Source organism: Chrysemys picta, chromosome 6 (assembly GCF_011386835.1).
Source record: "Chrysemys picta bellii isolate R12L10 chromosome 6, ASM1138683v2, whole genome shotgun sequence".
In the NCBI taxonomy this organism is placed as follows: domain Eukaryota; kingdom Metazoa; phylum Chordata; order Testudines; family Emydidae; genus Chrysemys; species Chrysemys picta.
In genome coordinates, this window is record NC_088796.1 from 38,603,421 (window position 1) to 38,675,509 (window position 72,089).

The following is a 72,089-nucleotide window of genomic DNA, read 5'->3' on the forward strand; positions in this document are numbered from 1 at the left end:
TCTGGTGGTCAAAAGTGTCAAATGTGCAACAGTACTGTCAGACATTTTGCGTAGGTGTACTTTGACCACTCCTGGGATGGTGGGACTTCATGGAAGGAGGAACTCTGGTAAGCTCATGTCACTGGACAAAGCCCCTTTAAGGCAACTCCTGGATGCCACGATTGGAGCCTACATTAATACAACACATTCACGACTCACACACATCAGCCCTCGACACTATAGTGAGTTTATAGAGTTCCTTAGTAAGGCCCGAGAGACTTTCTTAATGGCTCATGATGGACACATTCAGTTTACACAGTTTATCGACAACCTAAAACAAATCTACAAAGGCAAAAAGAAACTGATGATGTTGGTTCGTGAACGGTTTGGTTGACAAAAATGTGTGAGGGCGGGGGGAGGGGAGGGGAGGGAAGGGGTGGTTTGTTTTTACTTGAGCCTGCCTTTGTATCCTTTTTAACTTAAAGAAACAGAGCCACACCGGTATTATATGTGTATAGTTATATTGAGTTTGCAAACTAAATTGTCATGTTGTGAAAGTTTGTGTGTTTATTTTTTTTCCTTTCTTTCTTTTTTTTTTTTCTATTTTGTATGAGAGAGAGGTTAAAAAAAGGTTTGGTTTACACTGAGTATATGTTGTCAAGTGGCAAAAGCCCACATTGCTCTCCTGTTCTTTCTGTATACGTTCACAGCCTCAAAAACAAAAATATATATTGCAATGGCTTTAAAAACCAAACCAAACACCTCCATCCTGTGATAAGTACCTCGAATGGATCCAGCTTTACTCCTTTGTAACTCATCCTTACATTTCAGCATAGTTAAACAAACCAACAAATGAAATACTAATAGTTAAAAGGCTGACCACGTGGCTTTGCAGTGCTGTTCATCCAGAAGCATGGCACACAATGCTTGTGCATGTGGAAACTTAGCGACTGTCAACATACATTCTCAGGGATTTATCAAAAAAAATTAAAAAAAAGAATGAGAGCATTTATTGTACTGTATATATATTATAGTATATGTCTGAATATTGAAAAAATATAACATTAACTAATTTATAAAAAAAAATTCTATGTAATGCAAAATACTTGAAGCTGCAGTAGCTTGGTTTTAAACAAAAAAAAAAAGAAAACCTATCAGAAGGACTAAAGTGCGCCTTGCTTCGGGGTTGGCTCAGGTGGTGAACTATATGCTGGGCATCTATGCAGAGCCACCTTTTGAATTGCATGGTTGGACTGATACCTATTGGGGGAAGTTTTATTTACAACCTGTGTATACATATATATGTATATGTATATATACACACACACACACACACACATGCTTGTAACAGGCACTATAGTAAAGAGGGACAACAAAACACACAGCCAGAGCAGCAAGCCTTAGCATTAAGAATACAGTATGCCAGAAGTGGGGTTTGTGCCTCCTAGCCTAAGAGACTTAAAGAAATATCCTTTTTGACACAAAACACAAAATGTTTTCCAAAATGATTGACATGATACATTACGCCTTTGCAGTGAGCTAATAATAAGCTAACCTTTGTGCACAAATAACATATATATATAATATTTTATATATATATATATGCTGCATAGGTATTTTGACTTTGTGCAGGACAGAAAGTTGTGTAGGTATGACTGTTCTACTTTTCAGTTTATTTTTTAATATATTTTATTTTCTCTAGAATTACTCAAACAAAAGCAGCCTTCTATCTTGCCTTGTCTTAATGCTTTAAAATAACCAAACTGGAGATCTAACTACCAAACTGTTCATTATATTATTAAATACCAATTTTGGTTACAGTATAGTGTCTTTACTTTAGCTGATGGTTCTGTATCCTTGTGCTTTTTAAAGCAGTTTTTATGTTTTGGTGCAAAAGTTGTCCAGTGTCTCTTGTTCCCTTCATTAGAGAACATGCTAGAGGTATGTCTGTAGGTATTTTTGGTTAGAGAAACTATTTCATGCTCTCCATTTTATTTATTATAATAGGTAAAGAGGTTGTACTTCATCACCCATGTAAACATGCTCATGAAGTTGAAAGTAATTCAGATTTGATACACTGATATCAATTTATTTATGTAACTAAATCACTGTTTTATAAACTTGTTAATGATCAACAATTTTTTGTTTTGATTAAAATTAGTTTTTTGAAAGTTGATTCTGCCTCCTTTATGGTGTCTGTTACTGCAGCTCAATTCTGTAAGTGTAGCTTATACATCTTACATTCCACAGCTTTTATGCCCGGTGTAATACTGTATTAAGATATTCCATGGCCATTTCTTTAGCAATCTGTTTACTGGGAATCAAAACCTTGGTTTCCCAAAAAATTTGTAACTGGTGATTTTTCAAAAATTTCAGTTCTACCCATTCTTGCATAAAGACAGAAGAAATAGTGGTAAGGCATATGGGAAAGAATTAATGCTGCTTGCTAATAAAGACACTTAGTCTGTTGTATAATAGAGCCAGTTCAGACATATCTCCCAGTGTGGAAAGTAGAGCTTGCTGATGCATCATTTTCATGGAACGGCATTCGTTAGGTTGATATGAGAAATTTGAAAAATCCTTGTATATGTGGTAACACGGTACTTTTTTTCTATTTATTTTCAGTTTACTTGTATATTTTCTGTAATCCACAATATGTAGAACAGCTCATTCCACACAGTATTGAGAGTCACTTCCTTCTCACTCATCAGTCAACATCCAGGATCCTCCTGTTTTCTGAACCACTCATTATGAAGTGATCTAATGCAGTTCTCATGACCTTAATGAATCCTGATTTGTATGGCTAGTTATCTTTCTGGGAACTGGGGGAGGGAAATGTTCCATTGTAACAGGAGTCCCCTTTTCTTAATATTCTATCAGCTGTGAAATAAAAAATGGGTAGGAGTTAGAGGTGCACAGAAACCAGACTACACTGAAATGTCCCCTCATTTGTAGAACGAGAGCGAGAATCTGGTTGGCTCCACTGTAAGGTTCTCATCTATACCAATCCTGAGACAACACTTGTAGAATAGAAGGTGCAGTGACACACATTAATTTGCAAAATAGCTCTGTTAATAGCAAATATTAGATATGTGAAGATTGTCCTCTTGTATGTGTCTGATACTTGGGGTAATAGAGCCTGCTGTTTATAGTCAGAAACACTTAACTTGGGCCTAAACATTTTTTCTTTGTACATGTGTGGTACCAGAATATCAACAATACCATGTAAACCAGATATTTTGTACTCTGCTGGGCTGAAATCTTAACACCTTCAACATTAGTCATCTGTGCAGATGCACATCCTGGATTTCCTCTGCCCTCTTCCAGACTCTGATATCATTGAGTATTTTGATACCATTAATAATGGATCTGTATGTATATAATACATCTTGCAAATTAAAACCAAATGAATGGGAACACCTCAGTTATTGTGACTGCTCTTTGCACGGAACTGACCACTCTTGTGCTCTCATTCTAGGATTTAGTTGACTTAGACACACTTTTTTGTTTTCTAGTTACTCATTCTTCACTCTGTTTGCCGAGTTCTGTTCCTTTGTTCAACCTCAGACCCACCAGGCATTGCTTTTGCCATGCAATAAATTTAGACTGTATACCCTGAATTCCCTCACTTGACCCCTTCCTGTGATTCTTCCATTCCCTTGTTTGGGTACCTTTAAGTATCTTAAGATGAAGGGAGAATTAGCAACTAATGAATAAAAATGTCAAAGCATTGTCACTGTGCCCCCAAATCTGCTGTGCTGTGAGGCTTGTGCCAGTTAGCTGACAATGGGGGAGGGAGAGGGGGGTTCTGAGATTTTGTGCCATGTCTGATGTAAAATGCATGTCCAAGGCAATTAACAGCCAAGCTGTTATAATTCAACAATATCAGCTTTCCATAGGCTTTGGTCCCTTCTGAATCCTCCTTTTTTTCAATCTGGCTTCTTCCTCTGCCATGCTAGGATGTTCTACAGGCCTCATGAAGATTATATGGGATTCTTGAAAATAAGAGTGTCTTTTTGGCAATAAGCAGATTCCAATTAGAGGACTTGAAAGTTCCCAACGCCTAAAGTGAGGATGAAGATTATTATTTTTTTAAATAAAATAAATATAAACAAGACTTATTTTGATGTCCTAATTTAAAAACGAAAGATTTCTTTATTCTAGAAGAGGTGAAGACCGAATGCTGCACTTACCTGCCCCCCAATGGATAATGAGAGAGAGAGAACTCAGTCTGGCTTAGGATGTAGCTCAGTGATTACCTATCTCTTCAGGTGGGCATCCTTTCTACAGAGGATTCATTATTGTGGACAGTGTAGATAGCAAAATTGAAGCCCATTTAAAGAGAAACCTGAGGACCTTTTGGGTTAAAATTAGCCTTGACATAAATGCATGCAACTACCATTAACTTCAATAGGAGTTTTATCTTACTCCAGTGCTGAATTTGGTCCATAGGGTTGTCTAATAAAGCAGGCATTTCAAGCTTCTATAAGGTGAGGTCCATGTTAGCATGAACCAAGAAGGAAATAAACTGCTTATCAATAGAACGCTTCCCGAAAAGCCAATGAAAAAAGGGACACTAATTTTGGAAGACAATACTAGTTGAGTAAGAGAGTCCATGTGCTCAAATATGTGGATAAAAATATATTTCTCTCTTCTGCAGCACATAGCTCCATGCTGCCCATGATCACCATGAGAACCTCACATCACCCTTGTGAGAAAGGAAAGTAATCCTCTGTGCTACAGATTTGTGCTACAGACCTTATCCTAAGGTCACAAAGGAAGTTGGTGGCAGAGCAAGGAATTAACCTGGGTCACGTGTGATAGGCCAGTGCTCTAACCACTGGATTATCCTTCCTCTGGTAACTTTAGGTGAAATTTCAAAGAGCTGGTGTTTGACTCGATGACCACTTCTGTGACGCTTGTCTGGCAACCTATGAACGAACCCCTTGAAGCTTTTACTTGTAGCTGTACTTTCTATTTTGCCCCTCTGCCTATATATGTTCACTGTCTAAATCAGAGCTAGGGAGAGACTATTTCTCAATGGAATTGGGTCTGTCTTCATTTTGCTTTTTAGAGGTTTTCAACCCTTATTTTATTTCCACATCAGGTGGTGTTGGTTGTTTTTTCAGGAGAAACTGTTGTGCCTGTGACATAAACTTCCAGAAGTGGTAGATATACATTAGTCTTGTGGACAAAGGGATCATTGTAATTTAACTGTCTGCTCTTCATTTCTTTATCTCAGAATCTGTTTCCTTTAGTGCTACAGTTTTACTCCAGATCTGGAGCATATGGAATTAACAGAGAAGAGAATTCATAAGAACGTGAGCGAGAAATTGAAAAGTAAGATGCATGTGCATGCATGACTTACGAGGAGAGGCTGAGGGAACTGGGGTTATTTAGTCTGGAGAAGAGAAGAGTGAGGGGGGATTTGATAGCAGCCTTTCAACTACCTGAAGGGGGGTTCCAAAGAGGATAGAGCTAGGCTGTTCTCAGTGGTGGCAGATGACAGAATAAGAAGCAATGGTCTCAAGTTGCAGTGGGGGAGGTCTATATTAGATATTAGGAAACACGATTTCACTAGGAGGGTGGTGAAGCAGTGGAATGGGTTACCTAGGGAGGTGGTGGTATCGCCTTCCTTAGAGGTTTTTAAGGCCTGCTTGACAAAACCCTGGCTGGGATGATTTAGTTGGTGTTGGTCCTGCTTTGAACAGGGGTTTGGACTAGATGACCTGCTGAGGTCTCTTCCAACCCTAATATTTTGATTCTATGTACTCTTTCTATTGGTAGTTCAAGTGTCAGAACAGTCTGAAACTGTAAATCTCTGTGGAGGTATCTTACAGTACCAGGTGAAATTAATTCAGGACAGTAAATCTGCTAATATGTAGAATCAAAGCTTTAGATGGTTGATTAACTGTTTCTGCACTAGAAAGAAGTAGTGCACATATTCAGGAGGCCTGCATCTTTGATATTATAGGGCTATTTATTTATTTAATTTATATTACTGTAACATCTAGGAGCCCCAGTCATAAACCAGAACCCCATCGTGCTAGGCGCTGTGCAAAGAACAAAAAGATGGTCCCTGGTCCAAAGAGTTTACCATGTGAGTATAAAGGCAAGAGTAGAACTTGGTCTTAAATAGTTTAAGTATGAACTTTATTGTATACATTAAGAACTAGCTTTTATTCCATGGAAAACTCATAATGTTCCATCACTCATCTGATTTCTTTGTATTCATACAAACTTATTCCTGTCACTAAAGAAAAAGTGGGTTAAATGCTGCAAGCTTTCTAAATTTCTCTATGAAAGAAAGTTGTAAAACTTTTTTTTTTGCTTTGTTTCTGAAGAGTTTTGTCAAATTATAGAATAAGTTACACCTTAGTGAGTCACAATTGGTGCTTTATATCCAGAGGGGTTTGAAGGCATTGGTCATTCCAGTTTAGATTGGCTGGGTCAGATTCATCCCTCCTGAAATTCTATCAAAGCCCCTGGAATTGTATCAGATACAAATTTGGTTAAATTCCTTATAATCACTTGAAAATACCTCCAAGATTGGTACAGAGACTGCTTTATGAATCCCTCTCTGTCGTACGGCCAGCACCTCCAACCTGAGTCAATTGCTCTGCACTAGGAGAGAACAGGATGTAACTCAAAAAGTAACTATGCCTGCTACAAAACACACCTCTATTTTAAAGTTCAAGTGTACCAAGTATTGGGTGGGAAGCTGTGAAACCACCATTGTGGTAACAGGTGCTGAATTCTGCTGCTTTCTCAGCCTGCAGCCATGGCTAGTACTCTCAGTAATAACACATTGTCATGTGGAAACAAATCTATTTAAGAATGTTCATATAAACAGTGTTTATGCTTTTTTTTTTTTTTTTTTGGTAGCACAAGCTGGTCTGGTTCATGCTTGGACCTTGTGCTATGGCAAAGCGCAGTAGATAAATGTTAGAGGATACTTCACTGTGCTACTACAGTAAGTGCAGTTTATAAGATATTTTATTGGGACTCCTAACTAGAAGTAGAAACAAGGTTTTCAGCTAGAACATTTCTGATCATTTCCTAAAGGTGGTGTCAGATACTTGTACTCTGGGAAAGAAAAATTGCTCTTAAGAGAAGATTATACCAGCTGTTGCTCCTTGCAGCCAACTAGGTCACAGGGTCAAAATACCTATTGACCTGTATCTGCTAAAAACACTAGAAATTCACCTAAAAACTGATAGTAATTAGCAAGTTTGTACAGCACCTAGAGTGATGGGGTCCTGGTCCATGACTAGGACTCCTAGGCACTACAGAAATAATATAATAGTTGTCATCTTGCTACATATCACCTGTGATACCACGGGGGCTCAATGGAAGGAATTTTTTCAAGTTTCCTCTCCTGAATAACTAATTCAAACATTTAATGCTTACATGCTAATGGTCCTTTTGTGATGGACTTGAAACCTAGTATCTGGAGTACTCAATATTAAGAGGGTAGACTATAGCCATTTACTGATGGTAGATCCCATGTTCCTGGTGTCCCATGATGGGATCCTTCAGCAACATCAGTTAAGCTAAAGGGAGATGCAGAAATGTCCGTGTCAATGCTTTCAGTAAATTACAAGTATCAAAGGGGTAGCAGTGTTAGTCTGGATCTGTAAAAGCAGCAAAGAGTCCTGTGGCACCTTATAGACTAACAGACATTTCGGATGCATGCTCCAAAACGTCTGTTAGTCTATAAGGTGCCACAGGACTCTTTGCTGCTTTGTGTAAATTACAAGTGTCATCATTTCTGGGATTTCTGCTGCCCCATCAGTCCAGGTGCAATTGACTGAGCAGAGCCCTGTATGCAACTTTGTGTCAACTGTGGTTTTCGGTGTTGTTCCTCTCTTTCGTCTTTACTTTAGATCGCTGCAATTTTAAGAAGCTTCAGCTTAGAAAGATGTTCAGCTGGAGCATGTGTGCACGTGCATGAGTGCACACCTAATGTTCCCCACACGTGGCATGACAATGCGAATTGAGGGGTATATAAATAAACTGTATGCATCACCACCCTAGCTGAGTTGTTCTATTTGGAGGTGGGTAGGAAATGTCCACAGATCATTGAATAGAGCAGAAAAGAGTGGAACTTCCAGTGATTCTTTTCTTGGAGATCAGACGAGATGAAATCAAGACCTGTTTGGGATTGGCTCCATCTGCCTAGGTCTTTATTTGACCCTCATCTCTGTTGCATCTAAATTCTTGCCCAAATCCCAGAAAATTTACTTTTTTTCTGGTAATTCACATTCTAGAGGTAAGTGTCCCTGTTTTCACAGCTGGTCGGAAGGGCGAGGCAAGAAAATAAGGTGTGTGTGATTAGGGATATGTCAAATGTCTATTTATAGATATAGGGCCAAATCTCCCCTTTCTGTAACTCCATGGTGTCTCTGTGTTATACCAATAGAATAAAAACCAGCAGGATCTCATTAAGAGGGATAAGGCAAAGATGCCATATTTGTTGTAAATATAATGATAAAGCAAAAGATAAAAGTAAACAATGTTGTTTGACTACTTATTCCTATCACTACTTATTCCTTATATATACACACACATATAGGTTTCAGAGTAGCAGCCATGTTAGTCTGTATCCGCAAAAAGAACAGGAGTACTTGTGGCACCTTAGAGACTAACAAATTTATTAGAGCATCCGAAGAAGTGGGCTGTAATCCATGAAAGCTTATGCTCTAATAAATTTGTTAGTCTCTAAGGTGCCACAAGTACTCCTGTTCTTTTTATATATATATATATATATATATATATAATATATTAATTTACACAATCATTCATTCAAGTTCTGTATAAGTGTTATAGTTACCAGCCTAGAAGTTGCTCATGCCAAGTTACTGGCCAGGTATCTTGGCCATGAGGATGGAGCTGAGTCTGTGTCAGGTGCACCTGGTGCTCCTGGAGGTTGGCAGCAGAACCAGAGACTCAGTCATCAGTCTTGAGAGTCCATTCTTATAGGAATTAATTCCTATGTTAGTCTATGGGAGCTGTTTCATCCTGCTGTTGTTGACTCAATCAGCAGATGGCACATTCCTGGACACATTCCTGGTGGCTCCAAACTGTCCAAAGTTTGTGTTTCTCATCCTTCCAGGTGATGGGGTGGATCCCAGTTTACCCTACAGGGGTTTTCTGGTCATCCACTTGACACATTCTTCGGCCAATGGATACTCCCTTTCTAGGCTGGCACCTCCCTAACCATTCATATATATCAAGCATTCATCAGTATACATTCCATATCTTAACCATATTTTAATTTACTGTCTCCACCACTTTCGGGGGGTGTGCTAATTCATTTGAGACTCCCGGCCCTTTAATCACAGAGGGTGGGGGTCTGTCCTAGGAGTCGTTGAATGAAGTGAAAGTCACTTAACGGCTTATAGTGTTTGTTTACATTGTATCAATTACTTCAAGAACAAAGTCAATTAACTTGTTTGTAAGTTTTACATAGTAATAAAGTATCTTTCACAGGATAGATATAATCAATGGTTTCTACATACGGTAGCTTACAAGTTTTAACAGAAGATCCAAGAGATTTTTGTACTTGGTGAAACTGTTGGATTTTAAAGTGTGGGGGACAAATTATGAGGAGGTCACTGTCACTTGGGGGAATCACTGTTGGTACCTTCTTTAAAATCCCTACATGGAGGATGAATCTGGCTCATGCTATGGAAGCTCTGGAGGAAAGAAGAACATAAGAACAGCAATGGTGGAAGTGTTGCCAAACTCTTGTTGATACCTTTGTCCTTGATGGGCAAGAACAATGGTTTTGGACTGGTGGCCTCAAATTCCAGACTATGAATTAGCAAATAGTAGACCAGGAGTTTAACCAGAAAGTTTTAATTATCTCCATTCCATAGTGTTCCTATATTTTAAGGTACCTGTTAAAATAAGAGCAACATTTAATCTTTTTCACTCTGCCAAGGCTGCAGAGGGAAAGAAGCATAATAGATCTGTTTTGTTCTATTTGTATAAAGCTATAAGAGGAGCTGTATTTTTAATGGTGGAAATATGTGGTCATGAGGAAAACATGATGATTTCTTTTGTGCATCTAATTGACATTTTAAGCATGTTAATATATTACTATGGTAACTAAAAGTATACAATAATCACGTCAAAAGCCAAAGACATAGTGCCTGTCCTGTTCATGTCATTGAAGGAAACACATTTATGTGAAGAATCTCTTCAGTCATCCTCAGCCTGCCAGGCTTAGACACAATAGGAAGCTGTGAAAGGCAGACGCTGTTGTAAAGGCTGCACCAGACATCTGCCCTCTATACCTGACTTCTTTTGACTTTTTGTGCTTTAGACCTCTCCAACTGGTCTGACCCACTTTCACCTACTCTACTATAAGAACTTAACCAGCTAATAATGTCTAGGGGGTGCCGGGGCAGCTGAGGGGGAACAATCCAAAAACTCCTGCCAAATATTAAATATGTTGTAGACCTTTCATGGACCTTATGGGTGCTACATCAACACAAACAAATAAGAATGTGGCAGGGGACCACTGCATATCTTAATTTCTGCATACCTGAAGCATGCTGAAACCCCCATTCCAGCTCAGCCTTTCCCATCTTTTCCTGATTTTAATAATACAGAAATATTGATCCACTCTGCAGGAAGTTCTCTAATGTATTTAATATCTTTGCTGAGAGAGTTTTCCAAGATTGGGGGTGGTACTTAAGCCCAGATGCAAGGTTAGTTTTCAATGTAGGACACTGCCATGGGTCACCATAGTATCTCTAACAAACTAGGGGTACCTCTGAGTTTGAGGACAGGGTGATGTGACTGTGAAGATGGTATTATGACTCTACCTTACCCAGTTTAGTCATCCTCAAGCATTCAAAACTCAGGAGATTTTTAAAAGTAATCAACTTTAGGTTCTTTTTATTTGCCTTCTAGTCTTTTTGAGCCTTTAGGATTCATGCTTTCAAGCATTTCTTTACATCTATGAAGGCTAGAGCCTTTAATTTATGAAAGCTGAGATTCCCATATGATCCCATGATTCCAGGAGCTGGGGCTTAAAAAAAGCCAAATATCAAAAGACATGATAAAAAGTGAGAGTTTGCAACACTGCTTCCCCACCATGTGTTCATTTCAGGAGCAGTTCCTGTGTTATATGTGTAAATATATGATGGACAGTTGGAAGTCCAGTGGGCAGTTTTGGAGGTAAACGTGAGGTGGGTTACATTATAACTAAAAACCCAAAGGAGAAGTGTTAATGAATGACTAACTACGAGAGACCAAGGAGTGATGATCATGGTAGGAGGTATATGTGGATTTAAAAGCCAGCGTTTGCCAATTTACCATACCATAGAATCTGAAATACCTGACCATTTGCCTTCCTTTAAGCCACTGACAGGACAAGTGATTCGTTTATAATAAAGTCCTGTGTTTTATTATTTAACATGGTAACTACAGTGTGTTGTTTTTATCCTCCGTCAAAGCCTTGAACCTTAAACTGGTCAGTTCCTATCTCTTATAGATAATTAAGGTCCATACACATTGTTCTCAGTTGAGAAAGAAGTGATGGTGCTTTGCAAGGAAGTGATATGGTGCTGTTCTAAGTTTTATGTCATTCATTTTGTATATCAACATCCTTAAACAGGAAATGCAGGCTGTAAAAGATGACTGCTAGCAATTCTCAACATGAAAGAAAAAAGGACTTTCCAATGTCAGAGCTTTCATCAGAAATTAAATAAAAAGCACAATCATTGTCAATAAGTGTATATGCTGCAAAGAAATTAGCTCTCTAGTTATGGCAAAGTCCAAACATCAGACAATGGGTGACTTGATCTTTAATCTGCATTTTGTTTTGTACCCAGATGCAGAGGTGCCAACTTCCCCAGTTCCCGAGGGGTGCTCGTCCCCTGCCTCGCCCCCTTCCCCCTCCTCTTCTGGTCCCCGCTCCTCCCCCAGTGCCTTCTGAACACAGCTGAACAGCTGACCACCAGCAGGCAGGAGGTGCTGGGAGGGAGCAGGAGGCGCTGATCGGCAGGGCTGCTGGTGGGTGCTGGGACCCACTATTTTTTTTTCTGTGGGTGCTCCAGCCCTGGAACACCCACAGAGTCAGCGCCTATGCCCAGATGGTCTGTTTACCTGAGGTGTGGGGCAGATGATCTAATTGGATGCATTCAAATGGCACTGCCTCTACTTATCCCACTGTGAAACTGCTGGTTTATGCACCTGTTTACATAGTTTGTCCTGCTGAATTGGAGAATAGCAACTTGTATCTCTGGCATGCTTGACACATTGGCAATTTCACAGCACTATTTGGGTTGCTCACTCCAGGATACTTACAGTATATCCAGGCTATCCTTTACCAGCAGCAATAGTGGGCCCCCATTCCTGGGTGGAATAGGATGTGAAAAAATGCAAAACACCTACATTTTAACACATGGGAGAGAGGCAGCACTGTTTAGAGCACAAAGCACAGGACTGGGGATTAGGAGCTGCAGAGTTCTAGTCCTGAAAAGGATGTTGAGGATTAAGGAGACAGCATTGGTCAGTGAATAGGGCATAATGCGAAGTCAGCAGACCTGTATTCTATCCTAGCTCTGCACTGCCTCACTGTATGACCTTAGAAACGCCTCCGTGCCTCAGTTTCCCCATATATAAAATGCTGCATTATTTCGTGAAGTGTTTGTTAGCTGCAGATGATAATGTTATAAAAGTGCTAGGAATTATGGTGACATTTAATATTAGCATTTTTGTATTGCTTTAAATTTTCACTAAGTATACACTGAAGCATTGACTACATTCAACAGGGAAAAACGGGATTTGGGATTCAGTATGAAATGTGTTCCTTGACTCAGCCTGTAGTTTCTTGATAGAGCTGGATTTTCAGACCAGTGGGTGGTGTTTGCATAATATCTTTGCTGCAGTAGCTAATAAATGGCATAATGGAGCTGGACAGCCCTCGCAGCATTCTGGAAAACAAATCAATGATACTTGTGTATAATTTCTGTGAGCTACAGTTTCCAAAGGTTAAATACCAAATTTCAGCTTACTTGACTCTTTAGTTTCTCTAGTAACTTTAGTGCCATGAACTAGCTTGGTACAAATATTCACAGCTGACATCTGGGATGCTTAGGGTTTGTAACCAGCTGTAAATCTGGAATAACTTTATAAAGCCCATTGTAGACCTGGTTTAGGTCTTGGATCAGAGAGGTACATAAGCACATGCCTAATGTTCTGCACTAGTAGACTCTGTTGTAGGTCTGTGGTGCTACCCCCGTGTTTTAGGAGCTTTGTTGAATTGGTGTTTTACATGGATCTAACAAAATAGAATTTGGTGTCTCAAGTGAGTGAGGGTTGGGCATTCTATGTAAACAGTGTGGTCTGGCACAGTGTGGGGATCCTGATTCCTTAATATTGGCTCCCTTCTTCCTCTTGTCAATTAAAATCTAGTCCTCCTTGCCTGTATGGTGAATGAGACGTGCAGCCTCTGTGGTGGGTTTGTTAAAATAAGAGAAACACGCGGATCCTCAGAGGTTCAGAAACATACATGAAGGATGCACAGGGGAGGATAGGGAGAGAACAGCAATGCTATCTTACATGGAGAGGAGTTTTCATTAAAGTTCCTTTGTTTTCTCTTTAGTAGCTTAAAATAAAGAGAAGTGAAAGATAAAACTTAAACAAATTGCTTCTTGGCAGCTCTATTTCTCTTGGTGACATTTTACAAATGCATTAAAATGCACCAAAGCTCTTTGCAGCTCAAAGATTTTTTTTTAATTTGTTTTAAAGGTAACCTTTTGTAAATACACATGAAAGGGGGTTTTAGATTACTTCTTGTTTATACTTGTAATATGAGGGCTTGATTCCACTGTCCTTACATGGGTAAAATTCTTATTCAGCAATAGTGCTATCATTCCTATGGAAAGCAAGTGCAAGCACTGCATAGGAAAAACTGCTTTTCAAGGTCTAAAGAACAGACTGGAACACGCTGGGATCTCAAGCCTGCAAAGGTAAGTGGCTACGTCACAGGCTAAAGGCAAAATATTCTTTTGATTTAGAGCAATTTGGGCTACAGAGATGTACTAAAGAATAAGATAGCACATTTCCATCTGTGTGGGTGTGTGTGCACACACACACACACACACACTTTTAAAAACTCTTGTTAAAAGCACATGAACTGTGTCCTTGTATGTCAAGTATCACATGTTTACAGCGGAGTTATAAAACCCTGAAAAACAGGGGTGTATATAATGGAAAAATTGATACATCCTTCAATATGTTGATGCTACTGGGCAGCGTTGTAATAATCCCAGTGTTTTTAAAAGATGTGTGTGTTGCTCTGGAAAAGGCTATATTGGCTTCTGCCTTAAGCAAGGCTTGTCATTTCTATTCTTTAAATCATTTGAATCTTCCATGGCATGTAAGTAGCCCTGGATTATATCTAACAGTGCAGATGCTGCCAGTACATAGCAGTGTGATGTTTTGATTACCTAATAGTGTTTCCATTTACAGCAGTAAAACTTCAGTACTTCTCTGAATGTATACTAGTGGAGCTTTGTCAATTTCGCCCACTGATCAAGTGGAGTATGTCTGACTTTACATGATTTATCATTCTAACGTCTTCTCTGTTTCTCTTTTGTGAGGATAATTACATTATGGAGTAACCATTTTAGTCCTTTGTATTCTGACTGGCATTATCAGACTACTGCATTTGTTACAAACTTATCCGGAGAAAAGCTATCTTGCTATTAACTTTCCTCTTAGTTATTTACTTGTTACTTTTAATGGTTCTGACTTTCCTATGCAGAGAGAAAAACAACACGGCATGAGTTAATAGCACAATGTAGTATTAAAATACTTTGCATACTATAATGCCTTTCATCTGAGCGCCTCAAAGCACTTTACAAGCATTAATTAAGCCTTACATCATCCCTGTGAAGTAGGCATGAGATCTCTTCATTGTCACCACTGAAATGCAGCCACCTCTGGGGCAGAACATATCAGCTGTTTAACAGAGGACAGTCTGTAACATTACACAACAGCTCCTATGGCAAGCAATGAAATCTACCATGCTGAAAACAGCAACGGGTGTTAGGCAGGGTAAATGTGATTACCTGATTTGGAGTTTAGCCAAGACACCATGGTAAATTTCCCCATTTTTAAAAGCAGTACACCAAGGAAGAGCGTAGATTGAGTAATGAATAGGAATGCTATTATCTTGTTACAAACCTTTCTCCAAAGTATTTCCTGCTTTGATGAAGCCAGCCTCTTCCGAGTAGCTAACAGTTTTCCCTCCTGTGGTACCACACACGGCAGTGCTCCCAGTGGGGAGCAGGGAGCTGATAGCCTGGTGAAGAGATCCGTGCCCAGTGTCTGGTCGGCTGCCCCATTCCCGGTGGGGAGCAGGGAGCTGAGGTGGGGGGGCAGTCAGGCTCCCAGTGGGGAGCTGCACAGGGAGCTGAGCACACTGGCTTTCAGACCCCCCCATGCCCCCTCTTAAGTCAGTGGAAGCGCTCCTGGTGAGGACGCACAGCATCAACAGAAGGGGCAGTGTGGACATGAGCCATTGCAGTAATCACTGCAGTGGCTGTAAGTCGACCTGTGTAATGTTTATAATGTAGACATGCCTGTAGTTCTTGTTCCCTCCCAAGTACTCCATTGTCTTTTCTAAAAGCTCGCAGGTGCTTAGAAAGTATAGCCATATGTTGGAGTTGAGGGGTGTGGGAATTTCTGTCCCTCTTGTTACTTATATGGTTGTCATCACCCTTGTATCTCAGCACAAGTGTAAACACATGTGTAGTCAAAAGTGTCACTTCCATATTTTTGTCTCTAACAGAATCTACTTTTAATCCCTGATCAGCATGTTAGACTGCTGGGCTGATGAAAAATCATGTAGCTTCACAAAAGCCAGAATCTTCCTCTTGCTGGACTGGAGGTGAGGCACAATCCATGGAGAAGTTACTAGCTGGGCACTACCTGTTTTATGGGTCTGCACCAAGGTGCAGGCCTCTGTGAAAACACTGAATTAGCACCTAGAGCTTGCTAGGGTGGTGTGACAGGCCCAAGCATCTGTGAATTTACTGGCTCAACCCTTCGAGCTTGCTGAGGTGATGCTAAGGGGTGAGATTTCTGGCTTGGTTCCACTAGCTGGCTGGTTTGATGTGAAGGCACAGACAGTGGTGCCAACCAGCGGCAGCTCCAGGCACCAGCGCTCCAAACGTGTGCCTGGGGCACTCTGCTGGTCCCTGCAAGGGCGGCAGGAAGGCTGCCTTTGGCGGCTTGCCTGCAGGAGGTCCGTCAGTCCTGTGGCTTCGGCGGCAGGTTCCTCCCACAGGCAAGCCGCCGAAGGGAGCCTGTTTGCCATGCTTGGGGCGGCAATAAAGCTAGAGCCGCCCCTGGTGCCAACTCACAATTTTATCCTGAGTCTCATGATATTGGGTGTCTTTCTCAAATCTCCAGCTCCTGGGGTCATGTAATAATGTGAGAATCCCATTTTTACTTTAAAAAGTCTAGCCTTTGTGGCTGCAGAGAGAAACTCGAAAATGTGACCTCTAAAGGTTAAAAAACACAAGGTAAGTTAAGACACGAAGTGTATTGTCTTCTGAAACCTCATGCCTTTTTTTCAGCTTGACATGATTTTTAATGCTTGGGCTTGGCTCTGCTGCCTTTGCTACTGCAGAGGACTCTGAGGTTACTGAGTGGAACTCTAGTTGGCTGTCCGTGAATGGGCCCCTTAGGTTACTAGTTCAGCAGCTACTGCTTGCTGAGCTGATATCAAGGGTTATGTAGTAAGATGAGGCCCTGAAACATAAACCCTTATCAGAGGCCCGGTATGAGGCCTAAGGCCTGAACTAAAGTAATGGTCAAGACTTTGCTAACATAAAGCAAAGTTAAGCTGTGAGCCAGAGGCAGGCCCTGCTCACAGAAGCTGGCAAGGAAAGGACTGATGCTGCAAAAAGATACATACATAAAAGGTACTGAACACTAGATATCAGAACACTCCAATACTGGCCGACCCATCCCAATGACGGGCAAAAGGGTAAAATGATGGATAGTGGTGTTTTGATCGAACCAATCTGTACAAGGTGAGAGGCGGCACCTTACTGCGTAGAGGGATTGCACCTCAGTACGTCAGGAGCGATGTATAACTTGTTTGTACCTGTGGATAAAAATGTATCCCAGGGGTGGTGTCTTTGTCCAGCCGAGGGGGCAGTGGGAAGTCCCGCCACTGACTGAGCCGGGTCCATTGCCAAGAGGCACTTTCTCGTAGTATGCCCGGTAGACTAAGTAATCTATGGGGAACTGCAATTGTGTCCAAGATCGCAATAAACCTAGTCGACGTGACTTTGCATCTTACTAGACTCTGTGGTTATTGGGGGTTCTCTTCGGGTCTGCTGGGTCAGCTATCTGCGCAGAGCTGGGGCAGCACACAGCCGAGTGATATCAACATAGGAGAAAGCAGAGCACCACACCGGTAGCATCTGACAACAGGTTATACCTCTGTGATGTCACTGATTTGGTATCGTCTTGCTGGGCTTATTTCAAGGCACCGATTTCTCTCAGGTCTCTGGTTCCCAGTTTAACTTGTTGGGCTGATGTCAAGTCATGGGCTTCTGTGCGGTCATTAGCTCAGCAACTTGAGCATGCTGGGCTAGTGGCAAAGCAGAGGCCAGTGTGAGGTTACTGGTTCAGTTACTCTGTCTGGTCGGTCTCAGGTTAAGGCAGGGGACTCTCTAGGGTTATTGACTCAGGACCTCTAGCCTGAGAAGTTGATGTCAAAGGACAGGCTGCTATGAGGTCACTGGCTTAGAACTTCTAGCTTGCTGAGATGATACTCTTGAATGCAGAGCTCACCAATGTATGGTGGTTGTATGTCGTCAGAGGGTTAGCATGGTAGAGCAGAGTAGAGAATGGGGGCAAGCGAATGGATAGATGTGAGAGGAGTGTGTTTCCAAACAGGGCCATAGCCAGCTAAAATGTAAGTGTAGGCATGCAGTCTTGTGCTCCCAGAAACCCACACCATTATAGCGTGCCAAGAGGGGAGATGGAACCAACAGGGCCATTCTTTGTTCTGGCTATGTGAGGCAGCAGGAGCCAGCAAACAGGAGTTTTGTAAAGGGGTTCTCCAGGTGGAGGAGGAGAGATTGTGATCTTTGGGGTGAGTCTGTCTGTTAGTTTGTTTGCCATGCACTTGTTTGAATGTTGTAGTGTGGTCTGTCCTGGGGAATATGTGCTGAGCTAAGTGACCTGCTAGACTAGGCTAAGAGTTTACAAATGAGGCTTTAGCCTGCCATCCTTTGATCCCTAACCTCTTTACAAGCCCTTGGCAAGGGGGCGGGGCTAATTCAGGGTGAACAGGGGGTTTACAAAGCTAGTTCTTAAGCGACCAGAGGAGCTAGCAACCAGGAGAAGCAAACAGTGGAGTTCAGAGAGGGAGTGCAAGAAACAGATACACCTACCAAACATATGCTAAACTTAGGCTAGTACCCCTTCAAAAAAGCAAACAAACAACCCTTCAAGAGTAAAAATAATGCAGGCAGAAGTCCAGCAGCAGAGTTTGGGGGGGCGATCCAGTTTATTGCACTGAATGCAGCGTGTATGATTACCTGCCTTGTGGGCAAGTGGCGTATATGTGCATTCAGTGCAAGGAGCTCATGGCCCTCAGAGACCGAGTACAGGCTCTTGAGACCAGAGAAGCTAAACTGGAGGAGATAAGGGAGACAGAGGGGACATGGATGAGAATTTCTGTGACACAGCAGAACAGTCCCATTCCCGGCCTAACAACCTCTGTGCTGCTGAGGAGGATGAAAGGAGGGAAGGAGAACATCCAACTGGAGTGGAGGGAAATGATCCCATAGTTGGGACTCTCCTTCCAGATGATGATGTGGTATCCTTTCGCACTGAGGATACTTCTCCAGGGGAGGGGACACCAGTTATTAGGAAGAGACAGGTAATAGTAATGGGGGATTTGATTATCAGAAATATAGATGGCTGGGTTTCTGATGACTGGGAGAACCACATGATGAATTGTCTGCTGGGTGAGAAGGTTGCAGACCTTTCGACATCTAGATAGACTCATGTGCAGTGCTGAGACGGAGCCAGTGGTTGTGGTACATGTACATACCAGTGACATAGGGAAAGGTAGGAGTGAGGTCCTGGAGGCCAAATTTAGGTAAGAGATTCAAGTCCAAGACTTTCAGGTAGAGTTCTCTGAAACATGTTCAGTTCCATGTCAGGGCCAGTTATACAAGCAAATTTGCAGGGTCTCAATGCGTGGATGAGAAGATGCTGTGGGGAGGAGGGATTTAGGTTTATTAGGAACTGGGGAACCTTTTGAGAAAGGAGGAGCCTATACAGGAAGGATGGGCTCCACCTAAATGAAAATGGAACCAGACTGCTGCCATGTAAAATTAAAAAGGTCATAGAGGAGTTTTTAAACTAAGGGCTGAGGGAAAGTCAGCAGGTGTGGAGGAACACATGGTTCAGACAGAGACTTCCCGTAGAGAGGATATATTAAAGGGGATACTCTAAATCCTACTAAAAGTTCATAGGATAGAAGTTAATAAAGTGCAGGCAGAAACTGAAGAGAAACAGTGAAATGAAAGTGTCCCATTCAGTTACATCACATGAAGGCAGACAACTAAATATTGATAAATTTTGTAAGTGCTTGTATACAAATGCAAGAAGTCTAAATATTAAGATAGGTGAACTTGAGTGCCTGGTATTAAATGAGGCTATTGATATAATAGGCATCACCGAAAGGTTGGTGGAATGCTGATAATCAGTCGGATACGGTGATTCTAGGGTACAAAACATATAGGAATGACAGAGTAGGTCAAGCTAGAGAGACAGTGACACTATATGGGGGGGGAAAGCATAGAATCAAATACAGTAAAAATCTTAAATTAATCAAATAGAAATTCCATTATTGAAAAGTAAGAGTACAGGGGTAAGAATATATTACTGACCACCTTACCAGTATAGTGATGGTGATTGTGAAATGTTCAGGGAGATTAGAGAGGCTACAAAAACAGAAAACCTAATAATAATGGGGGATTTCAACTATCCCCATATTGACTGTGTGCAGTTCTGCTTGCCCCAACTCAAAAAAGATACATTAGAATTGGAAAAGGTGAAGAGAAGGACGACAAAAATGATTAGGGGTATGGAACAGCTTCCAGATGAGGAGACGTTAAAAAGACTGGGACTGTTCAGCTTAGAAAAGAGATGACTAAGGGGGATATGTCTATAAAATCATGAATGTTGTGCAGGAACTTTCCCCTTCAAAGCCGGCTGGAGAGAAGCGGCGCTTTGAAGGGGAAAGCGCCGCTTCTCTCCGGCCGCTGGCTGCTCGGCTGCCCCTGCTCCTCCACGGGCCGGAGGACTCAGGGCCGCATTCCAAAAGGGGCTTTAGAGCTGCAGGCCAGGGCCCCCCTGGTCTAGAGCCCTGCAGCCCCTAAAGCCCCTGCATGCTGGGTGGCCCTGTGGGGGGGGGGCAGCTCCCAGAATCGCGGTCATGGGGGCGGTGCTGTGCTGCGCAGAGCCACCTGCACACTCCCTGCACTAAACAGGAGCTGCCTCAGGTAAGTGCTCTGCGCCTCCTCCCGCACCCCCACCCTGAGCGCCCTCCTGCACCCTAACTCCCTCCCAGACCCTGCACCCCCACCCTGAGCACCCTCCTGCACCCTAACTCCCTCCCAGACCCCGCACCCCCACTCTGAGCACCCTCCCAGACCCCGCACCCCCACCCTGAGCACCCTCCCCCACTCTGAGCACCCTCCCAGACCCCACACCCCCACTCTGAGCACCCTCCTACACCCTAACTCCCTCCCAGACCCCGCACCCCCACTCTGAGCCCCCTCCTGCACCCTAACCCTAATCCAGACCTTTGAATCACTGTATCACAAAGTATCAAAGGGGTAGCCATGTTAGTCTGGATCTGTAAAAGCAGCAAAGAGTCCTGTGACTCTTTATAGTCAGGAAGTCCACCTTATAGACTAATAGATGTATAGGAGCATGAGCTTTCGTGGGTGAATACCCACTTCGTCGGCCTGATGATGTGGGTATTCACCCACGAAAGCTCATGCTCCTATAGGTCTGTTAGTCTATAAGGTGCCACAGGACGCTTTGCTGCTGTATCACAAAGTGTTAAACTAAGATTTTCAGAAATAATGAAGCATATTCAATCACATTGTTCTCACTAAAAATATTTTTTTTTGTGAGAGCAAAAAGGTTTTTTGTGCCATTAATAAATAAAATACAATAAATGTAAAAAATATATTATTTCATCTTTATCTCATCCTTTTTAATTTCTATTTTTTGTATGTTTTGTAATATACATAATATATTAGTATAGTAGTACATGTATATAATTTATACATAAATAAATATACATATATTGGGGGTGCATGCTCAAAATTTTTTTACAGATAGGGGTGCGCGATCAAAAAAGTTTGGAGACCACTGCAATAAAAGATTATACCTCACCCACCTTGTCTCTGTAAGGTGCATCAATGGTTATTAGCCAAGACGATCAGGGATGCAACTCCATGTTCTGGCTGTCCCTAAACCTCTGGCTGTCAAGAGTTGAGATTAGACAACAGGATATGGATCACTTAATGATTGCCCTGTTCTTTTCCTTCTCTCTGAAGCATCTGGCACCGGCCACTGTCAGAAGACCGGATACTGGGCTAGATGGACCATTAGTCTGACCCAGCATAGCCGTTTTTATACTCTGGAGGAAAGGCAGAGCTGGAGGCAGCTGGTTCTTCCTCTTTCTGCCTGTCCTGTTGGCGGGGGTGGGAAACCAAAATGGGGATACGGTTCAGAGAAGAAAGGAGGCAGATAGGGAACTATACCATTGATCAGCATTATGACTGGTTTAGAATAATCAAACTATTATATACATCACCTACCAGATCAATTTAAAAAATAAAAATAGGGATTTTTAAAAATATACTGGTACTTTCTGGAATAAGAATGATATACTCCTTAAAGCACACATCAGGGACAGTGAAATTATGGAATTCCTACTATTGCTTTCAATAGGAGCAGAAACCTGCCCTAGATTTTCCTGAGTTGTGATATGAAGAGCACCAGGATCAATAACATTATCTGCCCTTTCTCTTGCATAAAGCTTTGTGACACCAAATTTACTCTGGCTTGCTTTTGTCATACCGACAAGTATGCTTACATCAATGGGGAAGGCCATGTTCCCTGGCTGAACTATGTGGGTAGCAACTATTTTGATTGTAGGGTGAAAAATAACACAGTAGGCCTGAGGAGGCTTAAACACCATATTGAAACTAGGCACAAAAATGTTTGTGTCGGATTGCATATATTTTGTAAATTGAGTGGTTTTTATACCACAGTGTGAATGGAGACGGTCCCCTCTTGGGTGAAATTCTGCATGGTGTATTCACTGAAACATGTCTTAACGGTCAGGTTAAAATGCAGGATGTGCCCGATCATCAGGAAGGGGTTATATCCATGTGGCGTGCCCCTTTCTACTTTCACTTCTACTATGACTACTATGTGCTGGTGGTAACCAGTAGAGGAAGTTACTATTAACAAAGTAGGCAGACATCTTTGTTACAAAATCCCTCTGGCACAAACACAGAGATCTGTCTGCACCCTTGGCAGCTCCAGCAGTGCATATGTGCAGCTGGGATGTACTGTTTTGGTGGCTGGCCGTGATTGTGGTGAATTGGGGATAGCAGAGAAAGAAACAAGGACTGGAATGTGAAAGTAACCTGGCATATGTAAGAATAAAATATTGTTATGGCATGAGAGTGGGACATCATTAAGAGAGCACTTTGGCAAACCATCCTGCCAAAGGCTTTGCACTGAGGCGTTTAACCAAACCAGGCACAAAGAAGAGGTAACTGCACTCTTTGTGACTGTGACCAAGAACACCCACTCAGCCACCCAACTCATGGTGACTAGCAGCAGTTATGGTGACTAGTATCAGAAGACAGAATATCAATAAATTAAATTATAGCATGTGGTAGACATGTGAAATATTGTGTGAAACAGTGTTCCTCAAAACTCCAGGCCAGAGACCTGGCCCTAAAGTAGGTAAAAAGGAAATTTACAAGGTTCTAAGAAGGCCCCTTTCTCTTCACATACGTGTGATGAATGGCTGTGACTGAGTGGTTGGTGCGAGTAGGATATAAAATGGAACCCACAACCTTGGAAACTCTATCAATGCAGCCATTCAGTCAAGGATCTAGCTGCAACCTTTGCAGCTAAAAACTCATCCGGAATTACCTGGCATGAATGTGACATGAGAGAACTGAATGTAAAGTCTGCCAAATAACTTATAAAGCTGACAGGAAGGCACCCAGCTATTTGTAAATCCAAGATGTATCTTTTATTCTTACATATGTGTATACACACACATACATACAGACACACACACTCAGATGGATAGATAGATAGACAAATATAAAACTATTTTCTTTTGCAAAAGAATACCTGAAATAATTAAATTATATGTCCTAAAATTCCATAGACCTCTTTATAAACTTTCCTGCTAACATACTCCTATTCCCTGTATTCCCCCTCCCTAAAGGAATCAAAAGGCAATGATTTCCTCTGGTGGTGCTCCTACTTTTAAATATAAGGCCATCCAATCAGAAGCAGAAACCACCCCATGTCATGTGACTTAGATAACCACAAACAGCCAATTATAAGTGGCAAATAGCAAACATATAAAAATGAGTTTTGATAAAATTATTCACAAATAGAGAAGGGGCTACATTTGCAGAATGAATTATTCATTGTGAACTGTTTGCTGGGCTCTCCAAGATTATAACAACGCCCTCCACTATTCCTAAATTCACATAGCAGTAGTAGTAGTAAATAAAAATAGTTTGGTGTCCAAAAGCCCAATTAGGGATTGGGTGGGGGTGGGGGCTGTTCAGACAAGGAAATGAGATGTCACATAGGCTATGTAAATGAAAAGGGTTCTCATGTTCAGAGCTGTAAGATGTTCTCCATCCAGCCATCACCTCTCTTAGCCTATTTTCTGAGGTAGGAGAGCTGCTGCTGCCATGCAATATATTTAGACTAATCAATCTCTGTCTGCAATAGTTAGATAACGAGTGTTCTAGCTTATGACCCTCAAGTATAAATTGCAATAAAGTAATTTTATATCATTTAATTTTCCTCCTAATTGTTTGTTTGCTTGTTTCCACACAGCAGAATTTCCAAGACGAGGGGAGGCAGGCTGGCTAGCTTTTTGACACAGGTGAGTAAACTCTGCTTTTTCTGAACTGTTCTGCTTTTAGCACTAGGTTTCTCATCAGTGCGTTTTGGTTCCCCAACAGTGGGACAATGTATGACTTGGATCTTATTATTAACTTGTCTCATAAAGTACCATGTAAAATTAATAAGCAGAGTGAGCGAGAGAGAGTGCATTCAAGTCTTGGGAGAATTAAGAGCATCAGAGAGAGCATGAACTTAGATATGCGAGATGGGGAGTTAACTGCATCCAGGGATTTTCATAATAATGATAATGGATTGCTTAAACGCCATGGGGTCAATGGTTCTTATTTTCATCCCATCTACACTGTAACAACTTCCGTGATGGCTGATCTGGTTATAAAATTGTACTCCCCCAACACATTTGAAAAATGGCTTGAACATGCAATATTGATGGGAGCATGTTCCCAAAACAAGTGCTATCACCATATTCCCAAACCTTCTGAAGCCCAAGGTTAAGGTACGATTTGGGATCATGGTTAAAATGCAGTTCAGTTGCATTTACTCAGCAAAACTGAATTGCCCTTTAATTACATTGGGGCACTACAAAGTTGCAACTGGGTCTCACAAGGTATTTGTTGATATAATCATGCATTTGGATTTTTCTGTCTCTGATGTATTTAATTTTAGGTCTTTGTGGATGCTGTCTTTTCAGATGGTCAAGTCTGTGTTCTCTTCTCTCAGTGCCTTCCCAGCACAGTTCTGTAGACTGGATCCCTTCTCCTTCAGCATGGAAAACTACAAATTTCCTCCTGCGTTTTGCAGCAATTGGTTGTGGAGCTCTTCTTCCAGCTAAGAAGTGACACAGCAGCCTCTTCTGAAACTGAAGTCAATCAAGTTCCAAGATTTAGTTGGCAGGAACTGCTCAATTAGCAAGTAGCAATCAGCTGTTTTTTCCAAAGTCCCAAGAACGTAGCCTCCATAGCATAGGTGCTGGAACCAGGGCCATCGCTTCCACTAGGTGACCCTAGGTGGTCGCCTAGGGCTGCAGGATTTGGGGGGCAGTATTTTGCCGTCCTCTGTGGCAATTCGGCAGCAGGTCCTTCACTCGCTCCAGGACCCGCCACTGAAACGCCCCGAAGACGCGGAGCGGAAGGACCCCTGCCGCCGAATGCTCTGAGGAGGAGTGCTGCCGCCTTGGGCGGCAAAAACCCTGGCACCGCTCCTGGCTGGAACTACCCCCTGGCTTGAAGTGGTTTCTATCATATTCAGGGTTTACAGTTTGGTTCAATAGTTGTCAAATTGTTCCAGCACCCCTGCTCCACAGAAGTGGCTCTCATTTCCAGGCCCAAGGAATGAGAGCTGCAGCTAATGCTAAGCATTCTTGGAAAGGTATGTAAGTGCACTGCTTCAGATTTAAAATGTAGGAAACATTCTGGTTTACATTTTGGTAGGTGCCTATATATTTCCCACTGGAGTGGCTAGGAAGTCTACAATATATACAAAGAGTGACTTCCAGTTAAGATAAACTCAGCACAGTACCCAAGACTTTGCCAGGGGGAATCTCCCCCTTAGCTCAGGCTCACCTGGCAGAGTTGTCGCTTGTTAACCATGGGGAACTTGGTTTGATTGTATGCTGTAGAAACATGCAGGATGTACAAATTGCAAATCTAGCCAGAGGTGGGGAACTCTGTGGGCTAGGTATGCATTAGTGTCTGGCTGTCCCCTGAGATACACAATTTGATCCCCATGCTCACAGGCACCCCAAAAACTCCATGCTACTGGCGTACAAATGAAACGTGTATATAAGGGACTGCTCACATAAGTTATCCTCCAGTCTCTTTTTGCTGTTCCCCAAAAGGCCATGGTGCTAAGAACCCATCCATATCTGCTAGAGGCTGGGCTTTTGTAACACCCTAGATCTGAACAGCCTAAAACTCCGAGGGAATTTGCCTCTGCATCCACACTTTTTTGGCTGGCCATTCTTTATAAAAGGCCAAACTGAAAATTCTCAGCTTTCAGAAAAGATCAGGTCCAGATTCAAACTTCGCTGCTTCACTGGCGTTGAGGCAGGGTCCTTAGGATAGTGGGAGGTAGAAGACCAGGGATCTGAATTTGGGAACATAAGAGTGTGTTCCAAGGTCCCATGGCAATTTTCACCCAAAGTCTGTTAGCCTCATTGCTGTGCAAACTAGGAGGTACATTGGGATACAAGAAAATGCCAAGAAGACACCCTTCCATCATGGTCAAGAACAGAATCAAGTGGAATAGGTTTCTCTGGGGTGTGGGGGACAGAAGTTTGGCAAGAAAAGCACTGTTGGGGAATCTGAAATTTTGGGGACTTGATTTTTTAAAACCAGGGTTTAGTTTTAAATTAAAGGGTAGAAGCCAGAAATACAAAACATTCTCTACAGATTTGTGACTGAGTCTCACAAGGTTTTATTTATTGAATTCCCATCAGAATGTGTCTTCTAAGGTTTTGAAATGTCTGTCTTTTCCATTGTGTGTCAGTAAAGAGAATTGGAGGGAGACGTACACCAGCAGCTCCTGTAGTGAATCCACTGCAAAGCCCCACAGCCTTTCAGGTAGAAATTTTTGTTTTTCCACACACTCATCACAATCACTGAAGTTATCTTTTTCATACATTTAAAAGGAGCTTTACAGTGAACCATGATTCCAGCCTTTTTGTGCCCCACCTTTTGATCCAAAATTGCAGCTTCAATATTTGCGGACACATGGCCTGATAATGCAAATCCTTCCTCACTGTGATCTCATGTTTCTGTCACATCCGGGTTACAATACTGCAACTCACTCCACCTGGGCATGAGCACAGTTGCACCTGGGAGAGGCAGCTAATGCTATATGCAGCAGCCTAGGGCATGGCTTGAGCAACACAGACTGATGTCAACATATTTCACCAGCACTCCCAGAAATTCCACTGGCTCCCCATTCACTCCTGGACTGAATTCTTGATTCTAATACAAGAAGGCATTTAAAGGGTTAGGACCTAGCTACCACAGAGTCTGCCTCGTCATCAGCCACAGCCCACTGAGACAGCTGCGCCCGACGGAGATAACACATCTGGAAAGGGCCAGGACAAAGCAGCACAGGGAAAAAGTGATCTCAGTTACAGGCTCAGATTATGGAACTTCCACTATAGTTGATCACCACGGCCCAAATCTCTCAATATTCAAACTGAAGTGCACACCCACCTGCCAAATAACCTCACCCACTGTCCGAGCGATCTTCCTCCAGGAAGAGCTAACAAACTGAAGCCAGGGGATGACAAAGAGAGGAAAACATGTGATAGGGGCCTTAGAAATAGCTACAATGAAATAGATTGATGGATAGAACTCAGTGGACTACTTGCATAAATAAGAGTTTCCAGGACTGGGCCCATAAGCTTTCGGGGCAGATTTTCTGTCCTGGGTCACGCCCCTTTACCTGAGTGGCATACAGTACCAGGATTTGGCCACAGCTGCCAGTATGAGAATTTGTCTGCTAATGGGACTTCTCCAATGGCATAAAGCCACCAGAGCCCACTCCTATGCCAACTGCCCCACAAAAGCAGTGCTGAGGTGTATGGGAGGGGGACATTTTTGAATGCTTTGTACTGCCAATCCGTGGATGATGTGTATTCTCCTATGGACTATAGCCAGCCCATAGGCTGCTGTAACTCATGTCAAGATTGGAGCAGTTTGATGCTTAATTGGCTACATGTAGAACCACCCCACCATCTAGTTCTGAGCAGATTTCTGTGCAGGGGAGCCCCTCAATGTTTTGTTTTATTGATGTACTTAACTTCTGTTATTCCAGTTACTCTTACCAAAATATATATTTATCATGACAATTTGTGTTCCACTTAACACACGGTACACACATAAAACACCCTCTACTGCTACTGCTGAATCAAGTGTGCAGTTTAGGCGGGACTAACAGAAAGCACACAGTCCGCCCCTCTCATTTTCATGCTTTCTTCCACGATTGTACTCCCCCCAGCCCCGTGTGAGCAAAGGGGTATCATTCTGTCTATTCAGAGTCCTTCTTCAGCTCACTTCTTCCAAGAAACCTACCAGTTTTAAGTGACCTAAGTAAGAAATGCTGCCATTTACCCATCATAAATAATAATGTTACAAAAACCAGCCTTGCACTGATATAAGGCAGAATCTTCCTCTGATATTTTTTTGTATAATTTTTGTCTGTTTAGATTATACACTCCTTGCGGCAGGGAGAATGTCAAAACATTGCTGGTATACTGGATGCCAAGTAACACTTTTCTGCTGGACGCTGCTGGATGTTTTTCATTGATCTGCCTTGCAAAATTCCATTCAGATGCTCACCTTGAGCAAGAAATACTTTTTTGACAGGTGAGCAAAATGTCGTTAGTTTCTTCGTTCCCATCACCATCACGGGAAAGGTGGGTGTGAAGTAGCTTGCATGCTAGTAGATGTTTGTGAAAAATCTGGAAGGCTGCAGTAACACTATAATGAAAGCTGGATATGCAACCATCTAAAAGTTTTAGCCGTTTCAAAGGCAGTGACTTGAATACCTTTGTGCTGGATTTGAATTAGGGTCTGAGGATATGCACATGTCAGCTATTCTCCCTCTACCAAGGGAGACCAGCCAGCAAACTAAATTTGGAAGATTCACTCTAATTGTATAGAACACAGTTTAGTTATACCAGCTGTAGACTAGGGCCTGCAAGAACAGACAGTCCAAATGCAACAACTGGAGTCACTGGAGATAAATATGCATTTTGGGTTTTTTGTTTTCTTTTTTTAAAAGCCAGCAGTGTGTATTATTCATAGTTTGTCATTTGCAGTGGAGGAAACAGGATGCCCTCTGACACCTCTGAAGAAGTTCATGATTTATTGGAAGCATCGAAAGAAATATAAAGCCAAATAGTAATATAGTCCCCCAGGAAAGGCTTGCTTCAGTCTTTTACATAGTATTAGAGCCACTGTAAATAGTTGGACTCAGATAAAAACCCTGGCAAACATTCAACACGGAATGCTTGAGATATGAATTTATTCATTCTTTGATGTCAGGAGAGTTCAGTTTTGTCCAGCATCTAAGTACAAAAACCCCCACAATGTTTATTTAAAATAACTCAAGCTCACATAAGACCACGATACAGAGGTGAGACTGCCTCTCAAGCCTCATTTTGCTGCATGGGTTTCAGGGCAATGAATGCTGTTAGATATTCTGTGGGCTACAATCACTTGTGACTGGTCTTTGTGTAGTTAAACTACAGTGATTTCCCAGTGTTCTCAATGGGTATTGTATAAGACTAGATAGCTAACTTGATAGAATGTGACTATAATCGAGGGAAGTGACTATTCCCCTCTATTCGGCACTGGTGAGGAATCTGCAGTACTGTGTCCAGTTTTGGGCCCCCCACTACAGAACGGATGTGGACAAATTGGAGAGAGTCCAGCAGAAGGCAATGAAAATGATCAGGGGGCTGGGGCACATGACTTACGAGGAGAGGCTGAGGGAACTGGGCTTGTTTAGTTTGCAGAAGAGAAGAGTGAGGGAGGATTTGATAACAGCCTTCAACTACCTGAAGGGGGGTACTAAGAGGATGGAGCTCGGCTGTTCTCAGTGGTGGCAGATGACAACACAAGGAGCAGTGGTCTCAAGTTTCAGTGTGGGAGGTCTAGGTTGGATATTAGGAAACACTATTTCACTGGGAGGGTGTTGAAGTATTGGAATGGGTTTCCTAGGGAGGTGGTGAAATCTCCATCCTTAGAGATTTTTAAGGCCCGGCTTGACAAAACCATTGCTGGGATGATTTAGTTGGTGTTGGTCCTGCTTTGAGCATGGGATTGGACTAGATGACCTGCTGAGGTCTCTTCCAACCCTAATCTTCTATGATTCTATGATTTATCATTTAGTTTCAATACCCAGTGTCAATAGAATCATCTGTGATCAAGTGGATGAATGGAACTAAACGTTTGTGTGGTGTGGCATAAACCCCACACTGGGCAACAAGAGGTTAAAGAGCTGCTCTAGGCTCAGTCAGCCCTGCCCTGCCACACATGCACAGCCTGGAGAAGGCAATAAAAGGGAAGCAGAACAGTGACGAGGACAGACCTTCAACCCACAGCTCCAGAGGTAAGTCAGGATCTTTCCCAACAACTGCCTGAAGATCCCTCCCTGGTGGCAGGGAGGATGTGATTCTGGTCCCTGAGAGGGAGGCTTCCCCCCAAAAAACTAACTCAGTTGGTTAGTGTTAATTCCCCTTGTTTTTGTTTGTGATCTACCCCATAAGGGAAGAAACTTGGAAGTAACCTGACTGGATGCCAATTCACAGGAAGAGGCAGGCCACCACAGAGGCAGAGCACCTGGCAGCTGCAGCCCCTAGCAGACACACAACTGCCATGCCAGGCCTGGCCCAGAGGCATAAGTGGTGAGCTGACCCCTTCACATCTTGATATAATACCAAGTAATTCTTGAATATATGCAGTCGCCATTATGGACGTTTTGTTAGTATCTGTGATGTCAGATTTAGACTCATACGCCTAATCACATACAGACCTGAAATGTTCATCAGTGCAACCTTCCCAGGCTGCAATTAATGAGCACCCATTGAAAGATTCTTGTTTTAATGAATGACACTCCTACATCCATTCTTGCCCATACTCGTTCTTACACAACCAGGCATTTATACTCATACATTTATTCCTGACGTTGCCCTGCAGGTGAGCCAGCTTGTTTTATAGTCAGCACTTGTATGTCATTGCAGAATGGATGGAAGCAAAAAAGGCTGAAGCTGAAGACCAAACAAGTGACGAGATTTGCTTGTCGTGGAGTCCCACCACAAGATAGAGCCTGTCACTAATGTATATGTTTGGCGGACACAGTCACTTTCATGAGGCTAGAGGGTTGGTTTATGGTTGTTCTTTATGTAAGTTATCCAAGGATCATCTTCATATTTTGTCTTTTAGCCAATGTGTTTCACTAAATCATCACAAAGTGACTCTGCCAAGGAAATAATCAGCCGTACATGAACTAAGGCAGCCGTCCAGACTTCACGCAGATTTAGCAGGGGAAGTTGGTGAGCTACCAGTATGAATATTAGTTAGTTTAATGATTCATGTGTCGTCAAAGTTCACATTGCAAATCACATGGAAATATCACTGTAAGCAATATTTTAAGACAAGGGAACAAGAACCACATGTTAGTGTTACCAAGCCCAATGCAGTTTAAAAAGGCTGTGTTAAACAGAGCTGTGTAAAACTCAGCCATTATGATTTGAAGTGGAGACACTCCCACTGTAGTTCACATGCAGGCAGACTTTTAGAAGTGCTCACTTATTTTGTGTGCTGGGAGGGGATCAGTTGGGCCATTAATGATATTGGATCTTAAAATCATATAATTTGTATCACTTTCTAGCTTTCTTTGTCTACGTCTGTTCTGACATAATTTTGGGGCCAATCTCAAGAACCACTGGAGATAGAGATTTATGCTATATGCCATTTGAACACAAGGGGTCCAAGTTCTGAGGTGGCATATGGCACTGAATTCATGCTCTAATGGTTTGGAAGGCAGAGAACATTGAAATCACTGGCCATTTAGAGAGTTGAAACTCCGCTTGGAAACAGTGCTCAAAGCTTAGAGCTGACACAGCTGAAGATTCACGAATGCCTAGTGAGCTTTCCCTAATCATGCTTGGAGGCAGAAACATCTGTTTTTCAGGATCTGTACAGCTGACTGATCCATACATTTGATGGAACAGTTCCCTTTCTTCTGTGGCCATTTAAATCCCGGAGACCCTTCACACATACCTCCACCACTGGACTTCCTTTCCTGAGAGTATACCATAATGGTTTGGCTGATTTCTTCTAATCTCATTTTCACTGGTGATTTTTGAAATACATATGTCTACTCTGAGAGGACTGAGATGACATTCATCTGCATTCCTTTGCCCATTGTATTTAGACTATCTCTTTCATGATACATATAAATGTATATTCCCCATTATGATGATATCTTATTAGTCAAGATATCTTCATTATGTACTGCTGTCAGCTAGGCAAGTCTTTATCTTCATGTTAAATGAATTAATGTTCCTGAATAACCTACAGCTTCCTTTTTCTTGACCAACTGGTTGTTCTACAGATGATTTGAAAGAATAGGAAATTTGTGTGCAACTGCCCACAAATTCCACTCATCCTAGGCTCTCAGAGTGCTATCTGCCCTTTCTGTACATTTTCTTTCCTTGCATGTATAGAATAGATTTCTGGAACAGAAGTGCACTAGGCGTGCTCTGTGTACTATGTAACTAGATACATAGATGGAATGTAAAACCGGCATCAAAGCACTCCCTGATCTCATCGAAATAAACATTTACAGCTTTTCTGACCTTTTCGTGTGGATCATGTCTAGCCCTTCGTCAGGTTCAGTATGATTTAAAATTTAGAGCAACACTCCCTTTAGGCTGTTACATTAAAGTCCAGATGAGAGCAAATGTTCAAGCTCAATCTGAAATTTTCCACCAATTTCCAAATTCATAACCTGCAGGCAATCACAAGGAGGCTGGCTGCACATTCCTATTCACTGATCCCAAACAGGGACTCTTTGTACGGAATGGCAGGAAGATGATGTAATGTTTTCCCTTGCTGCATTTGAACTAAAGATTATTTACTAACATAGCAAATGTCTAGAGAACGTGTATTTGGTTCAGTTTTGTTTTTGTCTTCAGTTTGCAGGCTATTTTCTTATTTGCACTACTAACATGTTGGCAGCAACTAGGATAAAAAAAATTCTATTGCCTAGACTTTATACTTGATGTACAACATCAGAAATTCTGCTGCTGCTTTAGTCTTCACATTAGGGCCAAAGATTCGTATTCTGTTCTGAGCATGATGATGTGAACTGAATCTCTTAACTGGTTTGATACAAACAGAACTTTTGGAAACCTGATCTGATTTCGGTTGCAGAGATAGAACTTTCTGCACAATTTAAAATATGATGTGTGTGATTGGAGGTACATGCAAGTGCAAGCATGGGGAAGTGGGACTATAAGGAGCTGACTGGGCCTCTCTTTTCCCCTGCTGATTCTAGGCTGTCCTAGGGGCTGGTGAGGCCTCCAGAACAGTTTAAGTAGACCGGGCAGGCTGAGTTAGGGCAGCCCATCCTTTGCTGCCCAGAATCTTCACTGTGCTACATACCATGGCCCCACCCCCAGCATGTCTCTCCTGCCCCCAGCATGCCAATACACCATGCATAACTGGTTGGAAATCCATTCCCAGAGAGTAGTTATCAGTGATTCACGGTCAAGCTACAAGGATCAGTTCTGGTTCTGTTCAATATCTTCATCAATGATTTAGCTAATAGCATAGAAAGTACACTTATGAAGTTTGCAGATGATGCCAAGATGGGAGGGGTTGCAAGTGCTTTGGAGGATAGGATTAAAATTCAAAATGATCTGGACAAACTGGAAAAATGGTCTGAAGGAAATAGGATGAAATTCAATAAGGACAAATGCAAAGTGTTCCTTCCTAAATTGAGTAATCAGTTACACGCATACAAAATGGGAAATGACTGTCTAGGAAGGAGTACTGAGGAAAGGGATCTGGGGCTCATAGTGGATCACAAGTTAAATGTGAGTCAACAATATAATGCTGTTGCAAAAAAAAAGCAAACATCGTTCTGGGATATATTAGCAGGAGTGTTGTAAGCAAGACACAAGAAGTAATTCTTCTGCTCTACTCCACTTTGATTAGGCCTCAAATAGAGTCATGTGTCCAGTTCTGAGTGCCACATTTCAGGAAAGATGTGGACAAATTGGAGAAAGTCCAGAGAAGAGCCACCAAAATTATTAAAGGTCTAGAACAGTGGTTTTCAACCAGGGGTCCAGGGCCACTGGGGTAGGGGGGCGTGAGCAGGTTTCAGGGGGTCTGCCAAGCAGGGCCAGCATTAGACTTGCTAAGGCCCAGGGCAGAAAGCCAAAGCCCCACTGCACTGAGCTGAAGCCCAGGGCTGAAGTCGAAATCTGAGCAACGTAGCTTTGTGGGGTCCCTGTGGCACGAGGCCCCAGGCAATTGACCTGCTTGCTACCCCCAATGCCGGCCCTGGCTTTTATATGCAGAAAAACGGTTGTTGTGGCACAGGTGGGATGTGGAATTTTTATAGCATGTTTGGGGGATGGGGTCAGAAAGAAGAAGGTTGAGAACCTCTGATCTAGAAAACATGACCTTTGAGGGAAGATTGAAAAAAAAATATATTTTTTTTTTATTGTGGAGAAGAGAAGGTTGAGCGGGGACATACGTTTTCAAGTACATAAAAGGTTGTTACAAGGAGAAGGGAGAAAAAATGTTCTCTTTAACCTCTTAAGATAGGACAAGAAGCAATGGCATAAATTGCAACAAGGGCGGTTTAGGTTGGACATTAGGAAAATCTTCCTAACTGTTAGAGTAGTCAAGCACTGGAATAAATTGCCTAATGAGGTTGTGGAATCTCTGTCACTGGAGATTTTTAAGAGCAGGTTAGACAAATATCTGTCAGGGATGGTCTAGATAATATTTAGCCCTGCCTTGAGTGCAGGGAGCTGGACTAGAAGACGGCTCAAGGTCCCTTCCAGTCCTACAGTTCTGTGAAGCGTCCCACTGATGGCCACCTTGCCAGCTTTATACTAGCTTTAGGGGGCAATTCTCTCCTGGCCTGCTAAGGGGCTTTTCTGGTCTCTTTATGCTTCTGCAACAGCATACAGGGCTGGGCTGGGGAAAATAATCTCTTCTCTTAGATCCAGTCATTTCGTAAGTGTTTTCTGAGAAAAGCTGGATCTGTCATTGCCCAGTGATGGAATTTCTTGAGTTCACAATAAAATTATATGGCCTTGACAGCTATAATGCATCTTCACTAGCAAATAGCTAGCCTCATCTCTAGCATCTTTATTTTTTGGCTGAATTTGTGAACCAGTTAATTTTAAGCCTTAAAAGATTTGATGTAGTCCTTAGCTCACGTCCAAGCATGAGGAGTACTGGGGTACATCTTGTACTTGTGTTCACTGCTGGCATGTAGCACTTTTTTTACCATCTGTTATAACATTATTTTCTTGGTTTTTTACTAATCACATTTTTAATAGTCACTTTAGAAACTTGTATACAGCTGAGCATCAACCCCAAAAAGAGGAAAACTGAGGATGCTCAAAAGTGGCAGGACAAGAAATGCAGAAAGAAGATGCACTTGGGTTCTTAAAACAGCCATGTTACTTAGATATCTAAGAACATAAGCACATAAGAACAACCATACTGGGTCAAACCAAAGGCCCATCTAGCCCAGTATCCTGTCTTCCGACTGTTGGATGACACAACCCAGATGGACTGCACAACTCAAAACCCTGGCCCTGAACAGTCCCAAACGTAGTGGGGTTTGAAGTCTGGATGTGGATTTTGCAACATGGAGCTTCCTCTGATTTCACTGGAACAACACCCCATTCAGTTTCCCGACAACCACACTGACTCACTGCATTGATGCCTCACATTTCCTGCATTGCAGTTCTTGCAATGCCTGTGCTCTTCAAGCTTCCTCATTCTCTTTTCCTGTCTCTTCCCTCAAGGTTCTAACTCCCCACCAATCACCTCTAAACAATATAACATTTTTTCCTAGCATTGGATGCTGTATACTTGTGAGTGCTCATTCTAGGTGACCGTGTATATTAATGGATTTCCCCACTTGTAAGTAGTTAGAAATCTCTAGGTAGAATCTGAATTTGATTCCCAGGCACTTTACCTGAAAATGTAAAGCTAACTAGCAATTTAGGACTCCTGCTAAAACTGGGTAACTTTTTAAACTTTATCTGTGTCATGTGACAATGAATCACAGAAAGAGTCACTTTCTTCTCATACTGAATGAGGAACTGTATTAGAATAGGAAAAACAATATTATTCCTAAAGCTATTCCCCTTGCTTTGCTATGCATCTCCTGCCTGGAACCTTTCCTAGCTCCTTTTGATTGTCCACTCTTCTGGGGACAAGGGTCTGGGGACTGACATGGGATAAAGGAAGGACTGGGCTTTCCTACCCCTAGCTATGCCCACTTTGAGATAATGGGTACAAAGCCTCCTGGTAGAAGGGGAACAGGAAGCCCCAGTACCAAGGGGAAGACAACTACTTGAACCTGGCATGGTCAAACAGACCATTGGTTGCATTTTGACTTCTTTGTTTGGACTCTTGTTTTGTTGATTCCTGGAAGCGGAGGACTTCTGTTTAGCTGGAGGGTTGTGTCATCCTGACTCACCCTGCCAGATATGGTGGATCAATGTGGAGGAAACAGGCCTGGCAGCACTGGATGAAAGCCTAGGGAGAACCCTGGTGTTGCAGCACCTTTTTGTCCCTATATCTTTATTAATAACTAAAGCTTGATGTGCTAACCCTTATGCAATCCACTTCAGTGGGACGACTTCTGAGAGAGGTTTGTAGGCCCACAGGCTTTTAGTCTGGTCACAGTCTTTGCTTTAGGCCGGAGAAGAAAAAAGCTCATTCCTCCCTTCCCCCTGTCCTCACCAGTGATTCCAGTATTGGCAGTCGCTTTGTAAAGTCTTCCTAGACTGCATCCCCAAGCAGTCACTATGGCCCAATGCTGTGAGGTGCTGAGTGCTGTCAGTTTTCATTGATTTGCCTTGAAGGTTCAGGCCTTCAATAAAGAGTTCATCCCCAGTTCAACTGGAGGTAATTTCCATTTAATCCCATCACTCTTCATCTTCTCTGCCCTTCTCCTCCACCCCCAGTTTGGACATCATTATATAACAACCCAGGATCAGGGAAAACAAGCAGCTGCTGAAGAATTCTCAGCCCATTGCCTGGGCTGGGGTGCTGAAGAGCCATGTGTGCTGCACTCTTCCCTTGAGGGCTAAGATCATTACCTCTGTGATGCTCCCCGTCCTAGCTAATTCTTGGAACAAATGGCCCAAGGTAGCTAATCTGAACCAAGTCTCCCATTTGACAGCACGTTGCACTAGGTTATTAGGCTGGAGCCTGCTGCTTTACTTTCCAAGTTTTATTAATTTCAGTGTATATTGCTGTCGGCTGTGCTTCTCTATAGCTTGTGTTTTCTCGGCTACAGATGGAAAATAGGCTCATACAAGGAGCTGTCTTCAAATACAAACCTTCAGGGGCCAGAGTTTGAGAACATTAGTGTATGTTTGCGGTGTGCCACCAAGTGCACACACTAATTTAAGAGCATCTGCATTTCTGTTTACATGAGTTCTATTCAAGGACTTTCATAAGTGATGTGAGACAAAGTAGAGATGGCATAAAACCGTACTGCTGCTTAAACAGCGCCTCTGTGCTGATATTCCCCTTTTGAGAACAAGAGCATCTAGGCCATCAAATTTCCTTGCTGTGCCCTTGCATCCTCATGCTGACGCACAAGATGTTTTCAATGCCAACAAAGCACGACACACACTCTCAAGTTAACTCATTCAAATAGCCAAAAAGGCCAAGAGGTGGCTGCACTGGATTTCTGCAGCAGAAAGGAGACTCAGTTTGAGTATTCACCATATAGTTTTCTTCCAGTTAACAGAGCTTGCAGTACTTTGTAACAGTCAGTGTAATGTATATAGTGGATATTGTAACTGTTGTTCACTATGTGACAAAGGGATTTCTTTCTTTTATCCCAGTGACAGGATGATGAGCACTCAGGAACAAACATTTTTGCCATTCACTTACCTGTTTTCACTCTGAGCTGGATACTCACCCAGCCACTCTCTGGCTGGGCCACACAGCCAGATGTCCACTCTGCTGGCAGCACCAGCAGAAACCTAGCATGGAGAAAATGATCAACATTGATACTCCGGTTTTTCACATGTTTAAAGGACTGTACGCAGCCATGCTGGAACAATTTTTATAGTGGGGGTGCTGAAGGCGGAAACAGTGTATTAGGGTGTGATTATTACTTCAAGTCAAGAGGTGCGGCAACACCCACAGCATGGTTCGTTCCAGCACCTATGACTGTACAAACATTATTTAACCCTTACAACACCCCAGTGATGTCGATAAGTATTATCCTCATTACACGGATGAGGAAAGTGAAACCCAAAAAAGTGATTTGAATTCCCCTAGTTTTACAGCAGGTCACTAACGGAGAAGGGAATAGAACTCAAAATTCTTGAACTCCAGCACCATGCTTATCCATTAGACCAAGTTTCTTCTCAGAAACTTATCAGGGCTTAGGTCCCCCTGCCTCTGACACAGTGAGAGATAGGGAAGAACTTTTCCCTTCACTTTCTACTCTGGAGGGAAAGATGGTCAAGATGGAATGAAGAGGTCTAGTGACTGGTGACTCTTCCCCTGACTTTCAGAGAAGGGCAGAGAAGAACTTGCAACTTTATACTTAGCTCTTCCCTACATGAAACTCCCATGGTATTCTCATGCTCTGTGGGAACATGGGGTGGGTGGGTGAGTGGACACTGAATGATGTGAGGAAGAGGAGAGTTGTAGAAGTGGAGGTGGAAGGATGAAACTGAAGAGGAAGGGTGAAAAAGGAAGAAAGGGGGGTGGGCATAAAGGAGATGGAAGGGGAGGAGAGAGAGGATGGAGTCAAACAGGAAAAGAAGAGGACTGAGGAAAGAAGGCTGTTGTCAGTGGAGGAAAGGTACAAATTATCTATCTGGGTGAAAATGGACTCTGAAAAAATAGAGGAAAAATATACTAAGGCATTAGGTAGAAAGATTTGTTCCCATTCTTTATACTCAATCAGTAGGCCACTGGAAAAAAAGAGAAACAACTTTTGTCTCTAACTTCAGATACACTAATCTTAGGTGTTACCTGTAATAATATTAGATAAAAAAAAATCCATACAGAAGTGTGATTTTTTTTTTTTTTTAAGTTGACAGTGTCTCTTTAGCTGCACAATAGCTGCAGCTCCAGCTATTGTTACGATCAGGGTGTTTCACAACATTATTCCACTACCTTGAGATCATCTTTCATGGTATGATATTGTTTCATGTTTAACATTTTTTCCTCAATAGACACTGCAGGTGAGTACAGGTAATAGACACGTGAGTGAATTTAGTATTCAAAGCACAAAATCTTACACTATCAACTGTTGTACTTTATAATTCAAATGAGCTGAACACAATGGATGAAAAAATGCAAGTAGATTTTTTTCAGTCTCTCTCTCTCTCTCTCTCTCTCTCTCTGCTTTTTTTTTCTAAAGAATTGTAATTACAAGCAGGCAGATGTTTTGGATAACAAAGCACTGGGGGATATTGGGGAAACTCACTGTAATTTTTCTAGGATAAAACTCCAGCACCTACAAAATCAATAACATGTTTATTAGAAACACAGGGTCTTGTTCAGGGCTTGCTTCTTGACCCATTTCACCAGTTTGTTGCTTTTATATTAAAAATGTACCCATCAAATATTGTTTACACCTCTGCCCCCCAATGAAGATTTTACTTTTATAGCTTCTCCTTGGCCTTTACTAACCCCTGACATTTGAGTTTCCACTGCAGTTCTGGAAGCTCTATTTTTTCCCAAGTGTTTTTTTTTTTAAATGCTAGTCCTAGGGGCCATACTGTGCCTTTGGTAGTAAACCCAGCAAGAGGGGGACAAGCAGGCTCAGAAATCTCTTTGAGGTGATGCCTAGGGAGCTTCTGCTGAAAGTTCCTCTCAATAGAGTAGAGTCTTTGGGCCCAGGAAGAGGCAGGCACTGCAGCCTCCAAACCCTAGGGAGCACAGCTCCCTGAACAGTGGTTAAACACCCCTTCCCCCCAAGCATCTCCCTGCTTCCTGGGAAGAGAATGGCACGGGTAGGATTTAATGTTGCTTCTGGCAACAATAACTCCCCTGAATTTTCCTGTTAATATTTTCTGGTTGGAGGCGATCATGCTGTGAGACCAGCCCAGCAAAGGCAGTAGCAGAATTCCACCACCTGGCTCTCCTGAAAACAGTTTGTGTTTAAGCAGAGGAGGCCAGGGGCTTACTGCTTCCTCGTCTCTGTGTCCATCCTTGCCAGATGTCTGAGGCTTCTGCTCACTTCTCTCAATGAAAGTGGAGAGAAATATCCAGCCCTTGTTGTCTGGCTTCCTTTTCCCAGTCCCAAACATTTATCCCTTCAAAGTGGACAAATCCCATCTGTGTAAACTAGTGTCACCCCAGCAACTCCATTTTCCCCCTTGTAATATTTTTAAATGCTAGTCTTACCTTTCACTTGCAGTACTCTGCGCCACACTTGCATTCTCACAGCGGAAGCAGAGGCATGAGTGTCACCTAAAGGAAGGTGAAACCTCGTTTGGGCATTTTGCCTTAGAAATTCTCAACAGGTTTTGTTGTTCCACAGAAGTCTGTGAGAGGTGACAGTTCTCCCCGTCTTTCCCCCTTGCATCATACCTTTGTACAGGAATAACTTATAAGATATAGTCAAATCCTGGTTTCATAGGTATACACTCTGCTTTCATTCAAGAAACGATGCAGGTTTAATTGATACCAGTGGACTGCCACTGCTCTTCCCATAGTTGACACTACTGCCATTAAGGAGTTAAAAGGAACAAGGTTTTGTGAAAGAGATTTCAATGTTTCTCTCCCTGCTTTGGGGAGTCACTGCTTTATCCCACATATTCCTCTGAGGATTTAGTACCTATCTCTCAAAGTACATTTGCAGTAGACCAATAAAAAAAAATCCTATTTATAAGGACTCCAATCAGATCTTTCAATGCTTTCATGCAGTAGTTCTGAGCCAGCATTCACAGCTTATTTCTACTTCTGCTCCTTCTACTTAGACTTAATTGCCTTCATCTTTCCTCCAGCTTACTGTATTTTTCCTGCTAGTGATTATTCTGATCCAGCCTCACTCTCCTGTTTGGTTTCCGGCCGAGTTCATGGCTCCCTGCATCCCATCTGCATGTTACAGCTTACGCTGCCAGGCTCCTTCTCTTCTCTCCCTGATGGTTGTAGGCCTAGAAGCATTTTTACCCTCTTGCCATGTAATTTTTTAAAACTCTTTCTGCAAAGTTGTGCATGTTCATTTTCTCTCTGAGAGTCTGACCTCAATATTCTTTGTCCCTCTTCGTCTCTCTACCGCCTCTGGACATGCACATTCTTCCCTAGTTCCTTTTGTATTCTTTATTGGTTCTAGCATGGCTGCATGTTTCCTAGTTTCTTTGATTTGGAATTCCCCTCTCTGGAATTTTCTATCCATTTGGAATGATAACAAATTAAGGGTTAGTGGATAGTAAAGTTAATATTAACTCATCCTAGGGATCTGTTCTCCTCTTGCAAGGTATTAATATCAGTCTCTGAAGTCAATTGAGTGAAACATGGAAACAATTTCTAAGTTAGAGCAAGAGAAATGGGCAAAACCAGAAATTAAATGGACAGCCACATGATTGAGAGAGGTACACATATGTCATTACAAAATGAAAATAACTGTAAAATGTGTTTTCCATTCCCTATGTTGTTTTTAATCTAAAAGTTGTTTGTTGTTTGAATCTTTACTGACATTTTTAAGAAACAAACCAAACAGCAAATATGTCTTTGCAAAGGTGCAGGCAAGGGCCACTTTGATGGCTAAACAGTATTTGACCATAGTTCACCAGAGTGATTAATGTATAGATTGTTTGAGTAGTCCATCCCAGAACTGTGCATTGCACCCTGTAGTTCATGCAACATGGGGCAGACTCTCTGAAACTTTGCAGTATTCATTTTCAGCATGCTTCTCAGCAGGGGCAGCTCCAGGCACCAGCTCACCAAGCCCGTGCCTGGGGTGGCAAGCTGCGGGGGGCGGCAGTCAGGCTGCCTTCAGCGGCATGCCTGTGGGAGGTCCGCTGGTCCCGCGGCTTTGGTGGCAAGTACGCCGAAGGTGCGGGACCGGCAGGCCTCCCACAGGCATGCCGCCGAATCCGCGTTACCAGTGGACCTCCCGCAAGCATACCTCACTGCCGTGCTTGGGGCAGCAAAATACATAGAGCCACCCCTGCTTCTCAGCACTGTACATAGCATAGCAGTATTTAGAGCATATTGCCAACCAGGTTGCTAGATGCTCACTTGATCGTTGCCGGCACATGTTATTTGTAAAACAGGCCAAGGGTTTTTATTTGAAGCATCTGGGGCTGAAAAATGAATTTTTCAAAAGCAAAAGTTTTGTCAGAAAACTTTTAGTTTACTGAAATTTTCCAATTTTTCATCCCAAACAAACAAATGGTTTTTGAGACCAAAATGAAAATGTTCTGGTTTTCAGATCTGGTGGTTTTTTTCCCCTTCTTTTCTTCCATTTTTTCTCTCCCACCCTCCTCTTCGCAGTAGCTAAATGAAGAAAAAAAAAAGGGGGGGGGGGAATAAAAACAGGGAGAGAAAGAGGAGAGGAAAAATCCTGAAAACTTTTGTTTTTTAGTTAACAATTAATACCCCCAAATGCGTGACATTTTAAATGAAAAATTTTGATGTTTAAATTTTTTAATGAAAGATATTTTGATGAATTGTAATTATTTGTTATAATAAAAAGTGTGATCTAATTATAGAGAACACTCATTTATGACACAATAATTTGTTATTGCCCAATAGTAAAACAATTATTACATCTCTGTAAAAACAAGCATTTTATAAATACCAGCTTCTACCCGCATCAAGCCAGCTGAAGGGAGATTAGGAGCCAAATTCCCATTGGCTTTTGATAGGAAATGGTACCCAACTTCCTGAGGTGCACTTGACACTCACACCTTAATCTCCCTCATTTGTGTCTGTACCATCTCTTGTAAAAGCTAACCAGATAGCATGAAGTTACACTGAGCAGAAAGTTAAGTCAGCATAGTCAAGTGTAATGAGAACTTTTGAAGGTTGTTTGTTTTTATTTGTAGACCCAACTGATGCAGAAAGAACTAGACAAAATTGTGCTAAAAAAAATCATAAGAATGTGCATAAAATTGTGTGTTGGAAATGTTTTTGCCTGAATAGTCACTTGAAAATTCTTGGGGTTAGAAATGTTCCTGTCAGAGTGCAGAAAAAAAATTGTGACTTTCATGACCAATCAGTGTGACTAGTGAATTACAAATAAAGAGTAAGCAATAGCATTGGCCCATAATTCACAAGTAATACATCGGCTGCAATATGTTCCTATGCATTATTCAGTGAATAATTCTGAATAATGAAAACACTGAAGTCTGTTTGTGGATCTAGTATGAAGGGCTAAATTAAATAAATCATCCACTGTGAAACATTCACCCAACTCTAGCAAAGAACAGCAGCAGCTGTTTCAAAAGACTTTTAAAACATATAACCAGTGTTTAACATGCGTTAACCATGCATAGGTTACTGTTACTATCTGTCAGCTAGTAATTCCCATCCCAGATTATGAAGATGTTGATAAACTACTTGAGCTTCCCTGTGAGGCTATGTCTTCACTACAGAGTTAACGCGAGTGATCTACATTTGAGTTAATTTAGCTCAAGCAAGAGACCACAGTATGAAATAACACTTCAGCTGCACGGTGATTGTATTAGCAGCTGATGAGTTGTGCTAATTCAAGCAGTGGTTTATACTCCCTGATGGGAAAGGCAGCTTGAATAAAGGGGCTGTGTGTGTAGATGGGGCTTGGGCTAGAAGCAACACTTAAGTTAACTCTGCAGTTAAAAGAAGCCAGAACTGCCCTAGGTGGTATTAAAGCCTGACATACACCTGCTTTATTCTAAACTTGAATACAATTATTCTTTTCCTCTCTCCATGTATAAATATGCCACCAAAGCTATTTTAGAAGTAAAAAAACAACCCTCCTCTCCCCAAACCTAAGGGTAAAAATGGGTTATGAGCAACACCTGCTTAGAACTTTTTCTACAAAATGAGGATCCAGAGAAGAGAGGTTAAAGCTCTTAGCTAATCTAGTGAAGTTGCCCTTTGTTTTCACAGTGATCCTATCTGACATGATGCAAGGCCTTTATAAAGCTGCTGAAGAGCAGTTTGACTTTCCCAACTCAGGAACAGCAGTGAAAGGCTTTGGTATATTCATTAGGTCTGATTCCAGTTTTACCTTGGTATAATTCCATTGACTACTGGCTGGATGAAAGAGGAGACTCAAATCTAATATGAGAGCACATGTAAAAACCCATCACTGTGGGTCATCAGCCCAGATAGACCCTAGGACGTCTAGCACAGGCCTTTGCTACTTCAAATGAAGCATCAACAACTCCTTAGCTTGTATCAATAGGAGGCTCGTACCCTGTATGTGGACCAGCCACTCGAGAGAGGCTAGCTGATGCTGTAATTACCATCAAGCCATTTCTAGTGCACTTGAGTCTGTCATTTTTGGAAGTGACTTGGGTCTAATCTTGCAGTAGGAAATAATAGAGGAATTAGATCTAACTAAGAAAGCTAGATTAGAGTAAAACATTTTGTCCAATGCTTACCATAAAGACTGAAAAACTAGAGTGGTGATTCTTGGTAAACTATGATAAAAAAAACGAGGAGTCCTTGTGGCACTTTAGAGACTAACAAATTTATTTGGGCATAAGCTTTAATAATAAATAAATTAATGGAGATATCCCATCTCCTAGAACTGGAAGGGACCTTGAAAGGTCATTGAGTCCAGCCCCCTGCCTTCACTAGCAGGACCAAGTACTGATTTTGCCCCAGATCCCTAAGTGGCCCCCTCAAGGGTTGAACTCACAACCCACAACCCTGGGTTTAGCAGGCTAATGCTCAAACCACTGAGCTATCCCTTTCATGGGCTATAACCCACTTCATCAGATGCATCCATCGTGTGTTATAGCCCACAAAAGCTTATGCCCAAATAAATCTGTTAGTCTCTAAGGTGCCACAAGGACTCCTTGTTGTTTTTACTGATACAGACTAACACGGCTACCCCTCTGAAACCTCTGGTAAAAAAGTTACATACACTTGCACTGGCTTTCCATTGTTTTCTGAATTTCATCTTCACAGCCAATATGTTGCTGGTACACAATTAAGACCTTCCCTTGGGAGAAATGACAGTAACTAAAAATTGCATCAGTCATTTGTTTAAGACTAATCCAAAAGCAACAGTAGGGTGGAGGAGGAGGGAATTTAATATCTACTTATTGTAATTTTCCCAACATTCAACTCCTTAGCTTTAATAGCACTTAAAATACCAGTCACAATTTGTGGTTGTGGAGGGAAGTATGCAGTGTTTGTTGATGATTGAGTGGTTTATTTTAAAGGCACCACAGGATAAGAATGTCTTGGGGCTTTGGCAGGTTTTAAATGTTGTACAAGAAATCAGAAGAGAAATTGATCTAAAAGATGCTGTAAATGGATTTACAAGTCTTATTGACTAGCATGTTTAGCTGCTGCTTCCACAAAGCTCTGAAGTCAAGATCTGTACTAAAAGGTTTTCATTTCATGCCATTCACATATGCAGTGCACTGCTCCTCAGCATTAACTCAATGATCTCTGCCCCCCCCAGAAAAATACAAGAGGCAGGCTGTTGAGGTTTTGTTTTGGCCAAGTTTTGATATTTCAACCTTCTCCTGGTTTTGAATATCTGAGTTCTATTTTATCTAAACCACCAAAGCTGGGAGGTTATGATAAATATTTTTGTTTTAAAGTTTTATTGTTGCTCTTGTTATAGAGTGAGACAAAGTAGAGTGGTTTTATAAGTGGTTCTGCACTATCCTGGAATAGTTTGGACCAGGTTGTATTGTACCAGAACCACCAAAGTTTGGGGAGGATGACGAGTTGGACAAAAATGTTGGGTTTTTGACCATCTCTAGAAAGTATGGAGTTTTTTCTGAAGTTGTGTTGTCACAATATGTGCAGGACAGTATAATTAATCCTTTCAAACTACACTCTAGGGACACAGCTTCAAATCTGAGATCCCACAGCCAACTGGCTTAGTGAAGAAATGTTTTCTCCATAAAATGTATTCTAATTTGGTGGTGTAGAGACATGTACTGAACCTTCGAGGTTTTGGATGGAAACTCTTCTGAGCCAGTACTACCTGTTCAAGGAGCAACAGCGGTGTGAAGGGATCATGATCACTGTAGGGAGAGAAAAGTTGTCTCAGAGAGGCAGTTTGGGGTTTGGAAGAATACACAAGGCTGTTTCTGATTTTAGGGCTCTGAGACTGAAGTTTTATGAGCGATGTGGGCTGGAGCACCACTTTTTCTTCAGTAGTGAGGGACAAGGCTGATTCAGGGGTGTTCCCAGTCAGTCTTTCACTGACATCCAGTCAGAGACTGCTGGTAATTGTAGTCCCTTGTGCAGCCATGATAGTAGTACTAGCCTGGAGCAAAGTATGCTGGGACTTAAGGGAACTATATAAACAACACAACTCCCAGAGGATAAGGGAGAAATCTGGAAGGAGCTAGGGGTTGGGTGGTGTGGGAGGTGTTGTTTGTAAAGGGATGAGAAAATAACTCTCCTTTCCCCCTGTATATTGTTTCCTTGCCAATAAAGGTATGCTTTGAGGCAGACACCTCTTTGGAGAATTGAACCAATTTTAAAAACTTGGGTATAAGGCCCCTGGCAGGAGAAGGGTTTCATGGTGTTTTGGTTTCATTTGGAAAAACTTCATTAGTGCCTTTTTGTGTGTGTGCCTCCAACAGGTGCTATTGGGTTACAGTTACCATCCTAAAAGCTATGGGGCAGAGTCCAGGGCTAAGCAGAATTTACCTGTGTACAAACATGTTCATTCATTTCATTCTCTCATAGTACAAAGCACCATATTCACATCACAATGAACAGTAAACACAACACACAAGACATTGGCCAGCAATCTTCCTCCACATTTTGTGCTCCTTACAGAGCCTTGAGAAGTGTGCCAGATGTCATACCTCCTGTCAGCCACATCATCAAGCCACACCATGGGAGAACATGTCCCTGGGACCAATCCTGGCAACACATGCTTAGGCAATCTTTCTCACCTCATTCAACCCGCATGTCCCACAAACTCAAGTTGTCATCATCTGATCATCTTTATATCAGGTATTGCTCCTGTTATGCTCTAAATTCAAGCAATTACCTCATTGTTAATTGTATGAAGTACAGCTCATTTGCAGCAATTGCCTGTGGCATTTCAATTCAAAGGTAGAAGGCATTGTAATGTCCTGTTTCTCTAACATCCATGTGTCTCGTTCTTATAGCAAGATGCTGAAGACGAGACAAGCAATTTCATTTTACACTTCATGGTAATATCTTTGCTTCTCCAAATGTAGCTGGGTGTTGCTAGAGTAGTAGTCACAAGTCCAATTCCATGTCAGATTTCTAAGCGTATGTCTACGCAGTAAAGAAATACCCGTGGCTGGCTGGTTTGTCCATCATGTAGGGGCTAATCTGCTTCCTGATCAGCAGCACAACCCCATTCTGTCTTATTCCAGTCCAGATCAACGTGTTTTTTTACGCAGTAATCACCATTCCATGCCCAGTCCATCTGGACTCTCACAAACAAATCATGTCCCACATATCTGACAATAGTTCATTTTGTATTAGTTGATGGTAACCTACTTTCAAGGTAAAACCATTCCATGTGCTAATGGAGAACCACCTGCTTGAACAATTTAATTAATTTGGAATCCAGTCACCCCTTCTCAAACGCACTGTTGGAATTACCCACTGCAAAAGCATTGATTTTCCCCAAATGCAGCAGCCAGTGTGTCACCTCTACGCTGAGGTGTCACCGTGTCATCAAGAGTGATTATGTACAATAATTCTGATGGCATCCATCTCTTCTCCGACATCCACTGCCACTGTCATCCATGGATGATCATCCACCTTGAAGGATGGGAGGTTGCAAGACTACAATTACTGAAACTTTTAAGGAAATTCTCTCTATGTTAACTGCAACTGAAACTGTGGACTATACTTGAAAGTCTTAAAATCATCCAGGAATTTAACTTCAGTGGACTACTCACATGAAGAGCTGGTGAAAAAATAGGACTTCTTCCCATGGATTTTTTTTGCAGAGAAAAAATACTATCAAAATTATTGGTCACATTTCAATTTTATATTGGAAACCTTAAAATAAAATGAAACAAAAATGTGCTGCATTCAGCTTCAAATGTTGATTCTTTTTAGTTTTCTAAAGCTCTGAAATTTGAATTTTAAATTTTGTGGGTTGTCCTTTTTGCTATTCTTCTCACTGGAAAAAGTGAAGGAATGGTAAAACAAGAGGGAACTCATGTTCCATATCTTCTTATCATTCAATTAAAAAGTGGGATGTTCCCCCCACTTTCTCACATGTTGTGACCGTTTTTCAACTGGCAAATGTTATAAAACAATTAAAAAAAAACTGCTATTCCCCAATTTGTAACTGTTTCCCATATTTTTCCGGTTGAAAAATAGTCGTATAATGTTGGGAAGTTATAGAAAATCTCACAACTTCTTAACAAAAACACCATTTTTAAATTAAAATAAAAACATTTCATCAAAAGCAAAAATTTTTTGCAAAAATTTCTTTTCAATTCAACCGTATTTTCTGACAACAACTAAACTTTTACTTGTAAAATGTTTGACTGGCTCTAGCTCTACTCAGATGACTGAAGTTAAACACACGTCTAAGTGTCTATAGTCAGACACAGACTAAGGCAGAAACCCTCCATCACCAGAGTCCAGGCCTGCAGTTTGGAGGGGAAGCCGAGTGCTCTGAATTGGGATCATGGAACACTGAAAATCTGTTATCAGCAGTGTGGGGAAATTTAGTTGAAGGTTAGGGAGAAAAAAAATCCTGACAGCGTGCTCTATTCAGCTGTAGAATAAACTTCCAAAGAAAGTGGTAAACAGGGCCGGCTCCAGGCACCAGCTGAGCAAGCTGGTGCTTGGGGCAGCAGATTGTTCGAGGCGGCATTCTGCCCAATCCCAGGGTGGCATGGCTGCTTTTTTTTATTTTTGGTTTTGCTCTGGCCGCCCTGTAGGGGGCGGCGGCGCGGAGAACCAGAGCGCCCTGCAGGGCAGTCCTCTTCCTTCCCTACCTACCGACCGGAGCGGAGCCCTCGCGGCAGGTGGCAGGAGGCGGCGCAGCGGGAGGGGCCGCGCCCCTGCTGTAGCCCCAGCTGCCCCCTTCTCTCTCTCTCTCGCCCACTCCCTCCCCTTCCCCCCCCCCCCAGCCGGTCCCCCTGCACCCGTTTTGCTTTGCCGTTCTGGCTGCCCCATTTTTTTTTTTTTGCTTGGGGCGGCCAAAAAGCCAGAGCCGGCCCTGGTGGTAAAAGGCCCATTGCTTGGGACATTTAAACCTAGAGCAGACAAAACACTAGAACGATATACCATGGGGAACAGTCCTGCAATGGCAGGGGATGAACTGGATGCTCTGAACAGTCTTTTTCACCTCTAACCCTTCTTGAATCTATATGTGTATATAGTACATGTTGGGCTATCTAAGATTTTAGCAGGAAAACGGTTTGCATCAAATTTAGATACAAAATGTTCCTTTCTGGGGGAGGCGGGATTTCTTAATATACTTTATTACTTTATTTATTTACCATATTTACATGTGAACTCAGTAAAACCTTGTGATCAAAAAGTGAAAAAGAAGCACTTGGTAGCAATATGGTAGCTTCAGAAACGATCCCATCAGGGTATTCAGCATCACATGATTTGATTACTTTGAAATCCTCCGCTGCGGCAGTACATCACCACAATGTTTAACATTTTTTCTTTTTTGCCCCTGGATGCCAAGGGTGAGTACAGGTACTCTATTCTATGAGGCAGTTCAATATTGCAGGCACACAATCCTATACCATGAACTGTAATACATTATAATTCAAATGAGCCAGGTACAATAGAAGAAAAATATCCATGCACATTTTTTTTTCAGTCTTTCTTGTTCCAAAGCACTATAATTACAGCAGGCCAGCAGGTAGTTTGGATAATGGTGCATTTGGGACATAGCAGTGGCCACTCTATTTTCTTGCATACAGCTCAGTGGTTATTACAGAAACAGGGTCTCCCTTCAGGCCTTGCTTCACAAGAACAACTTCTTCTGATGCATGTATATGGGGCTTTTATGTTTTTACTTTTATAATTTCTTTTTGGCCTTTACTGGCCCATGACCTTTTAGTTTCCACTACAGCTAAATCAGCTCCTTTTTGTTTTCTGTGCCATTATTTTTCATTTCCCTCAAATTACCATGGGAATATACTTTCCTATGGTATTTTCAGTGGAACATGTAATGGAATACACAGAACACTGCATGCCCTTTTGTCATACCACTTACCATGTCTGTGTGAGTAGGTATGGATTCAGAGTTAATATATACATTTCAGTGGTTAATTATTGACCATGCCACTTTATTCTGATAGAAATCTAATCTGGTCTATTAAGATAACTATTGTGCAACAGCAGAATGGAAAATAATCTGAGCACTGAACAAAGAATTATTAACAATTAAACCTTGACTATACCAATCTCATTACCAGATTCCTTTTGTGTCGGATCCATTATAGTTTGTTTTATTTTCAGTGCATAGGAGTTCTGCTGGTCCAGCACAGCAGCTATCTCATATATAGATATGGAAAATATGGCCTGTGAAATGAAAACTAAAGGAGCTCAAGAATATGAATGACAGCATTACAGCGAGCCACGTTTTGAAAGACTTGCATGCAGGCGAATCCAGATATACATGCCAGCAAGCAGATGCTCACACAGATGACAGGTGAGTGCTTTCTCTTCAGAGGAACCTTGTAGGCTAGCATAAGGGTATGTGCCCACTTGAAGCTGAACAAATGCCAATGCAGGCAGGGGTTTGTAAGTGCAGAAGAAGGTGCATCTAGCAGATAGTACTTATGTACAGAGTTTCATGTGTTTTATATTTTTCCCTGTCCAAAGAGCAACAATATACTTTCATTATGAGATGTCCTTTATTTTAGGTTAAAGACCCAGCAAGGAAAGAAAGAACAAATATCAAATCTCCTTGAGAGAGCAAAGTGTGTTTGATTCACTCTATAACAGTGGCCATCTTGAATTAACTCGCAGAAAGCTTCCTTTTTAAATAAGCTAATGGTCCACTTTACACTTAAAGGGAAATGGAATGGAAAACTGCCATTGAGTAACCATAACATAGCTGCATGCATGACACCGAACCCCTGACTAAGATGGGCATAACATAAAATGGCTTTTAGTGCCTGTACGGATGGGAGTCCCAGGTGGAATTGATTTGCCATTGATTCAAGCTACGGCTTCGTCAGCTACTGTCCTGCAGAAGAGGCAGCTGCTGCGGCAAGACCTACACTACACAGCACAATTTTAGAGGGAGCGGGGAGAGGGAGAGAGTTTAAGAGGAAGAAAAGGCTGAGCAAGTTAGCAGGCAGAAGTACATGCTGAATGGTCGCACCTATTTGAAATGAGGCTGATAAGGAGAAAGGAGTGTCAGACTGTTGCAGATGGGCTTTAAGAAAGCTTTGACTTGCATATGCAGAGTCACTACCTGATCTGTGATGTTAATATGCCCTGTGTGGACTTATCCAAGAATTTCTGTGCACCTAGGATGATAGGAGTGTTGTTATTGAAAGTCAGCCCAAGAGTGCAAGGCCCTAGCAGGCCCCCAGGTACACAAATATAAACTCCTGCCACCACATAGGATTTAATTACAGGGGGATTTCAGGCTCCTGCAAGTTTGTGCTTTAAAGATAGATGTGTGGCTTGCACACATTTAGCTGCTTGTAGACCCCTCATATCTCCCTAGACAAAAGTCTCCGCGTGCTCTGAGAATATAGTTGCAACTCTCTCTTCCCTGGGTCACTCGGGCATGGGCACATGCTCGCCACTTGCCTGGGCGCCTTATGTGCTTGGATACTGGAGATCCTGGGGAGGTCCCACAGGTGGTGGTGAATAGTCTTAATTCCATCCTAGCTAACAGCTACTTTACTGATCATTGTGATGGTGCGACTTGCCACTGCGGCACCCCTTGATGGATGTCGCGGGGATCAACTCTACTAGCCGGTGCGCCCTCTTCTGATGGCATCTTGCTGCTGTCACTTCTGCTCCAGGGATCCACGTCACTCCCAGGACTGCGGCGTTCTCTTCATGACATAGCCCTCCGGTTATGCCGCACTCTGTGCTCCCTCCCGCTGGGGGAGTGTATTGTAGTCTGATGCTCCAGCCACTTCCCTCAGTGGCAACTGCATCCCAATGTCTGTCCACTTCCTTAGTGGTGGTGGTGGGGAGAGGGAGACATGGGCCCGCCCACTACTCTGGGTCCCGGCCCAGGCACCCTGTAGATGGCTGCCACTTGCTGCATCCCCTCCGACTCCTCTGTAGCTCTCGTTGGGCCACTTCCCTGCAGCCCCAGCTCCCTCTTTGCCCTTGCCTCAGGGTCTCAGCCTGCAGATCCCTGAAGCCCACCAGGAGCTGCCTTTAGCTCTCCGGGTCTCTGCCTGCAGCACTGCTCTGTCCAAGGTACTCACTGCTTTCAGCCTGCTAGGAGCCTTGTCTTCTCTTCTCGAGCTCCAGACAGCTGTTGAACCTGCACTGCCCTGCAGCTCTTCTTATATGGGCCTGCCAGGCCCTGATTGGCTGCTCCTTTCAGTCCTTCTCTGATTGGCTGCTTCCTGCGCAGCCTCCCCTAGGGCTCTATTAACCCCTTAGAGCCCAGTGTGGGGAAGGCACCCCAACACAATCATGCATTTAGTAGTGTTGACCAAAGGCCCTGGTCACTAGCCAATAAAATCCCAGGTATGGTCAGTGGCACTGATATTGAAGCAACCTTGGCCTTGTCTCCACCTGGACACTAGTGCCCTGTACCCTGTCCTATCATATCTTCAGCTGACTGCAGTGTTTGTTCCATGCTTTCAGCCACCCTGTAGCAGACTTTGAAAGGATGTGACTGCTACAGCGGGGTGCCCAAACAAGTACTTCCAGTACAGGCCACAAAAATCTCCTGACCAAGCTCGCCTGCAACATACCGTCCTAAGACCCACCCTGCAAGCACTTTTATATATCCCCTAAGCCTCACTGTTCCCTACCTTTAGCTTCATCTTAATGATTTCTTCATACCAATGAAAGGAACCCAATCTCCCTCCTTTCCTGTATTGCAATGCCAGACAGTATCTATCCTCTCCCGTGGAGCACCTACTGACCTAGGAATGGAGTCAGAGGAGCCTGGTATGAGAAGTGAATCCCCAGTTCTCTTTTAAGGCCTCTCACCCTTTTACAAAACTTACTTCAAGGCTGAATTTGGGCCAAGATCTTCAGCAACAAGTTTTTTTTAATGGTATTTATTTAAAATATAAAATCTGAGAAGACAGAGAGCCTGGATGTAGATTTCTGGTATTTTTCTCATAGGCGTAAGGGATGAAATCAGAAAAATATTTATTATTCTAGATATTGTATATGCTAAATGTTTCCTGTGAGATGGCTTATGAACTTTGATTACACAGTAAAAATATAAATTCCAAGCTGTGATAATAACCATCATTTCTGTGACAAAAGTCTGCTTTGAGGAGGAATTGGATGCATATTAATCCAGCAAAAGAAGAAAGGCAACGGCTATGTGAATGTAGTGATGATATGAAACTGGAATGAAAATGAGTGTAAAAATGCAATCAAACATCTAGGCATCTCATGTGCTTTCTTGCTGTTTCTTGACTGTGCTTAGTTATGACATTCTTTTTGTCTGTAATGAGAAATGATTTTTTTTGTTATCCACGGCTTTCTGCTTCCAGTGGAAAAACAGGACTGGGCAGTGTTTTCTGCATGTCCCACAGGAGTTAGTGTAACGATTGATCTTAATGGTTTCAGTAATGTCTACAGTAATGTCTAGCCAAGGAGGTGGGTGGTGTATAGATCTAAGCTAGAACCGTGTGAACTGTTTCTAGAAAACCTGGAACTACATAAGGTGGTAAATGGAATATTCACAGAGTAGAGAAATCTCTGAAATTCCTTTGCCACCTTCTCTGTTCTGCTGCCACCTAGATTGTTCCCTCACCAGGGCCCACCTTAGTGGTTTCTACCCCCATGTTTTATTGTCAGAGGATGCACCAGAAAGGGGGTCAACCCCCCTAAATCCCTAGGGTCTTTTGAACTGTGCGTGTATGGAATCTGTCTCACACACACACACACACACACACACACACACACACACACACACACACACACACACCACCACCACCACCAAAGGAAGGTAAACCTTTCCCTACAGTAGTTGGCTCTGTGCTAGTTAGACCAAGTCACACAGACCAATGCTGACCAATTATCAAAGTCCATTGTAAGAGTGAGATCTATGATACAGACCTTTATTGGAATGTGTGTCACTGATTTTGTATGAACTGCAACTAGTGGGACCATTTTTATTTGTCACAAAACGGAAACCATTCTGGAGGTGAAATACTCTTCCAGGGTGATGGCAGTAGTCATTTTTGGGAAAGTTAAAGGGCATGACAGAGCCTGCGGAAGCTAGAGAAGAGCATGTATTTCGAGGGCCTTATAGACCTGCTGTCAGAACCCACCCAACCAGGCTACCTGATCAACTTTGTTTATAATGCAAATGTTCATATAAGCACATGGGAGACCTTCCTTTGTGACATATTACACATGCCACAGTTTTTCATATTTCAAAGTCACTAGCTGAAATCCAGATCGGGTCAGTAGTAAAGTGATCTGACTTAAATGATGACTGTTCAGTGTCCCTATGTGAAAAGTATGGGTAGCCTCAATCTAGTTACAGGTAACCCATATTATAAAATAACCTACCAATGCAGCTGATTTATAGACTTTAAGACCAGAAGAGACCATTATGATCATCTCATCTGAACTCCTCTATAAGACAAACCATAGCAGTGCCCTGGATTAATTCCTGTTGGAAATAGAGTATATATGTTACAATATCCAATCTTGATTGAAAAATTTCCAGTGATGAAGAATCCACCACATCTCTGAATTTGTTTTTCAATTTCCAGCTATGGATCTTGTTATACCTTTGTCTGTATTATCAAATTTCTATTCCCCTTGTAGGTATTTATAGACTGATCCAGTCACTCCTTCACCTGGAAACCTTTGTGGCAGGAAAGAGACGAAGTGATTGAACCACGCTTTCACTTTAAAGGTAGTCTCTCTGGGGTAGGTTGAGATGCATTGGCAGGGCAGCATGGGGCAACTCCCACTACCCATGCTTGTGCTATGCCTGGCCTAGAAACAGTGGACTTCAGTATTCTTAACTGTCAATCCAGAACCTTTCATTGGCTCTAAATCATTTGAAACTTTTTTTAAGAGCGTTCTTTCAAACTCAGCGCTTGTGTGGCGTCCTTCTCAGTATTTTGGTCTAATATTTACAAAAAATTCTCCTGGAAATTTAGAAATTACCATTACCCTCTGGCTGTTGCTAATGGTTGTAAGATTTGTCTTATTACATTCATTCCTCTGGGGTGGAAAAGGGGAAGTAGCTGCAGACTGAAGTTTAATATTGCACACAGAGGAGAAATCTTTTTAGTGTGTATTAGGGTGAAGTCCGCATTTCACAATGTTGGCAATTACAAAATCTAGTGCAATGGAACTTCAAAGAGTTCAGAATAGTCCCAAATAAGTTGAAATGCTTATAGAAAATCTGTCAAGGATTTTTTTAGATCTCCCCTTTTTAGATCTCTTCCTCTCCCCCAATCCCTACCCAAAAAAACATGGCATTCTTCTTTTCCCACAATACCTACTTCCTTCTTCCCAGCCTGCAATAAACCTTCATTCTCCAAGACCACTCCCCCACCAAACCAAAGGTACTATTTGTCTTTCCATCATGTTCTTCCTACAATTTCTAACCTTCATGTTTGGCAGTGCCTCCTATACTTTCATGATCTGTCCCATTATGGATTGAGTAGATCTCACAATAGGTCTGCTAAGTTCTAGTATGTCTTCCCCATTCTATTCATGTTCATTCTGGGGCTTCTTCGTGTGATGCCAAAGTGTGGGCTTGAGAGCAAGGAATGCTGGGAGGGGTTAGGAGCTTATTCGGATGTTTTTATAGAAAAACTCCTGTAGAAATCAATAGGGTTTTATAGAAATTATTCTAAAAATTTTGATGTTTATTAATTTTTCTATCTCCTAAATGATCATAGATAATGTTCTAAAAGATATGTTCTAGTTCAAACAGCAATTAATTCAGGGAAGTTGTAAGATTTGTATCATACAAGAGGTCAGACTAAATGATCCCAATGGTCCCTTACGAGCTATGGATCATATAAAATTATATCCCTGATATAGAATTCTACAGGGTTGGTTTAAAAATGCTACAAAAGTCCACCTAATTGTCCTCCTTCAAATCCCTCCTTGAAACCCTTGTGCTGTGGTGCCTACCAAAAGCATGACGGCAATTAGACAGCTAGTGTGCAGAGACCAGTCCCTGTCCTGTTGACCAGTACTGTCCCATTGTTTTCTTGCGCTCCATATCCACTTCTCGTCTCTTGTCTTGTACTTAGTTTGTAATCTCTTTAGCACAATTGGGTCCTGGTCCATGACTGGGGCTCCTAGGGGCTATGGTAATACAAATAATAAAAATAATAGGATGATGTAAGTCTTTATTAACTTCTGTAGGACTTATCCCTAGGAATTAAAAGGGGGAGCCCTATCAGCTAAACCTCTAAAAAGATTCAGTCTCAATTTTTAAAAATTGTAGTGAATTGAATCTGAGGCAGGTTCTCATTTTCCTGAATCAATTTTCCCATCCCATGTCCAGCTTCAAAACTGTTGCCTTCAGGTACTGTTCTGGGAAAAGTCCTATAGAATTTAACAAAGACCGCTAACTGTTCCAAAAGGTTTTCTATCCACTTAATAGAATTTAGCCTGGCTTTAGAATTACTTAGGGTGGTTCAAAAACATATTGAAAGGAGATTGTTCTCTATTAAATTCTATTGGTTTTTAGAATAATTTCTTTAGAATCCTATTGACTTCATCCCTATTAAATACATGGGACTTTCCTATAAGGAGAAATAGTTTAGGGCTTTAAAAATTCATCAGAGGCACAAGAGTCAACGTAACACACAGCTCTGAGATAACCCAAGTGAACAAAACATGAAGGTTTTGGCTTACCCTGGGATGAGCTGTATTGATTTACCTTGGGGTAACTGATGAATAAAACTAGCATTTCAAGTCCAAAATGTAACACGGAGTGGTTTAAAATCAGCAGTCTGTTTAATGGAATGCTTTTACTGTAATAATACTTAGCACTTATATGGCACTTTACATCTTCAAAGCACTGTATAGACATTAATTAATTAGTCCTCACAACTCCCCTGTGAGGTTGTTAAGAAAGCATTAATATCACCATTTTACAGATGGAGAAACTGAAGACACAGAGAATGGATTTTACAGCAGTGTTTCAGGATGGAAGATGATCATCGTTCTTTTCTAATAGATCCCTCTTCAAAATTAAAGAGGGATTGTCTAGACTCCTCTTCCCTCCAGACTCAGTTATAAGAAGAGAGAGGCCCAGGTCAAAATATCCCTGAGGTCTAGATTCAGTTATGGGTGCAGACTCAAGCCCGTCTCATTGCTGTAGTTTGGAAAATGCAACATTTCTTTTCAGAATAATATAATCCATATCATTCTCCTGTACACGTTCCGCCAGAACAATGGTTGGATGGCATCAAAGACTTAACGGTGATTCACCCCGATTACGTTCAGCAGGAAAGCCCTCTGCCTCCCAGACTAGCTGCCTAAGCCAAGGGGGAGAGAAATGGAGCTCACTACCTGCAGGCATATGTCCCTAATGGAAGCTGTCTTAAAGGCACGTTCTGAAAACACAAACACATTCCTACTGTCTGACTTGGAGTCTACCTTCCTAACCATTGGCCTGAGGCTCAGTCTTTGGCCCCTTTTCACTTCCCAGTCACATCCTCCTTTCCAGCAGTGTGAGCACACGGATGAGGCTCCTTTCTTTTGTCTTTTCAGCCTCTCCATATGCTTGCTACTCTTAGCCATGAACTTGGCTCCCTGTCTCCATGTTTCACTATGGGGGATGAGTCAAAGTAGGGATAAGGAGACCTTTTAAGGTTTCTGGGGCACAGACTACTACATCAAGGCAAACAAATAGTAAATAAGGATTATAAAGGTAATTGCATTACTAGCCCTTTCTGTACCCCAGGAGAGCCTGAAGGGTTGCACTGGTGTAAAGGGGCAGAATTTAGCTCAGAGGATATTTTTCCTGGGGAATGAGTGCTGAATAAGACCCTTGAGAAAAGGATGATTGCCACATTTTAATATCAGAGGAGTTGCATTGGATTTACAATGGTGTAATGGGAAGCTGAAGTTGGCCCTTAGATCACTTTAGACTTAACCTGAGGGGTTTGGCAAAACTTCCATTGGCAGCAGAACTGAGCCAAAGGCTCCTAGCATGGTACCAGTTTCAAGGCCCAAATTCCAAGCAAGGACTCCAAGGATTCTGAGGGGCTGGTGAGATCAGTCCAGGGGAAAATTGATTCTCATTCTTCCTAGTCCTCAAAACATATGGCTGTTTTGCCTATTCTACCAATGGTACACAGCTCTCTTCTCCACGAAAGGCAGTCCCTCATTTGGGTAAATTGTTGTTTCCATTTTTCCATTTTGTCTTTCCCAATGTCCATCTATTCCAATGATTTCAGTGCAAATATTTTTGCCCAGGATGTCAGTGCTAGTTTATAGTGTTTTCATACACTTTGATCTATGCTTCCCCTTATCTGGCATTACATCAAGTTGTATGTAATGGAGTGCAATGAGGTGGAAAGAACTAGGGGCCAGAAATTCCTCCTGGCAGGTTAATACAACACACCCATGAACTGTGCCATCCTGAGTAGTGGGTGGAAGAGGAATGCATGGAAAACCCCATTAGGTCAATGGAAAAGTATCCTGGAAAATGAAAAAATGCAAAGTACCTTATATATCAGAAATGTGCTGTAAATTTTAACCTGAAATAAGATGGTGTTTAATACAGGCAAACTATCAAAGTAACAGAGGGCGGGTGTTATATTACTTTTCTCCAGGTCTTTCTTCTCTTGCCTGCCAGGCCCAGCCCCTATTATGTTCTACACCCCTGTTCCATCCTGTTGTTTAGTTTTAAACACTTTGGGTCAGGCACTTTCTTTCTTATTTGTACAGCATCCAGTACGATGGGTAGGGTGACCACCCATCCCGAATTGGATAGGAGAATCCAGAAATGCAGAGTTCAAGTCCCACTACCAGGCTGAATGACTATGGGACAGCATTTGTCCCAGATTCCCTGTAGCACCGCGCCTGCCCAAGGCCCAGGGGTGGCACCTGTATCTTCCTGGCAGGGGGCAGTGAGGTGGGCCTTAGCCACCCCTCGTCATGATAATCAGCCTAGATGACTATTCACTGATTCTGATATTAGAATAGCTTTCATTTTTCTTCTCTCTTTATCTCAAACCATCTGATTTCTTGTCCAGAGAAGTTAATGAGGCCTGGTTAACTCAAACTTCTGGATGACCATGGGGAAAAAAAAAAAGCGCTCTTTCCATCATTTAAATGAGTAGAAGCACATATGCAGAAAGACCTTCCTGGCTCTTGGTTTTCTTTTTTTAAAATCACTATGTGACTACTCCAGTTGGGGGTTTTAAACACCGCAATAAAAATCAAACCAAGTATGGAGACTATCAAAGCCCAAGCTAACAAATGGAAAGGAATGGCATACGCTCCAAGAGGTGGTTACATACCCCACATCAGGCTTTCTGCCCTCAATACAACTTAATTTAAAAAGAAAGCTAATCGATTTCCAGCATATTCTGAAATGGCTTCTGGTATTGTGGTTGCAAGTAGACCTTTTGGATAAACTATCAATAAAGTTGCATCCTGCCCAGAAAAAAGTATGCATTATTTGTATGGATAATATTTTTCTCCTGTTGTATTTAAAACTGGCCATTGCAAAACAGTGTTCATGAGATTCCCCCGAGATCCAAACAGCTGCTTGGTTCACCTGTGTTCCTGACCCTTTCTAGTCTCTATTTGTAATGTTTATGCAGAGGGGTTTTCATTCCCAGTAGTGTTTGGGGAAATGGCTATTCTGAACATCTGTACTCACATGTGAAGAAGGTATTGGCATACAGACAAGACAATCATTATTCTCTTGTTTAAAAAGTTTCAGTCAGGAAGCAGAAACAATCCCATGTGATATTGTGTAGCTGACCAATCAGATACCATGAACAGTGAATAGACAAAGTGAGGTTTCTGAACAACTGATATTTCCTTGTTAAATCAGTTTGTTAAACAGTTATAAGTACAAAAATTATTTAAAATCAAGGCCCCAGTGGACTGGCCAAAATCTGTTCATGAACGTTTCACAAACAGAAAACAGGACTACATTTATCAGGTAATTTATTCACACAGCTAATTTGATCAGTTCTATTAATAACAGAAATGAAACACTCCCTTTGCAGTTCATTTCTGGGCAAGTGTTAGACTTCTTAAGTGGGTATAACCACTTTTCTCTTGGCTTCATGTTTTTATAACACCACCCAGGGCCTGCATTATTCAGAAATATGAAGCCTTCCTGTCTTATTACCTAATTAGGAAATTCATGAAAACAACATGTAAGAGATGATTGTTGGTGCATTTTATTTATTTTACCCTGTTTTAATCTGGAAATTTTGTGCAGTTTTATAAATATGGTGTTAGCAGCATATTATAGTGACAAATGGTACAAATGTAATTTTCCAATATATGGTATTCTATTAGGGACTCTACATTGTTAATGGCATACACATTCTATTTATTGTGTAGGTGATAGTTACTACTTACCAATTCTATTAAACACCATGTGTGCCACAATTAGTGTTTAAGTCACTGAGCCAAACACTGACTTCAGTGGAGTTGCATCAGGGAATAATTTGGCTCATTGTTTTATTCTTCTAGAATACAAAGGGGACTGTCATCACAATGTACGTTTGCAGTAGGCCTCTCTCTTAGATATCAGCATAATTCAGTTTTTCAAAGAGATGTCACAATGTCACATGAATTTAGTGCCAATAAACGGGATCAGACTGGACTCTGAAGATTGAAATCCTCTGATTATCTACAGGACTGTAGAGTGGAAGTCTGTAGCCATTAACACATGTCAACAAAAATATCCACCCATTTTAAGTTTAAAAACATCTCTGAATCTATTTCTAACTGCATTGCCCCATGCACACACGCTCAGCCAGGTATACCAACCTCTATATCCATTCATTTATTCCCATTCCCCTCTCTGTTTCTTTCCATGATACTCCCATATGCATGGAACTCTCCCCTAAGCCTGATTCACTAAGGGTATGTCGACACTACGGTGGGCCCGAGGGGGGCAACAGAGTTCGTTGCTCGGTGTGCGCCGCACCAATAGACACACCAGGGTGGAGAAGCAAACCAAATTTATTCAAGAGCTCTGAATAGGCACTAGGAGACCAGCATGTCTCAAATCAAGCGCAGCAAATACAAGCAAGTTTCCCATTTTATATTCCAAGCTGTTTGAGTAAGCCTTTGTTCTGTTTCTCCCTTATCCCTCCCTTCCCGACAACGGTTACAGCAGGCAGTACATTGTGGCATGTGAGAAAAGTTCTCGTCCTCATGTTTATCTTTGGCCTTGTAGGTCCATGCACACGCAGTCTTCCCCCCCATCTCTTCCCCGTCCTTATCACTACGTTTGCTAGTGTGAGCGAAACTGCAGCTGTCTGCTAGAAAAACTGACTGTTACATATTCTGCTTTTAGGCTGTCAGCATGTAGGTAGGTTAAGGTTCACAAGATGGAGTTACTGTGGCTCACTTAGACCCAGAGCAGGGGGGTTTCATCAGCACTTATGGCCTTCCATCCCCCCGAGTTACCTGGTAGCTATGCCTAGTGACGTCAACAATTCCCTCCTTTGAGAACACTCAACAAACCTTTGGCAGAGTTTTTTCATACTCTAAAGACAAAATGTGATTAAGCTCCATGCAATTGGGATCATCAATGAGAGGGTATAAAGGAACTTCTGGGGAATGGGAGGTACAAATCTTATGTATGAGCACCTTACAGCAAGCGAGCAAAAGAAAAAGAACAAAGCATATCACAACACCTGTGAGCAAGAGGCGACCAATGCCTGCTTCTAGTCCCCCTAGACCAGGTAACCAACCCCAAAGGGAATCGAGAATAGCAGGTTCCCTTTCCTGGGCCTTCCACTGGTTTAAGGCCTGTTCGGCTGACAAGATGTGCTTGTTAATATCCTGTGAAAACTCTGGGACATAGGTACAACATTCTTCTCCAACAAGGGCACAGACCCCACCCCGTGAGGCTAACAAATAATCAAGGGCCTGATGGTTTTGCAGGGCCAGCAATCGAAGCTGGTACAGCTCGGAGCTTATGCCTTTTTCTATGGCCAGGGTATCATTGGCAAACTGGGTGAGAAATTTAGAAAGTCGCCTGTAGAGTTGGGTTAGCCGTCCCACCCCATAAGTAGGGAGGAATATCATCCCAAACCTGTCTCCCTCCCTGATGGGTTCAATGGTAGCTCTCAAGGGCCGATAGTACCTGGGGCGACCTGAGGGAGCCTGGGTCAGAACACGGAGGGGAGGAGCGAGATCGCCTTTATAATAGCTACCATGCCAACCATGAGGAAGCCATTTGTAGGCACTATTACCACAGACCCAGAATGCTTCACCATTGTTACCTTGTAGTCCCGTAGGGTGGCTTATGGGGAGAGGGCAAAGAATGCAGTGCCGGTTTGCCAACCGGTGGCATTTAGTACAGGAATAGTGATACTTATACCAGGACAAATATAAAATCTACATGTACTAATGCCGGCAAACCAGGTACGATTACTTGTACTGGCTTGCTGAAAACGTATGAGACCAGTGGGTGGAGAGCGTAGACGAATAGTCTGGGGCTTCCGAGTGCTACTATAGTGGGAATTCCAAGAGCCATTGTGTAGGCCATAAGGAGCTTCCGCAGTACAGTTGGATCGCAAACTTAAATTGTCAGAGGTGCTGCTGCTGGTAACCATCCACCTTTGACAAAAGTCTGACCAATTTGGGGGAACTACTCTCCAGGGCAATCCAGCCGAATGGTGGGGAGTCTGGGCACATATCCAACAGTGGGAGAGATTGAACTCATGGGCAAAGGCAATTTTCAGGGCCTCATAGGTACTGGTAGCCATATCTGCAGGGATGGCTCCCCATCCTGCATGCGATGTGGGTGAAACAGTAGGTAACAGAATGATTGCTTCTGTGACAAAAAGGAATGTTGTGAGAGACCCTAAACCTGAACCCATATTGTAATTACAACAACTCAAATGCCCAGAAGATAAGAATTATTGACACCAAACAAATAAAAAAATAAAAGGACCAGGAGCATAGGCTAGGTCGGCCTTCTGTGAATAGATAGAACCAATGCTCAGGGTTCTCGCGGGGAGTGTGCTGTGGCTGTTCAGAGAGATCACCAGACATTCCCAGTGACCCTTACTGTCTTTTGAATAACCGCTTAAGTCCCAAATCGTCGCTGGCAGTCTTTTCTGCAGGCTGGACAGTCCACTGTTCAGGAGTGGGTACTGCTTTCAGTTGAGAGTGATTAATCCAGTTCTTGTGTCCTTCGACCTTTGCTGCCATGTGGGAGACCAGCAGGACGGTGTCGGGTCCCTTCCACTTCTCTTGGAGAGGCTCGTCCTTCCAGGTCCGAACGAGAACGGAGTCACCTGGCTGCAAGGAGTGGACAGGGGCATCCAGCAGAAGAGGCTGTGAATCTTTGGTGTATCTGTGAAGAGAAGAAAGAACAGCAGACAGAGAGCACATGTACTGAGACAAGAAACCACACCCCATTTCCCACTCTCCTGCCAGAACTGGTGTACCGTTCAGAGGCCATGCCCTTCCAAACATAATTTCGAAGGGACTAAGCCCTAACCTGCCCTTGGGGAGAGCACGAATGTGGAGTAACACAAGGGGCAAAGCATCAGGCCACCTAAGGGAGGCCTCCTGACAGACCTTTGAGAGGTGTTGCTTGAGTGTCTGATTTGTGTGTTCCACTACTCCACTGGCTTGTGGTTGCCATGGTGTGTGGAGCTTCCAGGGGATTTGCAAGGCACTTGATTTCTTTTGAACAACTTGAGATGTGAAGTGTGTTCCGTTATCAGATTCCATCCACTGGGGGAGTTCAAAGTGAGGAATGATCTCCTTGACAAACTTAAGAGCCACCATTTTGGCAGTGTTGTTACGACATGGGAAAGCTTCGGGCCATCCGCTGAATCGATCCACCAAGACGAGGAGGTACCTGTCCAGGGAAACTCAGTAAAGTCTATTTGCCACACCAATCCTGGGCCTGGGGTAGGTTCCAGAGTGGCTGGCAACACTGCTACTCCTGGTCGAGGGTTATTCTTTTGGCAGATTAAACATTCAGCCTGTACCTGTGATGCTAGGGGTTTAAGTCCAGAGGTTAGAAAATATTTATTCATAAGCTGGGTAAGAGTCTCTCTGCCTGCGTGGGTCGTTTGATGCAGTTTCTGCAACACTGGTCGGATCAGGCCCTTGGGCAGGAGGATTTTTCCCTCTGTGGAATAAAGCCATCCCTCCTTTTCCTGGAGACTGAGCCTGTCAGCCAGGTTTCTGTCACCATGGGAGTACTGAGGGGCTGCAAGCTCACCTACTGATGGGATGAGGGCATGCATTTGGGCATTCTCCTCTGTTGGTGATTTCAGGGTAGCAGCGCGCTTGGCTTCCCTGTCTACTCTGGCATTGCTCTTGGTTACATCTTGATCTTCCTTTTGATGGGCTCTGCAATGCACCACTGCTATTGTTGAGGGGAGTTGTACCGCTTCTAACAGCCGGACAATTTGAGACCCATGCTTAACTGGGGAGCCTTGGGCTGTTAGCATCCCTCCTTGCTTCCACAGACCAGCGTGAGCATGCAATACCCCAAAAGCATACTTTGAGTCAGTAAAGATATTAACCCGTTTCTTTTGCCAGCTCGAGTGCACGAGTCAGGGCCACTAGTTCAGCAAGCTGGGCAGATGTCCCAGCAGGTAAACTCTCAGCTTCCATGGTATCATGAAGGGTCCCAATAGCATAACCCGCCCTCCTTTGCCCATCCACAAAGGCACTACTGCCATCCGTATACCATTCCAAGTCAGCATTTGGGAGTGGCTGATCTTTTAAATCTGGGCGGCTGGAGTATTGGGCATCTATGATTTCCAGACAGTCATGTTCCTGCTTTTCTGTCTCTGGTAGCAGTGTAGCTGGATTAAGGGAGGGACAGGTTTGCAGGGTAACTTCAAGGTTCTCTAACAGTTTTGCCTGGTACCGAGCAACCCAAGCCTGTGTGAGCCAGAGACCACCCTTAGTGTACAGCAGGGCTTGGACCATATGGGGAATATACACTTGCACAGTTCCTCCCAGTGTCAGTTTTTCAGCTTCCCCAAGCACTAGGGCAGTGGCTGCGACCACCCACAAGCATGCTGGCCACCCCTTTGCAACTTGATCCAGTTGTTTAGAGAAATATGCCACGCGACGTTTCCAGGTGCCTAATAACTGAGTAAGCACTCCCAGGGTTACCCCTTTTCTTTCATGCACATACAGTTGGAACGACTTAGAGACTCAGGGCTGGGGCAGACTCAGGGCTGGGGCTTCCATCAGCTTCCTTTTCAAGATTTTAAATGCCCTGTCTGCTTCTGGGGACCAGTGAAAGGGGTCATGATCCGCTCCCTTAACACATTCATACAGAGGTTTAGCCCATGGTTCATACTCTGGGATCCATATTCTGCAAAAGCCTGACATGCTGTTAATGGGGCAGGTTATAGCCGTGGAACGCCGATTCTGGGTCCAGGAAACAAGCACAGACTGGTGGGACTGCATAGTGTTGCAGGTGTGGGACGATTCCCAGTGGCTGCGAAACTTTCGCCTGCGTAAGGGCACGTTCATGGAACTTTGTGACTTGCTTTCCCCTGCCCTGAAGCGCCAGAATACCAAGATGAGAGCAGCCCTCACAGTTGAGAAGCGAGTGGCAATAGCCCTGTGGAAGCTTGCAAAGCCAGACAGCTACCGGTCAGTCGGGAATCAATTTGGAGTGGGCAAATCTACTGTGGCGGCTGCTGTGATGCAAGTAGCCAAAGCAATCACTGAGCTGCTGCTACGAAAGGTAGTGACTCTGGGAAATGTGCAGGTCATAGTGGATGGCTTTGCTGCAATGGTATTCCCTAACTGTGGTGGGGCGACAGATGGAACCCATATCCCTATCTTGGCACCGGAGCACCAGGGTACCCAGTACATAAACCGCAAGGGGTACTTTTCAATGGTGCTGCAAGCACTTGTGGATCACAAGGGACGTTTCACCAACATCAACGTGGGCTGGCCGGGAAGGGTTCATGACGCTCGCGTCTTCAGGAACACTAATCTGTTTAAACGGCTGCAGCAAGGGACTTACTTCCTGGACCAGAAAATAACTATTGGGGATGTTGAAATGCCTATAGTTATCCTTGGGGACCCAGCCTACCCCTTAATGCCATGGCTCATGAAGCCATACACTGGCAGCCTGGACAGGAGTCAGGAGCTGTTCAACTACAGGCTGAACAAGTGCAGAATGGTGGTAGAATGTGCATTTGGCCATTTGAAAGGTCGCTGGCGCTCGTTACTGACTCGCTCAGACCTCAGCCAAACCAATATCCCCATCGTTATTGCTGCGTGCTCCACAATCTCTCTGAGAGTAAGAGGGAGACTTTTATGGCGGGGTGGGAGGCTGAGGCAAATCGCCTGGCTGCTGATTATGCGCAGCTAGACACCAGGGTGATTAGAAGATCACACCAGGAAGTGCTGCGCATCAGAGAAGCTTTGAAAACCAGTTTCATGACTGGTCAGGCTACGGTGTGAAAGTTCTGTTTGTTGAAAACCCGCCCCCTTGATTGACTCATTCCCTGTAAGCAAACCACCCTCCTCCCTTAAATCACAGCTTGCTTTTAAAGGAAATAAAGTCACTATCATTTAAAAAACATGTATTCTTTATTAATTGATTATAAACATAGGGAGAGAACTGACAAGGTAACCTGGGTGAGGTTTGGGAGGAGGATAGGAGGGAAGTAAAAGGCCACTGAAAAAATTCAATATAATGACAGCCTTTTGGTTGGGCTGTTCATTGGGGTGGAGTGGGAGGGTGCATGGAGCCTCCCCCCCCCCCGTGTTCTTACACGTCTGGGTGAGGAGGATATGGAACATGGTGAGGGGGGAGGGAGGTTATACAGCTGCTGCAGTGGCAGTCTGTTATCCTGCTGCCATTCCTGAAGCTCCACCAGATGCTGGAGCATGTCCATTTGATCACGCAGCAGCCCCAGCGTTGCAGCCTGCCACCTCTCATCTCGAGCGTCCCTCATGACCTCACGTTCACTGGCATCTTTCCTGTATTTAGATACCGTGTCCTTCCACTCATTCAAATGAGCTCTTTCATTGCGGGTGCGTTCCATTATTTCCGAGAACATCTTGTCTCGTGTCCTCTTTCTCCGCCGCCTTATCTGAGATAGCCTTCGGGACGGAGGAGGGAGGCTTGAAAAATTTGCAGCTGCTGGAGGGAGGGTTGAAAAAAAGGAGAGAAGTTTTTAAAACTATACATTTTACAGAACAATGCTTATACTCTTTCATGGTGAACAACACTATTCACATTACACAGCACATGTGATTTCAGTACAAGGTCGCATTTTCCATCTTAATATTGAGTGCCTGTGGCTTTGGTGTTAGAGATCACAGACGCAGGTCCGGGCAACAGAATTCAGCTTGCATGCGGCCATGGTAAGCCATTGTCTTTTGGCTTCTGCACCCTCCTTTCCCACATACCAAGCAAAGCCCATTGACTGCTGCGGTTTTCCTGTTAACCTTCAGCAGCAGAAAACAAACTAACCTCCCACCCCCATCCAATTCTCTGGGATGATCGCTTTATCCCTCCCTCCACTGCGTGGCTGGTATCAGGGAAGATCCTTGCTAGCCAAACACGAAAAGCTCAGGGCCAATTCCCCCCCCCCCCCCACGTCCTGTGCTTGGCTAACTGCAGGGAAGGATTTCTTTTCAGCCGCAGGCAAACAGCCCAGTAGGAACGGCCACCTCTGTCCCCTTAATTAAATTCCCATATTTCAATCAGGTTACCATGAGCGATATCACTCTCCTGAGGATTACACAGCGAGATAAAGAACGGATGTTGCTTGAATGCCAGCAAACACCAGGACCATACGCTGCCAGGCTTTGTCATGCAATGATACCAGATTACTTGCTACTAGCATCGCGTGGGCAAGTGTCCTACCTTGGAGGATGGAATAAGGCTGCACTGCCCAGAAACCTTGTGGAAAGGCTTTTGGAGTACCTCCAGGAGAGCTTCATGGAGATGTCCCTGGAGGATTTCCGCTCCATCCCCAGACACGTTAACAGACTTTTCCAGTAGCTGTACTGGCCGCGAATGCATCCCAAGTCCTCAGGGCAAAGTAATCATTAAAAAACGCTTGCTTTTAAAACAAGTTTTATATTTTAAAAGGTAAACTCACCTGAGGTCCCTTCCACTGGGTCATGGTCTTGGATACTGGCTTGGGAGGGTTGGGAGGATACTTCAGTCAGGCTGAGAAAAAGATCCTGGCTGTTGGGAAGAACGGAGTACTGTGTGCTCTCCACAAGCTCGTCGTCCTCCTCCTCCTCCTCTTCCCCGTCCGCAGAATCCTCTGGTGTAGCTGATGAGATTACCCCCGCCTCGGAATCCACGGTCAGAGGTGGAGTAGTGGGGGCGGCCCCCCCCTAGAACTGCATGCAGCTCGGCGTAGAAGCGGCATGTCCGCGGCTCTGACCTGGAGCAACCATTTGCCTCCTTTGTTTTTTGATAGGCTTGTCTGAGCTCCTTGACTTTCACGCGGCACTGATATGAGTCCCTATTGTGGCCTCTCTCCATCATGCCCTTGGAGTTTTTTTAAAAAGTTTTGGCATTTCGTCTTTTCGAATGAAGTTCTGCTAGCACTGAATCCTCTCCCCATATAGCGATCAGATCCAGTACCTCCTTTACGGTCCATGCTGGTGCTCTTTTTCAATTATTGGCCTGCATGGTTACCTGTGCTGATGAGTTCTCTGTGGTCACCTGTGGTCTCCTGTGCTGGGCAAACAGGAAATGAAATTCAAATGTTCGCGGGGCTTTTCCTGTCTACCTGGCCAGTGCATCAGAGTTCAGATTGCTGTCCAGAGCAGTCACAATGGTGCACTGTGGGATAGCTCCCGGAGGCCAATACCATCGAATTGCCGCCACACTAACCCTAATTCGAAATGACAATATCGATTTTGGCGCTACTCCGCTCGTCGGGGTGGAGTGCAGAAATCGATTTTAAGAGCCCTTTATTTAGAAATAAATGGCTTCGTTGTGTGGATGGGTGCAGGGTTAATTCGATTTAACGCTGCTAAATCCGAATTAAAGTCATAGTGTAGACCAGGCCTGTGATACCACCATCGCAGCATTTTAATCCCTCATTAATACTCCTTTCCTCCGCAATGGCCACAAGACGTGACTCAAAACAGATATTTAAAAAACAACAAAGAGTCCCATGGCACCTTATAGACTAACAAATGTATTGGACAGAGCAGTGCACAGGCTATGACGAAGTGGGTATTCACCCATGAAAGCTTATGCTCTAGTACATTTGATAGTCTATAAAGTGCCACAGGACTCTTTGTTGCTTTTTACAGGACCAGATTAACACGGCTACCCCTCTGATACAAAACAGATATTAACACTCAACAAAATAACTCTGCTATTCCTTCCTCCCAACTTCTGCTATGTTCAGGGTTCCATTGCTGTCTATAGCTTGTAAGATCTTTAGGGCCGGGATTTTCTTCATTTTGTGTCCTGAGCAGGGCTAAGCACATTGCTGGTGCTTTATTATCCCAACTATTTGTTATTTGTATTGCAGCAGTGTCTAGAGGCCCCAGTCAGAGCCCCTTTGTGGTAGGTACTGCACAAACACTTACCAAAAAGTCAGTCTTTGTCCCAAGGACCTTATGATCCAATTTAAGATGAGAGGCAACAAGTGGGTAGTAATAATATAGAATAATAATAGAATCTTCCTCTGGGTCTGTCCATGTGACTGTCCGGGTTTCAAGCCTGTATTGTGATCCATGTGGGAACAGAAATCTAGCTGCACAGATCACAATGCAGGACCGGGACCTTTAGTTATTGCATCTCTTTCTCTGTAATTTGTAGACCATTGAATACACAGTTGGCACTTAAACAGTAGCCTTGCCCTACATAGCCCTGCCAACCAAGCTCAGCTATAATTTGGAGGAAGCACCTCCAAAGGAGACATGATGGTTCAGTCTCAGTGTCCATTCCATTTTTGGCCTCTTTTTTCTGAGACTGCAAATTGTGAGGTGATGGTAGTCTCTGTGGTGTAGGTCCTTGTCCACTGGGAAGTGGACTGAGACCACCAAACCTCTTTCACAGAGACCACCTCAATCCAATGTGTAAATTACACTCAAAAACATGGAAAATAAAAGTAGACGTTCCCCACAATCCTTGCATGCAAAGGATATAGAGAAGAACTCAATACACTCTCATGCATGCCCACTCCTTTTGGTTTGAGCTCAACGGGGTGTGTGGGGCCTAGGGCCTGGTGGAGCGCCCCAATTTTTGGTGCTACATGATCTAGATCAGGGGTGTCAAACTCAATTGCACAGGGGGCCAAAACTCAAAACTCGCGGGCCGAACAGTATAACCATTTATTTAACAGGCTAAATATTTATGTTTTTTAACCATTAATATGAACCAAAATACAGGATATCATTCCAAAATAAATACATTTCAACTTAAAATATTTTGCTCTTCATAAAAAAATATCCTGTCAATACAATACATTCAAAATCTGTACATGCTGGAATATTAAAAAATCTGAAAATATAAATAAAAAATTGAATTTAAAGCAAAAGTATAATCATAACAAATCATAACATTCCATTTTCTTGTCCTATTTAGTCAGAGCCTGATACTTGGAGTCTTTTCTTTGCAACAAGTTCGTTTATGTTTGGGGTTAGGTTCTGTGTTGTGAAGATTCTCAGGATCGATTGCAGGTGTTCATCAGTGAGGCGACTCCTGTGTGACGTTTTGTTAATTTTCATCACAGAGAACAGCTGCTCGCACAGATATGTGCTGCCAAACATGAACAGGATTCGAGCCGCATGTTGGCGGAGCTGCGGCATCGCTTCAGGAATGAAGCGAGTGAACTGTGCTGGCCCCGCAGTGTCGTACTTTGCCTTCAGTGTCCCGTTACATTGCAGTTCTATCAGCTCCATCTGCATTTCTACAGGTGCGGTTTCCACATCGACTGCAAATGGGTTGCGAAGCAGCTCGAAGTTACTTTTCTGTGCCTCAAAGTCACTGAAGCGCCGTGCGAACTCAGTGCGCGGCGCGCTGAGTTTTTCAGCAAAGGTGGCATTTGGGAAAACTGTGGCACTTTCTTGGTTCCGTATTACTTGGCAACAGGGAAAGTGAGACAAGTTGCATTGGTGCATTTGTGTCTCCCATAAGCGCAGCTTCGCTTGAAATGCCTTCACTGCATCATGCATATCGGTTATTATGTGCTCCCGTCCCTGGAGTTGAAGGTTTAAAGCGCTAAGATGCGACGTTATGTCAGCCAGGAACGCCAACTCACATTTCCACTTTTCATCCCGCAGAACTGTGCAGTCTTTCCCCTTACTGTCCATGAACTGGCAGATTTCCTCTCGCAGCTCAAAGTGTCTTTTGAGAACTTTTCCCCGACTTAGCCACCGGACCTCCGTATGATATGGCATATCGCCAAACTCGCTATCTATTTCCCGCAGAAAAGACTGGAATTGGCGGTGATTTAAACCGTGGGCTCTGATAAAGTTGACGGTTTGTGTTACAGTGTTCATCACATGATCCATTTTTAGGACTTTAGCACTCAGCGATTCCTGGTGTATGATGCAGTGATACACTGTCAACTCACCGGCACAGTTCTCCTCCCGCATCTTTGAGCGCATCCTTCCCACCAGTCCATTTTTTTCACCACACATAGCAGGTGCGCCATCTGTTGTAAGTCCAACGAGTTTTTCCCACGGCAGTTTCATGTCGGTTACACTTTGAAATACATTTCCAAA

At 43.0% G+C, this 72,089-nt stretch overlaps 1 protein-coding gene and 2 long non-coding RNA genes across 6 annotated transcripts in view; 2 read left to right on the forward strand and 1 right to left on the reverse strand.

The window, feature by feature from the left end:
* Nucleotides 1-1,129, forward strand: part of ZSWIM6 (zinc finger SWIM-type containing 6) — a 162,680-nt gene extending 161,551 nt beyond the window's left edge. For all 4 annotated transcript variants that reach the window (XM_005281038.4, XM_008174488.4, XM_005281040.4 and 1 more), the window contains one exon: nucleotides 1-1,129. This exon is cut by the window's left edge and continues 490 nt beyond it. In XM_005281038.4, coding sequence (XP_005281095.1) covers nucleotides 1-373 — 373 coding nt within the window. In that variant the 3' untranslated portion in view covers nucleotides 374-1,129.
* A 28,870-nt stretch (nucleotides 1,130-29,999) lies between these two features.
* On the forward strand, nucleotides 30,000-32,550 carry LOC122172313 (uncharacterized). Its single transcript, XR_006172507.2, has 3 exons — nucleotides 30,000-30,279; nucleotides 30,437-30,574; nucleotides 30,911-32,550. It is a non-coding gene; the product is annotated as an uncharacterized LOC122172313 (long non-coding RNA).
* Nucleotides 32,551-61,367: 28,817 nt separating this feature from the next.
* On the reverse strand, nucleotides 61,368-70,620 carry LOC135984256 (uncharacterized). The gene is made up of 2 exons (XR_010602177.1): nucleotides 68,489-70,620; nucleotides 61,368-67,521 (listed from the first exon to the last, which is right to left on the reverse strand). It is a non-coding gene; the product is annotated as an uncharacterized LOC135984256 (long non-coding RNA).
* Nucleotides 70,621-72,089: the final 1,469 nt, after the last annotated feature.